Source organism: Peromyscus maniculatus, chromosome 12 (genome assembly GCF_049852395.1).
Source record: "Peromyscus maniculatus bairdii isolate BWxNUB_F1_BW_parent chromosome 12, HU_Pman_BW_mat_3.1, whole genome shotgun sequence".
Classification (NCBI taxonomy): domain Eukaryota; kingdom Metazoa; phylum Chordata; class Mammalia; order Rodentia; family Cricetidae; genus Peromyscus; species Peromyscus maniculatus.
Window position 1 is genome coordinate 26,641,727 of NC_134863.1, and position 69,096 is coordinate 26,710,822.

General features: G+C 40.7%; 1 protein-coding gene across 8 annotated transcripts; it reads right to left on the reverse strand.

Moving 5' to 3' along the window:
- Nucleotides 1–4,955: 4,955 nt before the first annotated feature.
- Nucleotides 4,956–60,619, reverse strand: Sec22a (SEC22 homolog A, vesicle trafficking protein). 8 transcript variants are annotated; one of them, XM_006974559.4, is made up of 7 exons: nucleotides 60,511–60,619; nucleotides 54,234–54,432; nucleotides 39,113–39,276; nucleotides 37,833–38,027; nucleotides 23,909–24,024; nucleotides 14,154–14,219; nucleotides 4,956–5,819 (listed from the first exon to the last, which is right to left on the reverse strand). In XM_006974559.4, the coding sequence occupies exons 2-7, from the start codon at nucleotides 54,413–54,415 to the stop codon at nucleotides 5,619–5,621; spliced, it is 924 nt and encodes a 307-aa protein (XP_006974621.1). In that variant the 5' UTR covers nucleotides 54,416–54,432; nucleotides 60,511–60,619; the 3' UTR covers nucleotides 4,956–5,618. The 8 variants fall into 8 exon arrangements, with proteins under 8 accessions (XP_006974621.1, XP_042115182.2, XP_015848903.1 ...); XM_042259248.2 differs by having other exon boundaries at nucleotides 59,698–60,554; XM_015993417.3 differs by having other exon boundaries at nucleotides 60,147–60,535.
- Between the last annotated feature and the right edge of the window lie 8,477 nt (nucleotides 60,620–69,096).

Below are 69,096 nucleotides of genomic sequence, written 5' to 3' on the forward strand. Positions count from 1 at the left end.
AGAGCAGAGCCACCCCAGCTCACGGTGACAGCACACTGGTCCCTAGGATCCCTTTCACACTTCCTAGAAGAGCTCACTGGAATCCATCAGGGAGCTTCATCACTTGCTGTTCTCACTGCTGGCCAACTTCTAATCCGGGCCTGTCAGCATCTCTGCGGAGCTTGACTTTCCCTAGTTTTCCAGTTAGGCAGAACTTGCTTCCCCGTTTTATCACCTAGCCACAGTGGCACTCCCGACCGGCTCTCACAGTTTTCAGAGCAGTGCTTCTTCATCTTTTTATAGCCGTGCTATATTTGTGCTTTTCAAGAATGCCTTTCAGCTGACAGAACTGTGGGCTGCAGGCTGCTGACTGCTCAGCCCTCCCCCTCTTCTTCCTAGCGATGCAGACTCAGGGCATGAGGAACAGTGGTGGTACTAGGGATGGTGTCATCCAAGACTGGCAGGTAGACAGCAGGTACGATCAAAGCAAAGCCTGTCGAGGCCCAGGTTCTAGAGCCACACTGGACAGGGCAAGGTCCCCCCAGCACCCTTGTGCCTTGGGACTAGGAGGGGGGAAAATGGTAGGCATAGCTTACCTCTTTCAGGGTGACATTGCATCACTTCTTCGGGTGTGCAATGAACACTTCCTGCACAGAGCACCTGGCACACAGCGTATTGGGCAAATATACACCTCTCAATTCCCTTCCCTCTTTGGATGTGTACTCTGCCCAGAGATCCACACACGTGTCTTCTGGGGCAGGGCACCACTGCATGCTAGATATTTCAACAGGATCTTCCCACAAGGGATGGCTTCTAAAGAGCTTTGCACAAGGATTTGTGACATCTTTAGGGCTTGGGCAGCTCACCTGTAGGAAAGGACACCTTCAGGATTGCTGAGAAGGCAACATGGCCACATCCACAAGCAGCCATGCTGCAGAGCACACAATTCTGTTTTCCCTCTATAGCTGCTTCCTCTGTTCTCACTACTGCCATAACGCTGTTAAACATGCCAAGAATTGCCTTTCCAAGACACATTATAGCATAAACAGATATGCCCCAACTTCTAAATAAAAACCCGAATCCTAGCAGCAACTTCATACCACCATTGATGGGAATAATACCATCCAAAGACGTTCTAGACCCAAGTTTTACCTTTCTCAAATGAAAATGAGGTAGTGTCTCTTGTTCCCAGGCTGCCTTAAGTTACATCATAGACAAGTATAAAAGGCACCAATGCGCATTATTGGAGCACAAAGTACAAAGGCAACATATTGTTTGTTCACTCTTAGGCAGGGTTGTTTGTATCTCAGCCTTGACGTAAAACCCTGGCACAACATAGTCAAGTGGCCGAGACAGAGCTGGGCCTGAGCCCTCAAGGGAGTGGAAGGCACAAGTCCTGCCTCTTCATCTCAGATGGAACCTGACTGAGTTCCACGAATTTGGATGATATCTGCATTGCTGTGCTGTGGGATGCAATAGAAAAGGGCAAATGTGAACCAGGGGTGAGGCTAGGCTGAAAATACTGTTCGTTGCCAAGGAAACGCTGGGAAGGATTTGTGATGCTCAGGGACTGGTTTCAGGAATTCCTTTCTCTGAGTTTCCTATGGCTCTCAGTGTGCAGAGGTAAATGTTTACACACTAGCACTGCCAAGGCACAGGACACTTGGGCACCCATATATCAATGCCAGTCACTATTAACGAGCAGGATGCTAACCATATGGCTTCCAAGCATACAAGGTTTCAACATTTACTGAACTTCATGTGCCTGATAATCTATTTGAAAGCTGCCCTAAGAGTCAGTGGCAGGGACCGCTTTTCTTTGGAATAGCCAGTGCTTAATCAGGAGGCTGCTATCTGCCAGCAGCCCTAGAGCACCAGTGAGCACATCCAGATGCCTCCCACCAAGTGGCAGATACAGACGCTTGCTGCCTTCCTGCCTGTCTGCCCCTACTAACCCATTCAGAACACTCGGGGTTGCAGGGGACTCTCCTATTGATCTTTAGTGAGGATATTATTAAATCCAACTTAAACAAAAGAACAAGTCCTATTCACCACAGCATTTCTAGGTAGAAAGATTCCACTTCCTAAAGGATTAGAGTGCAGAAAAAGACTAAGAAACCCTGACCATAGGCATAGAATGCAGCCCTCAAGAGTGACCTATAATTTGTGGTAAGGCTAAGTGTTCACTTTGGTCTAAGTGGTGAATGCTTTTGAAATCATTTATTTGTTCTTTAACCACACACTCCATGGCAGCTCTAACAAAGTGACCCTAGATTGTTCAATAGTTAACAAGAATGATAAACACACACTCCACTATGCCCCACAGGAATTCCAGCAGCTCAGAGTGTGTCTTTAGGTTACTTAAGCCTTCTGTGGAAAAAAGACCATTTGGAGGTCAGTTAACTTGGGGAATACAGAGGGCTCACCCAGAGTCTGTCTGTGCCATGGAGGTAAAGTCTCAGGTTAAGCTCCTGGCCTCCCTTGGAGCCTTGGCAAAGCCACAGCTGAGTGACATTCCTGACATGGTCTAACTGAAATGTACTCTTCCTGACTTCAGTCCACAGTGAAAACAAAAACAAAGACCTACATTGCAAAATAATTGTTAAACCAGGACTAGCACATTTGCTTTATAAATTACAAAATCGGGTAAAGGTTCTCCACAATCCATTTGTCTCAAATAGATTTTCAAGCTTTAATGGATACTTGTTCTTAACTCAGGGCAAGAGTTTTTATTTATAGGAACAAAATCCTTACACACACAGCCACATATACACACATGCACACATACACACATAGATAACCTACACAATAAGCAAATATATTGTCTAAGAATTCTGATCACTTGAGTACTTCCCAGGACCCCAAGTGAGAACATTTTTACCAAATTCATTAGGACTGAGACATGCTTTTTATCTCATACTTCAATCTGGCATGCTTTTTATCTTTGACAGAACAATGCCTAACTTGCACCCTTCTAACCCTAGCTTCCAGGGGCTGTCACACCCTCCACACAGCAATGGCACTCAGCCCTTCTTTGCATTTCACTGATCTGGTCTGTTCAGATTTTGTTAACACCATATTTTATGGCTTTTCTTGGCATGCTGTTCTTTCAGGGAAAAGACTCAGTAGGAATACATTTCAAACCCAGACCAATAAAGCAGGCAAATACTTTTAGAGTATGACAGAGTGTCTGCTCTTGGCATAATCAACAGGCAGTATTTCAGAACTGGCTAAATTAAGAGAAGATGCATCTATTAAAACACACCAGGGAAGACTGTTGTCACAAACAGATATAGTCCCTTCATTAGTCCCACACTAGTAGAGAGAGTCTGGTGCAAAATTAGAGTACATATGTTTAGCTATATGACATGTAATTGGCGGACCCAATTACTCCATCTCTTGCCACACAACATGAACACAGCCACACACACACACCTCCCCAGAACCCTGATGGAGTGGACACTTAGGAGTAAAGGTGTGCCTCAAACATAAGCTTCGGTATCACAGCGTGAACCCTAGGGAGATCCCTTCTAGGACCATGACAAACCCAGAGATCCTTGGATAACATCGTGATAGCCAGGGCAGCTGTGTACCCTCTCAGGGATGCACATCCCAAATAATGAAAGATGGCAGTGGTATACAGAAAAGATAATTTATAGTAATTTCATTCTGTACATTAAGATGCAAACATCCTCTTATCCCAAACAGCTGATGAAAACAAGACAGAAAAAAACAAGCTAAGCTTTTAGAAGTAACTGGGGACTTTCAAGTGTGCCTGATGAATGGATCCAAATATAAATGCTGTAACTCAACTCAGTGATGATGCCGTAGCTCCTGAACCAAACTGGTAAGAGAGCTGTCAAATACCAAGATGTAGTAAAACCACAACTAACCAGAAAACCTGAGCTTCCTGGTTAATTGACTATTTACAAGAAATCCCTTTTGCTCTACCCACTAGCTTAGAAACCGCTCCGAAGTCGAACCACTTTACTTACAAGGCTCAATGAGTATAAAATGCCAAACATAGTCCATGTGGTTCTGATGGCTTAGGTTCATGTGATGCCTCGGGGTATCTCTCAGAAGGTACAGGATAACTCTCAGGTTTGTTACAGCAGTGACTAGATGGACTTAGAGTTTCTCTTTTTAAATAAACTGTGGACATCATAAAACCACTTACTGCCTTCCTTCTACCTTATTCTTCTAAGAAGGAGGGGCACGAAAGGTTCCAAGTATGAAGATCTTCCAGTTCCACAAGTGTCCACACAGTGGGTTAGGCTGATAACGCAGGTCAGTGAGCTGACCTGGACTCCTTCTACTACCTACGGCCCCAACAGGAATTCCACATCAAGTCCATTGTTTTGAGGGATGGTATAAATACCAGAATCCTACGTATTTCTTGTTTGGAATCTTTTCTTTAAAAACAAAGGCAAATCACTCATGATGGCTTCCAAAGCAGGTGACTTGTAGATTTTTGCAAATACAATCAAGCTGTGTTTCATTTATGAATTCAAAATGGCTTGAGTCATCTTTCTAAGGGTCTAAGAGTGTTATTTCTTCTGGATACTAGTTACCTCCCCAAACCGTGAAGTAACCGAGTTGTAAGGAGAAGTCCCTCAGCACCACACCTGTACAACAGGCACGGCGGGTTTGGACACACAACACAACTAGACAGTGCTGCGGCACAGTGACAACGCCGCTTCCTTTGCAACCCCCGTTACCCTCAGACTGTCCCACAGACGGCTCGCATTGTGGTGCCAGGGAACACCTCTCACTATCACAATGATGTGCCACTTAGATTTAGAGCCCTGACAGGTCTCAGTATCTTGTACGAACTTAACATTTCTTTTTATGTTGGCAAAGTGATACTGATTTTCCACTTGGAGTTGGGGTTCCTTTCTTTGTCAAGTACTTTAAGGTTTTTAAGCAAATAACAGTAAACCCAGTACCCAAATGATAAAGAGTTTGGGAGACCACAATGGTCAAATGAATCATGTATTTTTAGTGATTTCAAAATAAATGACAAACATGGTCTAGAAAGAAACCACAAGTCACTGTGTCATCAGGATTTGTGATATTCTAGAGATGTACATCACAGCCTTCTCCCACACCAGGTTATTTCCAGAGTTAGAAGCTGGCAGAAACAGAAAAGTAAAGGAACCAATTTCATACCATTCTGGACTTCATAAACTCTTGGTACTATAGCTGTGCAAACAATCTGACATTTAATACAGTCGTTGTTTGAGACCATAGCTTTCCGACCCCTGCAGCATCTTCTTCACTGGTCTATACTAATGCCTCCTCACAAAGGCAGACTCAGGCTGTAGTGTTCCTGCTTGGTCCTCAGAGCACGCTCCACACCCGGGTTTTGGTTACCTGCCAGGTCTTCAGGTGATGCTGAACAACTTCTACCGTGTGATAGGCCTGACATTCCACTGCGGGGTTCTTCTCAGAGTTTACCGAGCAGCTCTTGCATGCTCACAGGCATGCCAGGCTGATTTGTAAAAACAAAACGGGAGACGGGAGAGAAAGAAAGCAGAGCTTCTCGTGTGTGGTGACTGGTCTCTTCATCACAGTGACAGTTACTGTATGTCCTCTCCTTCGTCCCCTGAAGGCAAAGGCAATACAGCTGAAGGGAGATGTCAGACATCATGGTCAGGAGCCTTGCCTTGGGCTTGCCTCAGCCATATCTGCAGTGTAACAAATGCTCCCACAGTCACATGAAAGAAAAGCTGCCAGAGGTTGCGCAGTTCGTAGAGATACATGTTGCACAGACAGATTAAGCCAAAAGTCAAAAATGATTTGACATTCCGCCAGCTGGTGTAGTGCACAAGTAAATAACACTGTTCAAAACATAAAAACGAAAGATAGTTAGGTTACAGGAAAAGAACTAGATGTGTAACATCAGTGAAACATGAAAAGAAAACAAGGGTACTGCCCCAAAAGAACAAGATAATGTAAGTTATCAAAGATATTCAGTCATGGAAGTTCCAGGGCTTGAAAGGGAAGTAGATTTTCCTTTTTATGTCTTTCATTTTTCAGAAAAGCATTTTGCATCATATGTTAAATAGAAGTACAACTGGGTGACTCCTGTGTAAGACAGACTGGGGAAATTCTCCAAGGTGACAGGAAATCAAGATAAATATACTGCTGGGCTCTCAGCCTCGTGTGCCATCCTCACCCAGGAAAACACAGGAAACTCAACACTACTCAGGAAGACAGGCTTTCCCACAACTCTGAGGACTAAGGAAAGCAACAAGTCTCAGGTATGACAAACATCGAGGGGTGGGCATGGGGAGGGAGCAGTGGGGAGCTGAGGGGAGCTAAGGGGCTGGGCCTTGTTTCTCAGCTGTGACAGAAGAAACAAATGAAGCCGTTGCTTACACCGGAGGAAGCGAGTGCTGTTAGCTTATTTTCATCATATAATTTCAAGCAGTTATTTCTTAAAAGGCTAACCCATAAAGCAGGAAGGGGGACAATGACAGCGAGTGCTACCTGAATGACATGGTGAAGGAAGTATCCCCCACAGGCCTACTTTTGTCCCTTTGTCCTTTATTGTTCCTCACAACATGTTAAAAGCATACTTATTCTGCTCATCATAATTCAATCCTGATAGGCGAGGACTTAATTATTTCATTCATTCATTTATCTCCAGGGTCCAGAACAGGTCCAAGTCCACAGTAGGTCTAAAATCTATTGTCTGGGAAGTGCAGAAACTGTATGCTCATGAAGTCTTTGGAAGAAGCAGGAGTTTCTGTGAACTACATCCAGGCTTCAGAATGGAAGATGTAAGGGTGTTCCTGCCAAACATTAGTTCTTACATAAGTGAAGATTTTCCCATACTTAAACAGAATACACACCAGGAGAGATGCCTTTAAGCCCAGCACTTGAGAGGCAGAAGCTGGAGACTCTTTTTGAGTTCAAGGTTAGCATGGTCTAGAAAGTTCAGGCTAGCTAGGACTACACAGTAAGACCCTGCCTGCCTTAAAACAAATAAAACAACAACAACAAAACCGCTTTGCTATCTTCGTGAAATGAACAGAAATATTTATTTTATAAAGTGATTTTCACTGTGGAATAAAAGTTTAAAGAAATACGAGGAGTTCTGACATAGCAGAACTGTTCTGCGTCCACAGTGTCACTGCTACATCACCGCACATCAGTCATCTCCTCAGGACATGATCACAGTGAGCACTGTAAACTGGTGGGCTTCAATTTTGTCCTGTGTCCCATTAGGGACCTTTTTCCCACCCAGGATTCTGTACTGCATTTAGCTGTCAAGTCTCTCTAATCTGTAATAGCTTCTCAGTCATGACCTTGACAGACCTGATAAATATTCATCAGTTATGCTGGAGCTTATTCCTCAATTTGGATGTGTCCAGTGTTCCAAGATCAAGCTAAGCATATGTAATCTTGCCAAGAACAACAGAGAGGTGCCAGACAGTATGTTTTATCATTGCTGTCAACTTGGACCCCATGATGGGAGTGTCTGCCACCCACTGATGACTCTGCCTGCATCAGTTATTACAGCGGTGTTTGCTTAACAGTAATTTAATAGTGACTCTCTATCTCCATCATTCTTTCTACATTTATTAATTGGAATTCTCTGGTAAAGAAGAGCTGTTTCTGTATTAAAAAATGTCATTGATGATTCTAAAGTCTTTCAAAGGTAATGAAGAAAAAAGATACCTTGCAATGCAGAGATCTAGTTGACACCACCTTGATCAAACTTATTACATAGCTAAAGAATTTTCTCTAAACCAAAAAGAAAGCAATAAAAAAGAAAACTTTGAAATATGAGAAAGAAAAGACAACATGGTGGGCAACAATACAACTATTATGAAAGCTGGTCTTTTCCTTTGAGTTTTTGTTACACAGGTGAAGCAGATGTATTATAACAGTGTCTGATGTGTTTTGGAATATATGTGGAAGAAATAAATAAAAGTATTATAAACAGAGGAGGAAGACAGGATATCTAGGGAGATAAGATGTCTACATTTCACTAAACATTAAGTGTTGACAACAGAAGACTGTGACAAACTTCTATTTTGTGTTACCTATAGTAATCATTTTAAAAGCTATTAGATATTTTTAAATACTATAGATAAAACTGAAATGGAATCATTAAAAATTCAAATAAACCACAGAAAGATAAGAAAAGGAAAATTAAAAAATGAAAAGCAGAAAAAATAAGCCCTAATATATCTATAATTATATTACATGTAAATGGCTTACATACAGCAACTAAAAGACAGAGATTGGCAAAGTGGACTAAAAAAAATATAAAACCAATTTTGCTGTCCATCAGAAAATTATATCAGTGTAAAAGGATGGAAAAGGATATGCCATGTACTTTAATATAAAAAGAGTACTTATAATAGTATAAATATCAAAACATTTCAAAGCAAAAAAAAAATCATGACACATGAGTCAAATTGCCAAGATAACAAAGCAATCCTAAATTTGTATAAACAAAAACCACATAACTTCAAAACATGTGAGACAAAACCAGAACTGAAATGAAAACTAGAAAAGTCCACAATTCAACTCCTAACAAGAGCAGAAATCAATAAAATTGAAAACAGAAAAACAGAAGAAGAAAAAGAAAAAACAAAACCCCTGATGGAATGAACAGCTGGTTTCATCAGTGAAACAGAAACTGACAAGACCAACACTGACAATATAAATCAGCAACATCAGAAAAGAAACAAAATCATTATAAACATTGTAGACATCAAAAGAATATTAAGGGATATGACTACCAACTTTACACAGTGGACCAGACCACCTCCACAAAACCCAAAACTACCATAATTTCATCTACTGAAATAGAAAATTTGAGTCATTCTATGACTATTAAGAAAATTGAATTTTGGGCTGGAGAGATGGCTCAGAGGTTAAGAGCACTGGCCGTTCTTCCAGAAGTCCTGAACAATTCCCAGCAATCACATGGTGGCTCACAACTACCTACAATGAGATCTGGTGTCCTCTTCTGGTGTGCAGGCATATATGTAGGCAGAACACTGTATACATAATATATAAATTTTAAAAAGAAAATTGAATTTAAGGTGGTATATAGCTAGGGTAATAAGGACATATGATTGTGGTAGGATAATAGATCAAAAGAACATAATTCAGAACCCAGAAAGTGTCTCACACAAATATGCCCAACTGAGTTTATATAAAGGTGTAAAAGTAATTCAGTGGAAGAAAACAGTCTGATAAAAAAATGATGCTAGAACACTTGGTCATGTAGAAACAAAGAAAAAAAAAAACCTCAACTTGAGTCTCATACCACAAAAAGAACATAACCAAAAAAAAAAAAAATCCCAAACTTACATATAAATCATAAAGCTACAAAACTTAGAAAAACCCAGAAATCTTCAGAACCGGCTTAGCCATCTCTCTGGCCCTGAAGCTGACTTCATAAACATCTCTATGCATACCGTATGTTCACCCATATACAGACAGTTGACTTCATAAACATCTCTATGCATACTGTATGTTCACCCGTATATAGAGAGCTGACTTCATAAACATCTCTATGCATACTGTATGTTCACCCGTATATAGAGAGCTGACTTCATAAACATCTCTATGCATACTGTATGTTCACCCATATACAGACAGTTGACTTCATAAACATCTCTATGCATACCGTATGTTCACCCATATAGACAGTTGACTTCATAAACATCTCTATGCATACTGTATGTTCACCCGTATATAGAGCTGACTTCATAAACATCTCTATGCATACTGTATGTTCACCCATATACAGACAGCTGACTTCATAAACATCTCTATGCATACCGTATGTTCACCCATATACAGACAGCTGACTTCATAAACATCTCTATGCATACTGTATGTTCACTCATGTACTGAGAGATTAAGGAAGGGTTATAAAATGTTAGCATGTAAGCCATAAAAAAATGATCAAATTAACTTTATAAAAATTAAAAACTAGCCAGGCAGTGGTGGCACACGCCTTTAATCCCAGCACACAGAGGCAGTGGCAGGCAGATCTCTGTGAGTTCGAGGCCAGCCTGGACTACAGAGTGAGTTCCAGGAAAGGCGCAAAGCTACACAGAGAAACCCTGTCTCAAAAAAACAAACAAAAATTAAAAACATATTCTGCAAAAGTGCCCAGGAGGCTAAAAAGACAAACTATTTGCTGGAAAAGGATATCATAAGACACATATATGAGAAGGCGACTATCTAGAACATTATTTTTTAAAAGCTTTTTAAAAAGTAGCCCTCCCAAAGTAAAAACCAACCCAATCAGAAACAGGGAAGAGACAGGAGCAAACAGTTCACTGAGGAGGACACGCAGATGAAAAATGAGCACACGAAGCAATGGTGACCTAACATTAAGGGACTCCAAAATACAAACCATGAGGAAATCCTGTTGTAATGGCTAAGACAGAACAAAGTGACCACCCCAAATACCAGTGGAGTTACAGAGAAGGGCAAGAATGTACATTACTCTGGAAAATGGTTTCCTATTAAAGCTAAGCATACAGTTACCACAGCAACCAATAACTTGACTTCTGGGTATGTACCCCAAATTAATGAAGACATAGCCATACAAAAGCCTATATATGAAGCCAGGCATGGTGATACATGCTTGTAACCCCAGCATGAGGCTGAGGCAGGAGGATAGAGTTTAAACTTAGCCTGGGCTATACAGTGAAGCCCTGTCTTAAAAATCCATCAACTGTGTAACAACTTGGATGAATTGTCAGAGGATTATGCAGAGTAAGAAAAGGCCAATCACAAAAGGCTGGGTTTAACTAAAGGTTTGTGCCTTTCCCATCCCAAATGTGTACCCCCACTATGGGGATATCAGAAAGGAGAACTTCAGAAAGTTGCTAGTCTAGATGGGATATAGGGTGGAGTGCCTAAATGGAGGAGTGGCCTTAGAAGAAGAGAGAGCAGCATTTTGTCTGCTATGTAAAGACACAGCCAGAAAGCAGCCTTCTCCAGGCCAGGGAGAAGTTATCTATCAAAACCTTGGTCTCGGACATCCTAGCTTCTGGGACTGTGAGAAATAAACACCCTTGTTTAAGCCTCCTCCTAGCCTACGTAAGTTTGGTTAGAGCTGCCTTAACTGATGTCTATGTATTGTATGATTCCATTTATGTAACATAGAAGGAAACAAGAGGGATTCTTTTGGTGACAGGAATATTCTCTTTCTTGACTACATCAATAGCAACACAGGGCTTATGATATTGTATTATGATTTTCAGGATGGTGCCACAGGGAAAGCCAGGTAAAAAGAATTTATAGGATTTCTCCTATTATTCCATGTGAGTCTATAATTGTCTTAAATGAAAACACTTCAGCAAGAAAGACAAATGTATACATATATTTATGTTTATTGGGAGCTTTTTTTATTATTGGTATAAGATATCAGAGAATAAAGGTGGGCCCGCATGTGCCATGGCTCGTGTGGAGGTCAGAGGACAATTTTTGCAGTCAGTTCTCTCCTTCCCCTTTTGGGTGGATTTGAGGGACTGAATTCAGGTCACCAAGGCTGCCTGCTGAGCCTTCTTACCACCACTATTTTTTTTTAACTGTTTATTCTTTGTGTATACATGTTTGTGTATCTGAGTGTGGACACCCACATGTGGGGATCAGAGGATAATGTTTCAGGAGTTAGTTCTCTTCTTCTAACTTGTTTTGAGTTTTTAATGATTTTTTATTTTAGCAGTTTCTATTTAAACTTTATTATTAATGTTTCAGTGTGGGTACCAGAACATAATGCCATAGAGTATGTGTGGGCATCAAAAGACAGTTTGGTGGAGCTGGTTCTCTACTTTGACATGGAATCCAGGGGTCAAACTCAGGTTGTCATTCTTGCATGGCAAGCACTTTTACCTACTCAGCCATCTCCCTGGCCCCTGAAGCTTATTCATAAACATCTCCACGCATACTGTATGTTTACCCGTATATACATAGAAAGATGAAAGAACTGCTATGAAATGTTAGCAATAGGTGATTCTGCATATACTAGTCTTCTAATTTTTCTGTATGTTTGACAGTTTAGAAAGGGAAATACTTATAGTTTAGAAACGAAATAGACTTAGTATCTCTGCTAACCCTGGCTCTCTTTGAAATACTCAGTATTAAAGAGTAGTCCCTCCTGGCTGAGCTCTGGGTATCAATCAGCTCTGGCATCCTGAAGAAAAGGGCAACCAGGTCTATAGTAGCTAACTTAAGAGAGCTGACCTAACACATTAAAACATACCCTGACAACTGGAAACACAGCAATAAAATAGTAAAATGTAACTGCAAAAAATAGTTACCACTCTGCTCAGCATTTTTGGAAAGCGGGACGCTTAATGCCCATATATGTACAGGAAACCAGTTTGCTTCCCATTTTTAATTTTTTTAAACTTTATTATTTAAAAAACTTGCAAATAAAATATGTATCACACACCAATATTTACCAGACCCAAAGTCTATCATCTCAGTGAACTTAGAACAGCCATTCTGAAGCTGTGGAGCTTCACACTGGATTTTACCCTTTTCCTTCTTAAAGCAGGGATTTATTTACTTCTCTCAAGTGATACCTGAGTAACACTAGCCTGCCATTAAGCGGCTCTTCCAAACACTGTCATATGTTCTGGGTGATGTAAGAGCACTGTTGTGGAGTAACACAGGTAACTAGCTGTAAGAACGGTCTAGCCCTCAGTGAAAACATGGTGCTGATCAAAGGCCTGGTGCGGCTTCTGTGATGACTTAATGGTACGATGAACGTAAAGGGCCTAGGGAAACACAAGGCGTCAATGACACTGCCATTATGACTAGGCACTGAACGTTGCCTTTGTGAAGCAAAGCAACCGAAGCTTTACCTTTCTAAGAGTTACCATTCATGAAATACTATTCACATGAGACTCATGAGGTACAGCTTTTATAACATCATAAAAAGTGTACGAATGAGAAGGACTGACTTGGCTAGGTTAGAAGTAGCATGATATGGGGATGAACCTGGGATCTAAATTCTGAAGCATTCACCATGACTCCTCCCCTTTCCTGCTTATGCCGTCTCAAGACAGTACTGAGTGCTTCTGTTCTCGTTTTTACAAATGAGACAATAACCTTGTATGATGGGGTATCAGGATTAAAGTGGGAAACCCATAAAAGAACACTGTGTAAAATTAAGCACTACATGCCATGAACAAACACATGGCTTCACATTACCTGTATGAAATGTCCTTTGTCCTAAGGAAACCTGTCAAATTTAATAGACTTCTAAAGATAACATTAAGAAAATTTAAAGATTTTAAAAAGTGAAGCCACTAAAACTAAAATTTATAACTGTTCATGTTTATGTAAGGTTCAAATATTCATCCAAGTATTTCCCTAAAGAGTTCTACAGAATTTTGGGTAATCTTAGGAACATACTAACATACATCTTCCTAGCTTCTTTCTTTTTTCCTATGTAAGCCAGAGGAACATGTTACCTACAAAAGTTAAGTCAGGGTCCCTGTTTGCTTCTTATGTTCAAACAAAAGCACTCCTGAGTTTGGGTCACTGACATGGTCATTCCTCCCATCCCTCCCCTGACCAGTCTCCCTATCAGCCAGGAGTAGAACCCGCCCCCTGCTAGAGTCTCCTGAACACTGTTTAAGTGCCGGTTGGGTATCCTTCTCAGTGGCAATCCTTCTCTACCTTGCTGTCACAGCCACAGTTTGGGCTCCCTTTATGTTCCATCCGAGTTACCAGAATCATCTCCCAGCTGGTTTCCTAACTGCAGTCTCTCTGCTCTTTCAACCCACCCCATTCATCTCTCCGAACCTGAAAATCCGGAAATGTTCCTTCTGCTGTGTACCCCCCTATTCAAGGCTTTCTCCAGAGCACAAAATCCTCTGCCTGGATGCCAATAATTCTCACTAGGAAATCTAGAAGCAGCCTTACTGTTGCAGGAACACGACAGGGCACCCCTGAAGTCCCAGCACAGAGAAGGGTTACAAGTAAGTTCACCGGAAACCTCTGTCCACTCAGACGGAAGTGTATGTTACAAAGGTGATGAAGACTCCAATGTAAAAAGAGGCGATAACTCAGACACCATTTCTATGTACATTTTAAATACACGGGCAATTATCAGACTGGACACGTGAAACAAACAGTAATGGGGAAGCCTTTGTGAGAAATGGAAGGAAACCTACCTGATAAAGGCAGGCTGCTGTTCCAAGGAAAAATGCAATGATGTAATTGAGGTCCTCACCATCACTCTGTAAAACACAAAGAAAGATTACCTTTTTGCTGGCAGCACCTATTCAAACAAATAGTCTACCAGGATAGGGTATGACAATGTTTATGCACAAACACTTTGTATAAAATTTATGAGTCTTAAAAGACAAATACAAAAACACATGGTAAGACAGAGGAAAAGAAGGGTATGCCTCAGCAGTTAAAAGCACTGACTGCTTTTCTAGAGGACAGGGGTTCAATTCCTAGCACCCATATGGTGACGCACAACCATCTGTAACTCCATGTGCACTGGGCCCAAGAGTGAAACACAGATGTACATGCAGACAAAACACATACACACAAAATGAATTTAAATTTAAAAGGCAGAGAAATGGGAAGTTGAGGAAAACTCCAAGCATTCTGTGTCTTGGCCTCACCTATTAATGGCATTTCACTCCAGGGAAGTTGAGAAGCACCAGGGAAAATCTGGTTCCCCCATAGCACACAGTCTCTTCTTCCTAGTAACACTACATAAACATGCACAATATCCCAGAGGGTGACCGACCAAGTTCCTCCTGCTCATGAGGGTCACTGCTTAAATAAAAACTGACAAACTTTACTACCCAGAGGCACATCGATGAATTGCCCAATAAAGTAACTTGACATGATAAATAAAACTGTGGCAACCGAAAAGCTACTGTCCACTAGAGTGTGCTAAATCCCAAAGAGAAAGATCGGGACTGGCTATAATGGCACTGTGCTAACAAACAGCAGAGGAGGGCCAGCCAGGGCCTGTGTCCTTGGTTCCTGCAAAGTATCAGCATTCAACTTCTTTCAGTAAAGGTATGAGCGGAATGTAAAGCCCGGGCAGAGGAATAAGGGTTTCTCTTCATGCAGGAACATTATACTAAGCCCTTTTTCCTTCTTTTAGAAAAAAGTGATTTTCTTTTTCCTACAGGGTCTCATTATGTAGCCCAGGGTGGCCTCAAATGCTCAGTCCCCTTGCCACAACTTCCTAAATGCTGGGATTTTGTGGAGGTGGGGGCATTATGTAATAGAAATAAGAGCAAATTGCTGTAGTGCAATTGATTGGGTACAGAACAGTCCACAAGGCAGAGGAGAGTGGCTTATCCTAGTGAGATCTTAAAACAGGAACATTAATCTTCTTAGGATACTCAGGTCAATTCTGCCCCAGAGGCAGGAAGGGCCAACTTGAAGCCTTTCCACTTTTATAATTCCAAGACTTTAAATAAGCTCTGATTACTTTTTGGTCCTTTTTCCTGATTATAAAAGTCTATGTTCACTGTAGAAAATTGTGGAAGATATAGATTATGTGAAGAAACATGTAGTCCGTAATCCCACATATGGGAAAATTGTTGTTAACCCTTTCATGTATTTCTGGTTCTTTGTCTCCGCCTCTCCCCTCCTCCATCCCCAAAGAACTAGAACCATACTTCTGTGTGCTGCTCTTTCATACATAACATAACATACATATAGTACATAGTACATAACATAACATACATATAGTACATAGTACATAACATAACATAACATACATATAGTACATAGTAACATAAACACTTTCCCAACATCGTAAATAGTCCTCATCTACAGGACATGTGAAACAATGTCAGCCTCTCAATGTGTAATAGGACTTAGTTACTGTCCTATACAGCAGTGGTGGTTTTTCTCAGAACTTACACAGCCATTTGAAACCTCTCTTAACTGCCTTTGGATCTAAAAGCACGTTCCCAGAGTCAGTCTGACATGTGCTCAAATCTTTATTTACAAGCTGTATTTTGGATTGCTTAGCTCGTTGCATTTTGAAAAACAGGAGTAGAACATTTCTGCTTTGTAGTAAGTATTCCAAACATCTTGGAGTCCAAGAATCTTAGGACACTGGTGCTTGACAGCCCCCTGGGCTTGTGGAGTCTATGCCTCTATCCTGCACAATGAAAGATGAGACCACAGCAGCCTATCTAAGGTCACTGCACTAGTTACTTGCAAAGAGATCGCAGGTCTCCTGACGTCTAGGGCAGCATTCCACTGCTGTGACAGGATTCATTTTCTAATACACCATACGGAAATTACTTCTGGGTTGGCATCAGCCTAATTACCATTGTTTCAAAACTGATCCTTAGCTGAACCCATGCAATAAAAACGATGTGATAAAAGCTTATGCATTCCTGAAGTGTCAACTCACAACAACCTTATTAACATCTCTAAACTCAGAACAAAGCAAGGAAGAAAGTGCAAATAATCTAATTTACACATTACTGTGAACATGAAATCAAATTTATCAACTTAAAAAATATATATATACAACACACAACAAATAAAACTTTGGTGCCACATATTTTAATAAATCCCTCTCACACTAAGAAGTAGTTACTAATCGAGCATAAGCAAATTTGTGCTGAGCTTTTGTTTTTCCATTTTCTACACACTTCATTTGTATGTGTGTATGAACACGCATATAGGTATACACATACACATGCCCCAGCACATGTGTGGAGGTCAAGGAAAGCTTGCAGGAGTCAGCTCTGTCTTCCCATCTGTGGGTGCAGGCATCAACCCAGGTCATTACACTTGGCAGCAAGTGCCTTTACCAGCAGAGCCATGGCACCAGCCCCTTTATCCTGAATGTTTAAACAACATGACAATACATGGAAATGTTCACTCATGTGAGTCTTCTAAATAAATATGCCACAAGCACAAGGTAACACAGTCAAAAGTTAATGTTGCAACCGTTTTGAATAGTCAGTATTTATAAACCAAGGTTATAAAACTGTAAACTTTAAATTAGTACCTATATACTATTCAAAATCAGGAAATATACAATATATTATTCACTAGATCCAAAATTATAATTTTCAAATAAATTCTTTGCTTTTTTTCCCCTTCTTTTTTAAAGACGGGGTCTCACTGTGTAGTCCTGACTGGTCTGGAACTCACTATGTAGCTCAGGCTGACTTAGAACTCACAGAGATCCTCTTGCCTCGGCATTCCCAGTGCTGAGAATCAAGGCGTGTGCCCGGCACCCAGTAATCCTTTATTCGTTAATCAAGTTTTATAGAAATACGGAGGCTGTTGATTCTGGGACTGTCTTCCCCTCTTTCACCACCAAGATCTGAATAATTCCACTCAGGTAAGATTTGTACAAAATTCTACAGGGAAGACACCTTCAGGAAGATCTATTTAACTTCAAGAGTTTATTCCTAACATACAATGTTCTGATAAACCAGATAGGAGCCTAGGATCAAGTCTAATGGCTATAATAAAGAAAAAAAAATCCTCATCCCATAGAAGCTGTGAACTTAACTCTGAGGGAAAAGAAAAAGTGACCAACATCAGCTCATTGCCCCAAAGAAGATTTACCTGTACCTGAAATTTTGGTAATTGAAAAATCTACCAATTAAATAGGTTTACCTAATTTTTTTTCTTCTGTTTGCCTACGAGTACTGCTTTTCATTGCTGAGGATTGAACCCAGGGTATAACATATAAGAAATATATGATTTTTTTTTCAAAAATATCGACCCCAGGGTATAGTAAGAATTGTTATCCTCCTAGCCCAGCCCTTGTTTTGATGAGCAATATTTACATGGTTCAAAGTAAAAACAGTCTATGAAGAGGCACTTAGTGAAACCTTGCTGCCACCCCACCCCCATCTGTCAGTTCCCACCATGTTAATTACTTTCTTATTCTTTCAGGGCTTATTTATGCAAATTAAAACCTGTACTTATTCTGACAGACAATCCTTGGGGGGTGTGTGTGGTGGGGTAAGCTGGCAGGGACTAGTGGGTACCAGGTCAATAGATCTGGCCTGTACTTCACTGGCATTCTCAAATGTGCTCTGCAGGCACACAGTTATGTATATGGACCTCAAGGCACAGACCAGATTCCTGAACCTGACTCCATCTAGCTGGGCATCAAGGTCCTCACATGGTTTATGCGGGGGAAGGCTCAGGCCCCCACAGAGAAGCCTAATCCATGCTTCTAAGAGCAGGCAGGGTTCAACAGGTTGTACTTTTAACTATTGCCAAGTAGAGCTCACCTCACCGAAGAACATCAAAACATCAAAGCTCAGGGTAAGAACATGCCTCCCTTTCCAGTTTTCCTTGGACTTATCATCAAAGAGAAAGTCTTTGTTTTACTGTTGGCTTTTAAAATACATTGTTTTTTAAAGACATGGTCTCACTATGTAGCCCTGACTGGCTTGGAACTCAAGAGAAATCCACCTGCCTCTGTCCAACTGCTGTATTAAAGGAGTGTGCCACAGGCACAATTAAAATAGATTTAAATTTTAGATTAGCCTTAGACATATAGAAAATGAAGGAGAGAGTCTGCCTATGTTCCTGACTCCCCGCTCAGTTTCCAGTGACAACTGGAATCACTGTGGTACATACAAATGCTGAGCTAGTATTGACACATTGTTACTGACTGAAGTCCGCTCTTCCTGTTGTAGGCTCTGTGGTCTGGACACATGGACAATGGCAGGTACCGAACACTACAGTCACACAGCACCATTTCACAGCTCCAATAATCTCTGACTATACACACTCACATCTCTTCCCACCTTGGACACTACAGATCTTACTGTCTATAGATCTGCCTCTTGCAGAAAGTGTCCAGTATGTAGTTTTTCACGCTGGCTGCTTTCACCAAACAATATGCACTTAAGAGGTCTCCATGTCTATTTATGACTGACAGCCATTTCTTCTATTACTGAATGGTAGTCTACTGTATGAATTACTACCAGTTACCACTCATCTTCCATAACTGCTTCCTTGAAATGATGATTAAGTTGCTATAAACATTCACATGGTGAAAGTGCTCTACTCTGGTGAGAGACTTAAGAGCACTAGTGCTAAATGATAGAGTAAAGCCATGGTTAGCTCCGTGAGAAACAGCCCAACGGTTTTCCAGAGTGGCTGTAACATTTTGCACTCCCACTTAGTGGCAAATGAGAGTTCCCTTGTTCCACATCCTCATCAGCATTGGGAAGTGTTAGCTGGCTGGGCCAGGGGGCATGTTTTAACAGGTGTTGAGTGGCATCATCTTGTAAACTTGCAGTTCTTTGATGACATACAATGTCCAGCATTTTTCTACATGCCTGTCTGTCATCTGCAGTATCCTCTGCAGTGAGGTTGTCTACTGCTCTTTTGGCCATTGTCAGTGGGTTGATTTGCATTCTTAGTTTTGAGTTTGTGGAATTCTTTGTGGGTTTTAGGATCCTATTTATGTGTGAGTGAATGTTTAATATGAGAGTGAAGGTGCTCTTGGAGGCCAGAAGAGGGCATCGGATCCCCTGGAGCTAGAGTTCCAGACAGTTGTGAGCCACCCAAGATGGGTGCTGGGAACTGAACTTGGGTCCTCCAGAAGAGTAGTAGTAATAAGCACTCTTCACCAATAAGCCATCTCCAGCCCTACAGAGTCAAGGCTCTTTATCATAAGAGATGTTTCCAAGTATCTTATCCTGGCCTGTGGCTTTTTTCACTCTCCTGACTGTTTTCACAGAACAGACTTTGTTGGGTTTTAAGACGTTTAGCAGCATATTTTTCTTTCACAGCACTTTTGGTGTTGCACCCATAGTCAGACCCTAGGGTCATATAGGTTTTCTCTTATGCTACTTTTTTTTTAATTTATAAATTTTAAGCTTTGTTCTTTTTGTTTAGGTCTATGACCCATTCTGAATTCCTGTTTATTCCTTCACACGTGGTTTTCCAGTTGTTCCAGAACCATGTTAACTACTGTCCAGTCTCCATTGATTTGCTTTTGTTTCTTTATCAAAGACCAGGTAGCTCTACAGATGTAAGTTTATCTTTAGGGTCTCCGATTCTGTCATGGTGATCTACTGTTTATTCTTCTGCCAAGACCATACGGTCTTAATTACTGAAGTTTATAGTAAGTCTTTATAGTAAGTTGGACAACGTGAGGCCCACTTGTGCTCTTCATCAGGACTGTGTAGACCATTCTGGGCGTGAATAGTGATAGTCTGCCCCTCACACAGGGCTCCTAAAACCCTTGTAATAAAGGTGCTAGGAAAATCTTTGGCCCCCATTGGTCTCTGACACCAGTCCTGTCCCAGATTCCCTAAGAGCTTTCTAATTTCCTGAGTTAGAGAAGGATTGACCCAGAACTCCCAAACCACTTGGAATTTCTTGAGTAAGGAGGACAGCTTTTGTTCCGAAGCCAACTACTATAGACTCCTAGATCAGTGGTGGATACCAGGAAAAAAAAAAAAACAAAAAACAAAAAACAAAAACAAACAAAAAAAAAAAAAAAAAAAAAAAAAAAAAAAAAAAAAAAAAAACAACCCAGCTAGATGCCTGAGATTTCTGTCTCTATCCCAATCTTCCAGGGAGGAGAGGAGAGATGATAAGTTTAATAACCAATCATGCCTTCCCCCAAATCTCTAAAACATGGAGTGTGGAGAACTTCTAGGTTGGTGAACATCTCAACATGTGAGGAGGGTGGCAAACCCAGCTCCACAGGGACAGAGCCCTTGTCCAGAGCTTCCCCAGTCTCTCCCTTTATAGCTCTTAATTCATCTGTGACCTTTGAAATATCCTTTATAATTAACCACCAAATGCATTTCTGAGTCCGAAAACTATTCCAACAAATGATTGCTCCAAAAGAGAAAGTTGTATAAACCTCAACTTATAGCCAGCTAGTCATCAATACAATCTGGTCATACAGCTGGCATCTGAAGTAAGGGTAGGCCCATAAAACTGAGCCCTTAGGATGTGAGTTCTGTCCTAACTCCAAGTAGACAGTATTAAAACTGAACTCAATTGTAGGACACCTAGATGGAACTAGAGAATTGCTTGGTATGGAAAGACCTCCCATTCATCTGGTGGCAGAAGTGAAATTTTGAGTTTTGTTGGTGAGAATACAGAATAAAAGCATTTTCATTTTTTTCTGCATACTGGGTCTTTGCTTTTCCATATAAACGTTGCAATCACTTTATTGAATACACAAAATAACTTGCTGGCATTTTGACTGCAACTGTGTTTAATCTATGCATCAAGACAAGAAGAACTGACACCTCAATATTGAGTTTTCCTCTCTAGTGTGGAATCTCTTCTATTTATTTCCTCTTTGATTTCTTTGGTCAGAGTTCATAATCTACTTTATATCAGTCCTGTATGTGTTTTAGATTTCTTTGTAGGGACTTCTTTTTCAGTACTTTCAAATTTCAATTGTTTGTTGCTGGAATTTAAGAAATTTTTAGACAGTTCAACCTCCTATCTTGTTATATAACTATAATCACTTCATAGTTTCAGGAGCTTTTTGTTGGCTCTTGGGCATCATTATATAGCTAATCATGCCATCTGCAAACTTCTTTCTTCCATCCATATTTTTTTCCTTTTCATCTTATTGTATCGGGTAGAATTTCCAGTGCAATGTTAAATAGAAGAGGTTAGAGGAGTTCTCTTCACCCTATTTCTGTCTTAAGAGAAAAGTATCTAGTACATTAAAGGTGTTAGCTGCTTGAGATTCGAAAAGGCCCCTCTACTCCTGGTTTGCTCCAAGCTCTGTGTGTGTGTGTGTGTGTGTGTGTGTGATTTTATCATGGATGAAGATTTTTAGATTTTGTCAAATACTTTTCTGCATCTATTGACGTGATATGATTATTATTTCTCCTTTAGACTGTTGAAGTGATAGATAGCAGTAACTGATTTCAAATACTAAATCAGCATTGCACACCTGGGATAAATCCCACTTGGTTGTTGTATAATTATTTTTGTTCATTACTAGTTTTGATTTATTAATATATTGCTAGAAATCTTTGCATCCGTGTCCAAGAAAGATAAATGGTCTGTAAAGTTGTCTTTTAAAAATGTAAACAAGCTGAGACATCTCAGCACAAAGAGTCAATTACATCTAAGTAGCTGGCAGTTTGATCAGAGTGTTCTTCTAAAACCTAAAGCTGTATCACTGCCATTAGACAAGTGTATTACCAATTAGAGAGAACACAGAACGGTTAGCAATGAAGAGAAGCCTAAGTTAGTTGCAGCATTTCAAAAGCATGACAGGCTATAGTACACAAAAACTTCCTTCAGTTTTTCAGTTCTGAACCAGAAGAGGAAGAACGAGAGAAGGAGCCCCAGAAGACGAAGGACAAGATAACTGAGTGCACGAAGGAAATCTAAGTTACCCTTAACAGGCTGGGCCAGAGCAATACCCTTGTCTGCCCTTTTAACTCCAGGTGATAGGCCCTGAGCCCCAGCTTCCGCAGCTTCCGCAGGCTCTTCAGTCAGGATGGAAACAAGGCTTTGTGACAGAAAAGCCTGTCTCCACCCAGGGCTACTCGCTGACTCTTTACACACCTACCCCACTGTTTTTTCCATTACATCAATAAAAGTGTTTTAAAGACTGCTTTATTTATTAGCTTTGTCAGTCAGCAGTTTCCAAATTGCCCATTCTCTTGACAGCTTGTCTGGCTGGCTGAAAACTGAACTTCTGCTGGAATAAATTCAACCTAGCAGAAGGATGGGGCAGAAGGCAGAGGGATGACAGCCAGCATCCTATGCCTAAAAGGGGGCAGGAACTTTACCTGAAGTAAACTGTTTAGGAGAGAAACTGTGAATAGAAGAGAAAAAAGAATGTATCCCTTTTAGAAACCATGATGTCATCTGCTTTCTGTAGGCTTTTGGTACCTGAACACAGAGGACATGTAGAATGAATGGTACCATGAACCTAGCATGGTGAGCAGGTTTTTATAAATGGTATCCTGAACTTAATGCTAGAGAGATAGACAGACACACAGACACAGACACTCCACAGAGAAGGGGGGAGGGAGAGAGAGATCAAGATCTGATTTGTGTAATGTGATCCTGTCAAGAACTCTTGGGAGAAAGCCAATGGATCAAAGGAAGGAATAACTGTGCATCTCAAACATGCTGGACTTGAAGAAAGGAGATTTCAGAAAGGACAGGAAAAGGTTACACAGTTGGGTAGCTTAAGGCTCTGGAAGAAACCCCCCTGGGAAATGAAGGACCTGAAGCAAGAGGCAGCTCAGGTTTGAAAAGGCCACTAGCAAAGGACAAGCAGTAGCGCTTACACAGGAACACACAGAGGCAGTGTCCATGTGGACTATCACTCTGCTTCCACTTTCCTCTGCCCTCTTGTTCTTCCAAGATCAGCTCACCCTCTCTCCTCGCCTCTCCTGAATCACAGTGACCTCTCCTCTTCCTGGCTATTACTCCTAGATGTCTTTGTCTATCCAATTCAACTTTAAGCTGTGAGAATGTAGGGTCCATGCTACATAGCTTAATGTTCACACAGTGCCTGTCAACAATGCCTCCAAAGAGTGAGTAATAAAGGAACATGTCAACCAGAAGTCAGTAGTTTTGTTTTTTGTTTGTTTTGGTGGGGATTGCTTTTGTGATGTTTTTGTTTTTGTTTTTTGTTTAGAGATAGGGTTTCATTATGTAACCCAAGCTGGCCTAGAACTTACTATGTGGTTTCAGCTGGCCTCAAATTTGTAACCCTCCTGCTTCAGCCTTTCAAGGGCCAGGATTACAGGCATGTCCACTGGGCCTGCCACTGAAATCATGCTTTTGAAGGAAGGTAGAAAAAGGCATGTATAAGAATACAGATTTTGAGCCGCACTGTAAATTATACTAAGACCTAATCCAATTCAAATCAATTATGTAACAAGTAGACTGAATAGACACAGTCGCCTGAAACTGCAAATATAAAACTGCAAATATAGCACCGTACCTGCAGGAGACTTTCTATGGCATGAAAGCCTCGAATTAAATTCAGAGCTCCGCATAAAAGACTAAGGATGAACGCCACAATCCCTGACAAAGTTGCTGGTTCCAGTCGCTGATGTGCTGGAAGAGAAAAGAAATGGTCAGAAATGAATACCAGTATCTCATGTTAGCTGAGCTTATGTGGACCCAAATTCACTGCTCAACTTAGATGGGTCAAAAGCAAATAAATAACTTTAAACAATAGATCTTAGTAATTAAATATCCCCCAGCCCCCAAGGCAGGGTTTCTCTACGTAGCCCTGGCTGTTCTGGAACTCATTCAGCAGACCTCAACTGCAGAGATCTGGCTGGCCTCAACTCAGAGATCTACCTGCCTATGCCTCTAAGTGCTGGGATTAAAGGTGTGCGCCACCATATCCAGCTTAAATATTCTTTCTAAAATGAAAAATGTTTGGCAACATAAAAAATCCCATTCTCAAGTCAAATGGAACTAACATTGTTTTTCTACATTTTAATAGATGCCTCTAAACTTCTGTTTTTGATAAGAGATGCTATGATATCTGTCAGTAAATCACTTGGGGAAAAAAACTACTAGCAAAATATGTATACAACTTGCAATTTGGTACAAGTATTTGCAAAAGATGACTTTGCTTGGAGAGTCAATGGAAAGCTCCTATGCTTTCTGAAAATGCTTAGAAAACATTTTTAAGGATAAATATAGCTTGCTTTTAGGCAAAGCCCATGTATCTGGAACAGAAGACTATAAACACCACTGGCTATATGTGAACGCCCAAATATAATCGCCACCCAAGCTCTTCAATAGAATGCAGTCTTACAGCTAGGAAGACTGTGCCCTTGGTCTCCTGAAGGTAAAAATGACTAAAATAAAACCAAACCAAAAGCAAACCAGCTGCATATTGACCACTTCATCTTTAAAAGCATTCTCTTAATTTTCAGGCTTCAACAAAGTACAATATTCTGTTACACAATCATTTCCCTTCACGATCATTTTACAGTTATTAGGACTTACAACTGTGACTAAATGAAGACACAAACTAAACACACAATCAGTAAACTTCCAAAAGGACAGCGGCAAAGAGGACAATAGGACCCTTTTCATTTCGTTATTTAAACCACTGAAGTGTAAAAAGCCAACAATGAAGTTAATGAGGCAGAACATTAATAAAGGAAAAGCTCAGATCTTTGTAAGTTATATTCAGCCATCGCAGCACAAAAGATTCCCCAAAGAGTTAATAAAAACCCCAAAACCCACATCTCATGAACTCTTCTTCAGGATCAGCAGAAAGTACTAATCTAGAATAACAGTCATAATTTCTTCTTTGTCCATGTCTAGTCTTTCAATAAATTCCCTTGAGATTCTAATATGAAAATAGAAAGGCAAATGTCACTGTGTAGTATTGATACCATAGTCTTTCAGCGGTGAAAAAAAAGGTCACAATTAGTCATATTTTGCAGCATCTGCCCCTCCTGGTCCATCCTTTCCCAGTAAGAGGGAGAACTGGCCTCTCATTGAAAAGAAAATGGGCTTTAGGAATAAAACTGACAACTGAATAACTATCAACTATAATTATCAAATCACATTTCCATATGAAATAAGTTACCTCACAAAAGAAAAAAACCCAAACAGTGAAAATGCTAGCTTTACATGGTCAAGTAAGGTGTGTTCAAAGGAAATCTGCTACCATTTTCATGTGTTGATGGCAATGTATTTAAGCAATGAACAAGCCAATATACATTATTAAGTTTCTAACACTTGCCTTTTAACCTCAGAACATGTTTTATAATAATAGTACACCATTAATGAATTCATCATTTCAAAATGACCAAAGATATTTTAAAGGGTAAAAGCAAGTGCTAAGTCGCCTTTAATGAAGACAAGGAAAGCATTGTGCACAAGGGCAGGCTGGCATGGTGCCCATTTATGTGGGCAAGAAATCCCAATGTGTTCATCTCCCTGCTGCATCCTCACCCCTTTCCCAGGACCTGTGGCTTGTTTGCCAAGAAGAGTTATGAAGCAAACTTCATTCTGCAAACATAAGAGGTTGGCCTCACAGAAGGGCACTCTCTCAGTTTGATGAGCAAACGAGATATTTAACCACATTGTAATGGGTTTATTGTGTGCTGTTACTTCAGTGAAACAGATTCTAGAATTTATTTTTATTTTTTGTGCATTGGTATTTTGCCTGCATGTATGTTTGTATGAGGCCATCAGATCCTCTGGAACAGAAGTTACAGACAATTGTGACATGCCATCTAGGTGCTGGGAACTGCACCCGGGTCCTCTGATAGAGTAGCAGTGCTCTTAACCACCGAGCCATCTCTCCAGCCCCTGGATGTGAAACAGATTCTAGATCTGCTGTAACCCAAGAAAAGTTGTTTTTTTTTTTTTTTTTCAGCACATTCAGTTTGGCACCAGGCCAGGAACTAATAGGTAGAGCATATATGTGAAGCCATAACAAATGGGGGCTATGCAGGAATAATACGGATCTTGTTTTGTTTCCTGAAGCCAGGCAGCATCACCTGAACGGCTTTCTCCTTTTGTTACTGTCAGATGTGCGGAGAACCAAAGACACCTGGGGTGGGGGTGGGGGTGCTAGAAGGACTATGTGGCTAACGGTACCTACAGACAAGCCAGGAAGCATCTGGATGCAAAAAGTAAAATGGTATCCAATCTACTGTCCAAGAGATGTTTGTTCACACTATAAGGCCGTTTCAGGAGCGAAGCTCAAGGCAAAATTCAGAAGATCAGAAGTGATGTAACTGGTGATGTTGACGTGAAAGCATGGTGGGTATGTGTTTTTGCAGTACATAGTAGGGATGGAAGATTAACACAAAACACAACTGAGAGAGTCATTCATGCACAACGTGTATAGGGAAGGAATACAGCTCAGGGAGGCTGAAATAGGAACAAAAGGGGCGGGGGGACCAGAGCAGCCATCGTGAGGATTTACAAAGGTGTGGACTAAACCACAAGCTCTCTGCCCCATGTCAGAGTACACAAGGTACATCACTGAAGAAGCCCAACACCTGGAGGAACAGGTTATTAAGATAAAGGCATTTCAGGCCAGTTCCCTTTAAGTGAACACAACTTACTCCCTAGAGAAAGACATGGAAAACTAACTTGATGACACACCTTTCTAATCAGATTCACAGTCTCTAATTTTTCTTTCCTTTTCTCTCTCTGTCTCTCCCTCTCTGTCTCTCTCTCTCTGTCTCTCTCCTCCTCCCTTCTTTAGGCCCCATTATGCTACCTATGGCCATGACAATAATATATTTCTCCTAATTCCTCTCCTACTTCAAGGCCAAGTCATGGTTGCCCATGGTTGTGAGGTGTAGCTAGAGTTTTCATGCCTTGCCCACAGTCAGGACAAATCTTTGTCACCCGCCAGTCCCACAGATGCTCAGACCCAACCAAGTAAACATAGAGACTTATGTTGCTTACAAACTATATGGTCGTGGCAAGCTTCTTGCTAACTATTCTTATAGCTTAAATTAATCCATTTCCACAAATCTATACCTTGCCACGTGGCTCGTGGCTTACCGGCATCTTCAAATGCTGCTTGTCCTGGCAGTAGCTGGCAGTGACTCCTTCTGCCTTCCTGTTCTTTCTTTTCTCCTCTCTGTTAGTCCTGCCTATACTTCCTGCCTAGCCACTGGCCAGTCAGTATTTTATTTATTGATCAATCAGAGCAACACATTTGCCATACAGAACATCCCACAGCAGTGGGGTTCTCTTAATAAAGCTCATTCTGCAGGGTACTTTTATGTCAGCTCCTTTCTAAGTCATAACAGTTACTTGTGGGAATATAAAATGGTACAAATACTTCAAAAACCATCAGTTTCTAAAAGACTTAAGCATGCAACTAATCCTCTGATCCAAAAATGCTGCTCCTATATTTACTCAAGGGAAATAAAAACAGGTCGACAAAAATATCTAGCTTTTTTATAGTAAGCAAAAGCTTGAAACAAGGTAATTAATGTCCATTGGCAAGAGAATAAATATTCTGTAGTATATTCACACAAAAAGTACTCAGACATGTAATACATACACACACACATAATGTCATACACACACACACATTACATTACATTACGAAGCTCTATACAAGAGCCATATAAAGCCAGGCAGTGGTGGCACTCACCTTTAATCCCAGCACTTGGGAAGCAGAGGCAGGAGGATTTCTGTGAGTTTGAGGCTAGCCTGGGCTACAGAGTGAGTTCCAGAAAAGGCTCCAAAGCTATACAGAGAAACTCTGTCTCAAAAAACAAAACAATACAAAAAAAGCCATATAATGTAATCCTATTAAATAATATTCTAGAATGAATAAAATTAATTTAAGATAAAAAAAATCACAATAGTGGTTGTCTGGGAAAAAGGCACAGAGGAAATATATGGGGGTGGGTGGGTGGTGGAAATGTTTCATATTGTTAAGCAGTAATGTATTATCACATCTTTTTATTCTGTATTTCTGAAGGTTTGACATCGGGGGCTTTGCTCTCTTAGGACTAGCTGAATCCTAAAGATGACAAACAATTTACTCTGGAGAACTTTCTCTTGCCAACAACCCATCTTGATCTTCACACTCTACCATCTCCTCTACTTGGCCCTCACACTCAGGGTCAGTAACTAATTTCCTGCCCAATCATCCCAGGGTCAGACGCCAAGTAGACACAGCCTGTGCCCCACTGCCCACACTATTCAAATCAGCCACTCCCAAGCCAGTCTTATGTAGTCCTTCTTGAAAAGCATAACAAACGTTCCTGCCCACATATGCCTTTCCCTTCCCTAGGGATAACAGTCTTTTTCAGTGTCTTTTCAATGACAGTCATTCTCCTGATTTGTTAACCACACCATACTTGAATAAAATATTAAGACATCCATTCTAAAATATTTGTGCATATAAAGGATTATTTCGTTTAAAACAAAAGAACTATAGAAATGAATTATCAAGTGGCTGAATGAGAATAGGTAAAGAGCAGATAAAATAAAGATGGAAAAACATCAATATAGTTGCTAGTTGCATGAAAGGCACATGAGGATTGATTACACTATTCTTCTTAACATTCATATATCTGAAAACTTCCATAGCAAAACATTTTTAAAGGACAAAGAAGCTGGGTGTCAGTGGCGCATGCCTTTAATCTAAGCACTTGGGAGGCAGAGGCAGGTGGATCTCTGTGAGTTTGAGGCCACCCTGGTCTACAGAGTACCAGGACAGGCTCCAAAGCTACAAAGAAAAGCCCTGTCTCGAAAACAAACAAATACAAAAAAGGACAAAGAAAAAGCAAGATTTACTACTTCATTTAACAAGACCCACTCACATCATCATGGACAGATTTCAATAACTAAGTATGGCAAGATAAAAATATTCATGTCAGACCATAGGGAGAAAGGATCAAAGGATTTCAAAGAAAAGTCAGGAGATGTTTTTAACATGATTTAAAATCACTGTAATAAGATAGGGGGAAAGCTTGAAAACTATATAATTTTAGTTAGAGGTTTTCTCTCCCCAACAAAAGAAACCTGTATTTCACCTTGAGGACTATAGAAAGTATTATGTAGACTCAGTCTAAATTAAAATAAATTTGAAAGTAAACTCTAGTTTTAAGTTACTCTTTCTTAAAAACAATGTAAACAAATTCCAGTTTCTTCTCACTTTCTGATGTCTGGTGTTTAATGATTCAGTATGCCAATGCGGTCTAAGTTCAGAGACGGCTTCTAGAGGTCACTAGTACAAAGGGTTTCTAACAGAGTCTACCTTTAGGTGGGTCAAGTTGGAAGGCCACTGCAATCAAGACTGCTACTCTAAGTCCTGAGTATATATATTAATGGGCAGACATCCTAAGCAACAGCTACTGCTGGCCCCATAGAGTTAGAATTAGCGGAGAAGCTGGGCCAGCGGAAGGAAGTCTTGGAGCTTCTCCGCCCAAACACCATTAAGGCCTGAGGTAACTGCAACCGTGCGTGTTGTCATCTAACGCTTAAAACCCCACGGTGGTGAGCCCAGTTAAACAGTGATTTCTGGGTTGGGGAGCTGGCTTAGTGGTTAAGTACTAGCTGCTCTTGCAGAGGATGGGGGTTTATTTTCCAGCACCTACATGGCCGCTCACACAATCTGTAGCCACAGTTCCAGAAGCTCCAACACTCTCTTCTGGCCTCCTCAGGGCACCAACAATACATGAGAAACACAAATACACATGCAGGTAAAATATCCATACATATTTAAAAAATAATATTAAAATTAAAAACAAAAATAACCCACCAAAACTGATTTCCACTTAACATTCTTGCTTGTATCTCCACAATGGTTGTCTTGAAGAATGACACATTTTGTATAAGTTCCAATTACAAGTCCTTCTCACTTTGTAGCTGAGGATGACTCTGAAATTCTGACCACCCGAACCTCCACTTCTGGTTTATTTGTTGCTGGGGATTGAACCCAGGGCACAAGCTCAGTAGGCAAGTACTCCATCACCTAAGTTAGAGCCCAGCCCTGCAAGTGCTTTTCTAGATGTGATCTCTTGCTAGTACTCATCAGTTCATTCTCTTAGAGTAGACAGCAATTTGGTACACTTTTTTCCTGTCCTTATAAACAGAAGAAACAGAAGTATCTTGCTTCTACCTGGCAGTACATTAACCATGTTGTCATTATATTAGTCTCTATCAGGGGTTGGCAAACTATGACCCATAAGCCAAATTCAGAACATTTGTCATTTTACATATTGTCTATGACTATACTATTTTATGCATTACACCAGCAGAGTAACATCAGAGCCTGTATAGCTTTTAGAAATCTAAAATATGTGGTATCTAGCCCTTTACAGAAAAAGTTTATTGGTCCTTTGCTTACAGAGATCTAGTATCTTAACACCCCATGGACATTATTTTGGTATACATTTATTAATCTCATGGTGATAGAACGTGAAAAACAAATAGTAGTATATGCCTTAGGTTAGGTGCCTTAAGATACATGTGTGCTAGAGAATGGAAAATAATTACAATTATAGAAGAGCAATCACCTCAGTCAGTTGCTGGTGATCAAAGATTTAGAATATGTTGGCAGTAAGAATCAAGTTCATGCACCTGGCAATTGGTACCACTAAGAAGAGATACACTGGTTAATATGCCTTTGTTAGATGTCAAAGACATTACCACATTTTTGCACATTTATTGAGTCACTATTTACTGAATGACAACAGTTGAGGGCCCAGAGAAACAGAGGATCTACAGTGTATTACATGTCACCATGGGGTTCAATGCAATGGTGTACAAAATAACTCTCGAAGGCAGGAATGTTGTTCAGAAATCCAAACAAAATATTAATAAAGTAGACCCTGGTTATGAAACAATGGATAGTCTTTTGGCAAGGAACTGTTTCCACTTTGAAAACTGGTTCTTAGCTTGTTAGTCATGGTAGAACTTAACCACCCAACAGTGAAATAATAGTTCTGTACTATAAAGCCAGCAAAGAACAGAAAATGAATTTCAAAAATGAAGGCAACTAGAGACAAAGGTAGTCAAAACAGATATGACAAAAGGAAAGCATCCAGAGATGGCTCAGCAATTAGTAACCGCTGCTCCTCCAAAGGGTCCAGTTTAGTTCCCAGGATCCACACGGAGCAGCTCGCTAATTAATTGCCTGTAACTCCAGTTCCTTGGAATTTGACACCCTCTTCTGGACTCTGGGGGCACTATACACATGTGAACATTTCTTCAGAGACACATAAATAAAAAGAAAAGTAAATAAAAAAATAGTCAAGCGGGGCGGTGGTGGTGCACGCCTTTAATCCCAGCACTCAGGAGGCAGAGGCAGGTGGATCTCTGTGAGTTCGAGGCCAGCCTGGTCTCCAAAGCGAATTCCAGGAAAGGCGCAAAGTTACACAGAGAAACCCTGTTTCGAAAAACCAAAAAAAAAAAAAGTCAAAAAGATAGATTAAAACCCAATGGTTTCAATAATGACAATAATTGTAAGTGACCTAAATATCTAATTTTTAAAGAGCCAAGATTATAAAAGATTATAAAACTGGATTTTTTTTAAAGGATGCAACCAAATGACACTTATAAAACACCATTTTATTTTCCCACCCCATGGGGGAAACGCCAGTTTATTTGATTAAACAAAAATAAGGTAAGGTGCATAGGAGCAGTGTGAAAGTCCAGACAGACACTGGTTTTATTCTAAGGCAGCAGTAGCTGATATGGCATCTCCTTGCTACTCCCCCAGCCTTCTCTGTGGACCACAGTGATACATTCAGAAGCCTGTTAGGTTTGGAACACTCATGCTTGTGGCCAGCACAAGTGAAATGAAAGGTTTTAAAGGTGAAAGCCTCCACACGGGAGAAGGGGCTTGTAACACCACGCAACACTTTTGCCTTGAAGTTTGGGGGAAATTCCCCTAGGCACCCACTGACTGCCTTGACAAGCTCTGAAATATCACAGCAGTTCCCAAAGTGGCAGAGGCAGCTAGAACCCCAGGTGGGCTTGCAGGGAGGGCTCCACTGCTGGGGAGGGGAGGCATGCTGGTGCTATGTTCCTCCAAGTAGCTTGCTGTGGGAAAATAGTAATAGAGACGGAACTTAGTCACTCCAACCCCAGGCAACATGCCTCTGTGAATTCCACCCAGATCTGCACTCACTAAAAAAAGGATAATAATAAAATAAAGAGGAAGAAAAACTCAACTGAGTCATGTATTCTATACTTACTTAAAAATTAAAGCTTTTTTTTTTTTTTTGGCTGACCAGGCATAAGAGCTAATGGATGGTATTAAACAAGATACATTAAAACAAAACCTAACAACCCTCCACCTACAACTACATGTAACATGCTAGTTAAACATTGCTAAACCACCCACCCTCAGCTGCACTGACTTTAAGGGAAAAAGACATTTACCACCCTAAAAGCAAGAAAGTCCCATACATGTGAACAGTTTACCTATAAAGAAGGACAGATACACAGATTGCTAGAATCACAAGGAACCACCACAGAGCGGTTATTTTAAAAAAAAAAAAAAATATGCTTCAGGCACCAGCAATTAACATTCAGCCAGTGTGCTCTGAGATAGCCTTAAGATACGACCTGAGCTCATAAGTTAATACAATCATTAAAAGGAGGTCTAAGACCATGCAGAATCACAAAAAACGTTTAGAACCATTACACAGTTCACCAGGCTGACTTGTTGACCCATAAGACCAGTTTTAAAAGTAGACATTATTAAGGTAAACTGTGACATTTATAAACCCAACTCCCAGTTTTTCCAGTGGCCTTCAGGGTGCTCTCATCTGGGTAGACCAGATTACTGAAGTATAGCGGTAGAACAAAGACTACCAGGACAGTATTTCCTGACCATGTGCTTCCCAAATCTATCAATTATTTAACAAGAAGGGGGAAGGGCACAACAAATGTCAAAGTGTTGCTTTTAGTTAGAAGAACAAATCAAAACAAAGAGCAATGTACATGTCACCAATCACTGTAGAAAATGTCAGCTGCACCATGGTGACAGATACCCTGATGGGTGCAGACAGTTTCCAATACAAGCAAGCAGTCAGAGATTCTAGTTCCCTTCAAGTACCTGATGCTCTTCACTAGACCTTTAGGGTTCCCACTAAAAGGGCATTAAAACACCACTTAAATATGAGGACACAAAGAGAAAAACAGACAACAGATGGAATACTAATATGAATTCTTAATGTAGTATCTATATTATAGAGATTTCAAAGTGTAATATATTCCTAGGTTCAAAAAGTTTCAAAATGATAAAGGAACCAGTGCATCAAATCACACACTTTAAAACACATTAATATAGGGGCTGGAGAGATGGCTCAGTAGTTAAGAGCACTTGTTACTCTTGCAGAGGATGCAGGTTCAGTTCCCAGCACCCACATGGAGGCTCACAACCATCCGTAACTCCAGTTCTTGGGGATCCAATACTCTCCTCTGTGGGTAACAAGTATGTACATGGTGTGCAGACATACATACAGGCAAAACCCTCATACACATAATATAAAGAAACAAATCTTTAAAAAATACATAATATGAATACTGATCATCCTAAAAGGAGAAAGATATACATTCAGAAGTAAAGAGATAGCCGTTTCTCAAAGGACGGATGAAGCAGACAGCAAATCAGAAAAGACACAACAGATTTCTTGGTCTAAGTAACACAGAATGCACCACTAACAACAGAGTATACACTTAAAGCAGAAAAGAATGACTAACACATGTCTCAATAAATTTTAAAATATTCGAGTCAAATAAAGTTTGTCCTCTGAACACAATGGAATTAAATTAAAAATCAATAGAGATATGAAAATGCCTAAATAAAACTACACAATGCATTTCTAAATAACTCAGGAATCAAAAGAAAAGTCAAAAGGAAAATTTAAAAGTATTTTATGTAGAATGAAAATACAAATGCATGTTAAAATCTATGGGATGTAACTAAAGTAATACTGAGAATGAGAAGGTAGCAACGAGTGCTTGTATTAGAAAAGAAGATCTCAAATAAACTGCTCCAAATCTCAGAAAACAGGAGCAGAGAAACCCACGGGAAGCAGAAAATAGGAAGCAATAAGCAGAACAGTCAATAAACTAGAAAACAAAACATCAACGAAAGCTAAATGTAATCCCAAAGTAAACTCAATAAAAGATCAGTTTCTATGTATTAAGAGAAAACAGCAAAAGAAAAAATTACCGATATCAGAAATGAGAAAGATGACATAACTGTAATTCTATGAAAAATAACGGGATAAAGAAATACGGATTATACATCAAAAATCCATCACCTGAAAAAAATGAACAGATTTCTTTAAAAGAAGCTGCAAAAGCTCACTAAGAAAAAACAGACAAGCTCAGTAGCTCCGGCCCTAGTAAAGAAACTGATTTAAATCTTCTCCAGATAAATGTATAGAGGTTTCATCACTGGGTCCTACAGAACACTTTCAAAAAACATAAAAGAGAAGGAAACACTTTCCAGTGTATTTTCCTGGGTCGACTTTGCCCAGATAGTCAAACCAAGCACAAATAAAAAAGGAAAACTAGAAATTAATTCTCTCAGTAAGGCACATAAAATACCAACAAAATTTTAGCAAATTGGACCTTATAGCATATAAAAGCATTATACATCATGACCATGTAGAATTTAACATGAAATGAAAGATTTATTTGACAACTGAAAAGCAATTAATGTAATTTTCCCAAAAACAAATTGAAGACTCATATGAACAATGCAGTCAAAGCATCCGACAGTCAGTCATGGGTGGTCTGTCCTTCCCTGGGATTCTGTAGAGTCTGTATTTTTAGTTGTGGGGTTGTCTTTTAAGTTCAGTCTGCTAGCGCCTTTCAAATAGATGTTAAATACATACACTTTGATTTTTAAAGTTGAAGTGGGATTTACGTGTGGGGGTGTTTTGCCTGCTTGTCATGTTACATGCCTGGTTCCCAAGGAGGGCAGCAAAGGCATCAGATGCACTGGGTACTGGAGTTACAGATGGCGGTGAGCTGCCATGACATGGCTGGGAGTCAAACCCAGGTCCTCTGGAAGAGCAGCCAGTGCTCTGAAACGCTGAGCCACCTCTCAGCCTCATCTTGATTGGTTTTGTACCAAAAAGAGGAGGAGGAGGAGGAGAAAAAAGCAAATTCAAATCTTTTCTCTGTTTATATACTGGATTACTTCATTATTGTTGAATTACAAATTACTTGTTTGGATCCTAATCTCTTATGCACACATGGTTTGTAAATATTTTCTCTCATTCTGTGGGTTGTCTTTTCACTCTGAGTGTATTCATGGAAGAGTAAGTTTTTTGTTTTTGTTTTGTTTTTTTTTTTGGTTTTAATTTACTTATTTATTATGTATACAGTGCACATATCCCTGCAGGCCAAAAGAGGGCACAAGATCGCATTACAGATGGTTGTGAGCCACCATGTGGTTGCTGGGAATTGAACTCAGGACCTTTGGAAGAAGAAGCAGTACTCTTAACCTCTGAGCCATCTCTCCAGCCCCGGAAGAGTAAGTTTTAAGTTGATGAATTGCATCTTGTATGTTTTATCTTTTTTGACTGTGATTTTTTTATATATAACTTATTTTTATTTTATGTTCATTGGTGTTTTGCCAGCATGTATGTTTGTATAAGGTGTTAGAAGCCCTGGAATTGGAGTTACAGATAGTTGTGAGCTGCCACATGGGTGCTGGGAATTGAATCCAGGTCCTCTGGAAGAGCAGCCAGTGCTCTTAACCTCTGAGCCATCTTTCAGCCCTCACTGTGATTTTTAAAATCAAATCTGAAAAACCTAATACAAAATCACGAGAATCACACCTATGTTTTCTACTAAGAGTTTTGGGGAAAACTGGGAAAGCTAAGGCTTTGCATTGAGTCCACTTTGTGCCTGTGGCTATGCAGTGGTCTAGTTTCTTTCTTTTACATGTGGATACTAGGCTGTCCCAAAACAGTGTACTTTCTCAGGAAAAGACTAGGATCTTCACCACTGTCTTAGAATCACTGCTGAGAATGAATTGGCCATACTTGAAAGGGTTTACTTCTGTGCTCTCAATTCTACTGCACTGGTCTATATGCGAGCCTTAAAGCAGAACCACTCCATATTGATTACTGTAACTTGGCAGTACGTTTAGAAGTTTGAGTCTTTCAGCTTATCCAAGATTATTTTGCATATATACACATATATTCCTTACATTTCTATATGAATTTTAGAATCAATTTGTCAATTTCTATTAAAAAAATCCAGCTGAGAGTATGCTGAGTCTCCATCTCCTTGGGAGTACAGCCATCTTAATAAGATTGTCTGCTAATCCATAAATGTGGATCTGTTTTCCATTAATTTTTGTCTTAATTTCAAAAATATTTTGCTGGCTTTCAATGTATGGGATTTCCATTTCATCTTCAGATTGCTTACTTCTAGTGTACAGTGTAGAGGTCTTAGACACTGACACTGTATCACGCAGCCTCTCTGAAGCCATGGACTTGTTCTAATAGTTTTCTAGAGGTATCCTTAGGACTTTTTACAGAAAAAAGTCACACACAAATGGAATTAATTATCTATTCCTTCCTTTGCAGTTCGAATACCATTTTATTTCTTGTCCTTATTTACTTGTGTAGTGAGTGACTGAATTATTTAAGTGAACTATTTTCCCTTTCTCCCATATTTGTATAATCAAACCATATGCGAAATGTCATATTCTGTCCACATTTAAAGAATACTAACAAACTAAAGCAAATACAGGGATAGGGAAGGCGTCAAAATGACAGAAAAGTCTTAAGGAATTGAAGATGCTTTCCATGAAAAACTTAGGCTAGAAGCATAGAAAGGATGGAACTGCCTTCTGCTTCAGCTGAGGGAGGTGACAGAACCCAGACACACCAGTAGGCATTAATATGGAAGTAGACGTTTGCTTACTCACAAGGAAAGGTTTAACAAGGAGTCCAACAGTGGCATACCATGCTTTTAGAAAATAGTGAGGTTTCCATTTTCAGGAAAGCTTTCATCCTGCCCCAACTGATAAGTCTTATGCACTTTCTGTGGGAGGGGAGATCTGAGTAGATAACTACTACAATTTTTATAGTTTCTGTTACAGTCAAGTCTCTTATACTAAATATAGCCATTTGATATAATATAAAGTACTTTTCAGGCCTATGAACATTTCTAGAAAAATGTTTACAAAGAAATCAAATTTTTTTTAGCAAATAAACCTGAGATTGTCATTTGGAAGTAATTAACAGAACTGTCATATCTTCAGTAGCCTACTTTATAACAACTGGGGAAATGGGTTGCTTTGAACTTCCTTATTCTCTCATGTAGTTGATTTAAACACTAGAATAAAGCAATTCATTTTCAAGAGTTCCTCTGTTATTTTTTTTTTTGAAAGTTAACAAAAATAATTAAGATCCAGAACTCACCAGAAGAAATCTTACCAGCACCTTTATAGTCAACAGAAAATGCAGATGTGACTCCATTGGCTGATCCCAGTTCACACATTGGGATTTGATAAGGGGGCCTCAGCTTGATTTCCATCTGCATGTCAGACAGATTTATTTTTGTTGAAAGAGACCTGGGATTATTATATCGCTGCTTGGTCCTCTGAATGAAGTTATCTATGTAAAATAAAAAATAAATTTCCTTGCAGTCATTTGTTAATTAAATCATTTGAGAGTGTGATGTTTATGGTTATAAGTTTTATAAAGTTTGTTATTCAAAACTATTCAATTTGTCAAGGGATTTCCAATATTATGTTTAACAGGTGGCTGTATCATGGAGTCATCAGTTTTACACTCTAAATATTAAACCCTAAAATGAAGTTATTAGAGCTAGAGGCTACCTAAATATAGACTTCAGGAAGTCTATATTTTTGCAGAGACAAAAAGAAAACAGCTTTGCTTGTCAACCAATGCCTTAATTTTTATATCCTTATCTCACACAATAGTCAATCTGTTATTAGCTGTAATTATATACAAATTACACTATAAGCAATATGTTTTTATAAATCTGTTTTCTTGTTTATTTTTACACAATTAGATAGTATGTTCTGAAGAATAAGTGGAATCAATAAAAAAATTCCTAAATATCTTCCAAGCAAAATTTTATTTTTACTATTTCCCCTCTTTCTATGTAAAGAAATCCATAACTTTGAACAGATTTTTCTGGTTGAGCAAACTACTGCCCACAGGCCAAATCTAAACTGCTGTTTTTGTAAATAAAGTTTTATTTGACAATAACTATGCTCATTCATTTATGTTTTGCCTGTGGCTGCTTTCAAGCTGCAATACCAGAGTTGAGTAGTTGTGGCAGAGACTAGAAGGCCCTTAAAACCTGAAATACGTACTCTGTGATCTTTTCCAGCAAGAATTTGCCAACCCCTGTTCTACATTAAGCAGACTATAAAAGATTAGCACATAAACACTAAACGGAGTCTGTGGCTTATAAACTTCTCATTGAGAATCTGTCCTCTGGAATTCGTTCTTTGGACTAATAATCACAATCTCCTTCACAGCTCAAACACATTTTTTTCCTAGTAGACATCCAAATTAAGAGCTATAGATTCTTTGCCACTTATTCTGTCAAAATCAAGGTTGCAGAAGTTTCTCTCCTACTCCCCAATATTAGATGATAAATTGTGTGACTGGAGACAGGATAATAAAAAGTACAGAAAAGAACAAAACAACACAAACCAGGCCCTTACCAAATTCAATGAAACAGTATGGTCTGACAGCAGTATTTGTCTTCATCATGTTATAAGTGGTAATAAACTCCTTCTGAAGCTCATCCAGGAAAGAGAAGGCCAGAACATTTGGGTAATTTTCAGTGCACAACATCATGTAGCTCACTCCCAGAGAGCTAATAAAACTACAGTGTAAAAAACATTGGGTTTAAAATTTCAAATTAAATCAAGGTAATTTGTTGTTTCACAAGACTGGTTCTATACACCATAAACTGCTGCTACAGTAGCAATGAAGATATTAACATTTATTATACATTCCAGCAACAACTTTAAAAGAACCAACATATAATACTATCTAAAGTTGTGGCTATGTAAGAAAGGGAGATACACACTATACTTCTAGATTTCAGCTAGTCATCACAGAGCAGAAAGCAAAGAACATACAAATATGTAAGCATCCAAGCAGTTTAAAGGCCAACCTTTCACAAAATCAGGTGGAGATTATACACTCAAGTCAAGAACTGTTCAGAAAAATCTGGTCAAAGTTATAGACACTAACTCTGGAAAGACACCCAGAACTTAACATACAACCTCAGGGTGGTCACCAATCTCTTGAAGTCACCAATGACTCAAGAATCAAATATTTTACATTACAACATTGAGAGGGAACAAAATTATATGTATCACTGGGGGGAAAGGAGGAATTTTTTCATTCATAACAAAGACAAATACATAAAAGAGAGAGAAAGGAGCATGGCTTATAGCAAAATGCTAAGAACTGCCTAGTTGGAGGGGGAGAACTGGAATAAGAACAAAAAAAAAAAACCACACCATTTTAGAGCCACCATATTAAAAAACGGGATCAGGCAAAATGATCATGACCATTAAATCGAGGAGGGAATTTTAAGGTGCACCAATATGTTTTCATGGCGTGCTTTTCACCCTTCCCAATGCTGTGACCCTTTAATACAGTTCCTCACCTTGTGGTGACCCCTACCAGAAAAGAACTATCATTGCTACCTCAGAACTGTGATTTTGCTACTGTTATGAATTGCAATGTAAATATCTGTGTTTTCCCATAGTCTTAGGCAACCCTATGAAAGGATCACTTGACAACCCCCACAACTGCGGTCTTGACCCACAGGTTGAGAACCACTGCTTTAAGATGTTTTTCAATAGACTGTTTCTTAGTTGCAAGAGGAAAGTCTATAGTAGAAACCAGAGCACATGCTAACCAAGTATTCTAATATCAGTAATGAGGGGCAGGAAGACATCATGCATCTCCACGTGTGACATCCTAAGGCAAAACATTACTTGTCAATATTCCCACTAGGATGTATAACCTGAATCTAACAGTAATCTAATAGTAAAGAAACATCAAAATAGCCAACACTACATTTTTTACATAAGGAGGTATATTCTTTAAAAACAAAACAAACAAAAAACCCTCAATGCTGTGAAAATGAAATAAAGATTATAGAAATGCTCCCAGTCAAAGAAGTCTAAAGAGTCATGCCAACTAAATGTGATAATACCTAAACCTAGTCTGAATCCCAGACAGAGAGTGCTGAGCTGCCATAATGAATATTAAATGACAAAATAAAGCAGGCAATATGTTACAGTAGCAATATTAAACTTACTCTAGCTGATTATGGTATGCAGTCAAGTAAAAACCTATTTCCAATCTTAGAGAATATACTTTGGAAATGGTTAAGAAGGCCAGAGCTGGGTATGTAGCTCAATGGTAGAGCATTTGCCTAGCATGAACAAGCTTAATATTTGTTCTTCAGCATGCTTGCAGGGTAGGGAGGAGGAGGAGAAGGAAATATCTGTTTCTCCCAAATGGTTCAGACAAAAAATAAACAAACAAAACACATAGGTAGGAAAATGTCAAAAAAGCCAAGTACAGAAACACATATTAGGATTTCTCTTACTCATACAATTTTTGTAAGCTTGAAATTGTTTCTAAAGAATATGCTAAATGTGCTTTAAAACTTCTACTTTAAGCATGGAAACATTTAATTTAAATATTTTACACTGAAATAAGACTTCTAAAATATAGCATATGCCTTTCTTCCATAATAAATAAGTGGTGAATGGACCACAAATTAACCATTTAATGAGTCACCTAAGTATCCTTTTCTTGTACTGACCACATAGCTGGTCTGGACCAGGAGCAGTAAATCAACACAACATCCAGGCTATGGCTCCTACTTGTGTGCTACATCCTACTAATCACAGCAATCTGTATTGCCCGCTTGATCCATACTAGTGCACTTTTTTCTCTAATACTGTAGATAAAAAATTTAAGATTTATTTGTGTGTGTGTGTGTGTGTGTGTGTGTGTGTGTGTGTGTGTGTTTAGTGCACAACCCTGTGCATGCCCAGAGGCCAGAAGGCATCAATGTCCTCCTTTATCATTTTCCATTTATCACTAGTCCTTTGAGACAGGGTCTCTCCCTAAACCTGGGACTGCATTTCTCAGCTAGACTGGAAGTCAGCAAACCCCAGCAATCCTCCTGTCTGCACCTTCTTGGAGCTGGGATTATAAGCATGTGCAGGACACCTGGCTTATTATGTGGGTGCAGGATCCAACTGCTAGTCTTCATGGTTGTGCAGCAGCAAGCACTCTTAACTGGTAAGCCATCTCTCCAGCATCCAGAACTTCTTTAACTTGGGAGTAAATACGCTAACATGGTTAAATTTAAAAGGGAGGCGGGGTGAGACTGTGAACTGATATTCTCCTTGTATAGCCTTCTCTGCCCACAGGTACTCAATTCTCCTCCCCTTAGGTAAGTCATGTTACTAATTCCCTCTGTATCTTTTAGAGCGTGAGACACAATTGTAATAAAATTGTACTCAACTTATTCCAGAAATCTGAAACTGCTTTCTAAAATTCCACTTGATAGTCATTTTTGCAAAATTTCTAAAGCTGTAATCCATTAGGACATAAAATTAATAAGTTATAACATTTTGTAAAAAAAAAAAAACTAGAAAAGAAAAATTTGGAATATATAGTTTCATGAAACATTTATTTCAGCTCTCTACACTTATATACATATGCTCACAAAGGCAACTATATCTCTTCTCAAGAATCATTAATTTAAAAAAAGTATAGCTACAGCATATGGAATTTTTTCTATAAATTAGTATTTAGTCAAAGGTCAATTTTTTGTTGTTTTTGTTCTTTTGGGGGGGGGTAGATACTGAAACAGGATCAATATTAGCCCAAACTAGTCTTGAATGACTCTTGAACTTATTAGCTCAGGGTGGCTTCAGACTTCTGATCCTCCTGTCTCAGACTCCCAAGGGCTAGGACTACAGTTATGTGCTACCAAGCTAGTCTAGAATATAGTTTCTTGAGTGATTTTCTTGTCTCAAAATATGTTCTGTCATTATGAAAATTCTTTGCCATGTCATTAGCATTTGAATGTACTCCACAATAGTTTGAAAAACTTGGACACAATTAGCAGTTGGCTTCTATCCATTCACAACTCCCAACTAGTGATACACAAGTTATTTCATTATTATCTAATAATGTGACTGAAGGTTTTGGACCACGTTTTCTGTGTTACGTCAGGGTTTTTCTGTACCTCTACATTAACAGTTCAGTAAGCCACAGACACCTACCTCATAGTTTATGGCAAATATTGTTTGTGCTAAATTTAACTGAAAGATTGAGTGAGAAATACAGAAAACCCTATTTTTTTTTTAAGTGTTATATGCTGGCATTTTCAGAAAGTCATCTACTTGTATAGTACTCTCTGAAAAGGCTATAAACCATTCTACAATTGACTTCCATAGTAAATTTAGCCTTATAATTCTTTCTCTGAAATGAAAAACAGCTTCTTAACAGTACATGCCAGCTCTGTTAATTTATATTTGTAATAAGAATAATAATTGCTTTTTCCAATATTGTTGGGCCAGACGGATTCTTACCATCTCACTGAAGACTACTTTTGAAACAGTCTAACATCACTACAAGCATGCTACCTGAGCACACCATCTGACTTAGTTCATGTTTTATATATAGATACTATGCCTTAAGGAAGGTAAGAGTAGCAACAGTAACAACATGCTGACTACTCTGCTGAATATTTTGCATAAATTTTTAATTCATCCTCAATAAAAGGCTACTAACTAGGTCTATTCTGCAAATACAGAGCCTCAGAGAGGTCAGGAAATTTACCCAAGGCCACACTATTAATAAGCAGAGCTGGTGCACCTGGGGACATAGTTGAATTGGTAGAGTACTTGTCTAGCCTAGGTAAAGCCCTGCGTTTGATCCCTAGCACAACAAACCAAGAGCTAGGATAAATGGTTAATTCCGGAGCCTATAATCTTTCTACAACACACCAACTGCCATATTGCACAAACATTATTTTTTTTCATGTTTTTCTCAGCCACAGATCAATCTGGGTTTTTTCCCCCAACTACATGAAGAGCAATGAGACTGAAGGACTTCAGGACCTGCAGAATATGTATAACCTGAGACCAGAAAGCCCTTCCAGTTTTTCCACTTCATCTGCTACTCTCTTCTCCCCTCTTTGCATCCCACAGATGCCCGTTTCAGAGCTTCAAGTATGCCAATTTACTCCCAGCCCCGTCACTGCCATCCTGAGAAGCTTCCAGAACACTGTCTCCTCCACTCTCCATGTGCTCCAACTCTGCCCTGGCTAAAGCCCACTCACCTACCTGTTCTTCAAGGCCTTTGAAGAGGGCATGATCTGAAGCAGTGATTCTCAACCTGTGGGTCGTGACCCCCGGGGAGTCACATATCAGATATCCTATATACCAGATACTTACATAACAGGAGCAAAATTACAGTTGTGAAGTAGCAACAAAAATAATTTACAGTTGGGGGTCATCACAACATAGGGAACTGTATTAAAGGGTCATAGCACTAGGAAAGTTGAGAACCACTGATCTAAAGTGATCTCACCCTTGTGGTTTTAACATAGCAGCTGTTATTAATCATGAACTAGCCCAAGCTGCAAGTGTACACTTATATATTTGCATTCTGCAATGTCATTTTCACTATGGATGGTTTCTGTATTGCCCACCATTGTATTCTTAGCTCCTCGAATAATGGGTCTAGTACATAATAGGTGCTCAAAAAATGAGCAAATAAAGGACTGCCAAATAGGCACCATCCACTTGCCCATAGCCCAGTAGTATCTACACAAAGTAAAATCTCAATGAATCACTAACTAAAACACAGAAAAGAATACTATTTCACCTACTCTTCCCGTCACTGTTCTGTTTCAGGTCAATTCATCTTTAACATATCCTGAAGCTGGAGATGTCTCAGAGGTCACTGAAGGTGATGCTGAAGGTGTGGTACTCTGCAGAGTATCCACAGATGGCTACCCAAATCTGTAGTGATGTCTCCACTCTCTTTATCATTGTTATTACATATGCATGTTTGCACTGCCAATGGACATAGTCTCTTTTCTCTAATTTAAGCATAATGGTTTTTGTTTGTTTTTAGACAGGCTGCCCTATATTCCAGGCTATCCTTACACTCTTATGTAGCTGAGAATAACTTTGAACTTCTGATCTTTCTGCCTCTACCTCCTTGAGTACCTGGTTTATGTGGTGTTGAGGATCAAATCTAGAGCTTCAGCTACACCCACAGTACACTGAGTTTGGGTGCATGTCCTGGATCTCACTCTGTAGACCAGGCTGGCCTCGAACTTGCATAGATCCACCTGGCTCTGCCTCCCGAGTGCTGGGATTAAAGGTGTGCGCCACCGCCACCTGGCAAGTATAATTTTTTAAAGACTTATTTGTGTATGTATGTGTCTGTATGATCTATGTACACGTGTTCAGGTGTGCATGTCCATGCACAAAGAGGCCAAAAAGGGGAGTTATTTCCCTAAGAATTAGAGTTACAGGTATTTGGGGACGCCTGGCTTATATGTAGGTGCTAGGATCCGAACTCCGGTCCTCACGACTGTGTAGTAGTACCATCTCTCCAGCCCCCAAGGAGTATAATTTTGTAATTACCCCTTTCCTTCCTACTTTCCTCAATGCCCACCCCACCACTACCGCCTCAGCCCTGGCTGTCCTGGAACTCACAGAGATCCTACTGCTACTGACTCTTCCCATCCCCACCCCTCCTCACCCCCCAGTGCTAGGATTAAAAGCACATGCCACCATGCCCGGCTCTCTTTGTTTTTTGAGACAAAATCTTGACATCCTTTTGTAACCCAGGTTGATCATGTACACAAGGCCTTCTGGACTTAAGCCTCCTGATCCTGGGATGACAAGTATATGCCACCATGCCCTGTCAATTTTTTTTTTAGATTTATTTATTATGCATACAGTGCTCTACCTGTATGTATGCCTGAACACCAGAAGAGGGCACCAAGTCTCATTATAAATGGTGTGAGGCACCAAGTGGTTGCTGGGAATTGAACTCAGGACCTTTGGAAGAACAAGCAGCCAGTGCTCTTAACCTCTGAGCCATCTCTCCAGCACCCTGCCAATTTTTTTTTAAAGATTTTATTTAATATGTGTGAGTGTTTGCCTGCATGTATGTATGTCCATCATGTGTGTCTGTTTACCACAGGAGTCAGAAGAAGGCAGCAGATCCCCTGGAACAGGAGTTATGGGGGAGGGCGGGTGAGCCACCATGTGGCTGGCGTCTCTTAACTGCTAAGCCATCTCTCCAGCTCCCTCCAATTTTCTTTTTTAAAAGTTGTGATTCCTTTCTGTTTCTGGGCTTTAGTTCCAATGAAGTTGGCATTTCTAGCCATTGCCTTTCTTCTGGCCAAGAAACTTATCCAAATTTCAATACATCTTTGGTCTCCTCCTTCATATAGGAACTTAGTCCTTTGAGGATCAAGCGTATTGTAAGTGAGACTGAAAGATGTCCAACTCCTAGACAAGGGTTCTACCCTTTCTCATCACCTTGTTAAAAAGCTAATTCTAATGTATGTCCCCATAAGTGACTCTTAAAAGTTCAACAAAATGAATGAGTGGGTTTGGACATAGAAGTTTTCCTGATATCTAATTTAACATACAATGTGTCAAAGAAACTTTACATATAACCAATTAAATGCTGGCTCATTAAAATAATTCTGGCCCGTTGCACTAAATGATACACAGTAAAAGCAATGCTGTTCCTCTCAGCAGATCACAGAACACCTGTAGTCTAACTTGTTACTATAATATGTTGAATGTCAAAAACAAGGTTCTTGACTGTCAAGACTTTGCAATACAATTAACAAAGATTTACTTGAAAAATAATGATTTAACACACACACAGCATAGCATGCTAAATGACAAAATATATAGTAAACTATTTTTAAATGACATAATGATTAATTTTTATATTATATATATAAAATTTTCATTACTTCATTATTTCCATTCTTAATTATGCCATCATACACAGAAATTCTGCTTATCCTTTGTAACCACATCTCCCAACTATTTATAGCTTTCCTGGGTGCAAAAAAGCTCTCCCGTTAAAGTTGCTCTCCGTTAAAGTTGCTAAGTATTAGAAAAAAATAGAACTTTTCACAAAAATTTTACTAAAATAAAGTATATAAACTTTTAAATATTAAATTAAAAGATTTAGCACTATGAAAGCAAGCATACCTTATGTTCACTGCTGGTATGTTTAGTAGGACCTGTTGTCCTAGAAATACAAAATAAATTAAAAACAAAAGACTGCTATCAGTGGGACGAAGTGGAAAGAGAACTCACTGAGGGTCTGCCACATACAGCACTGTACCAAGAACTTCATATTTCTTATCCTTCTCTTACAAAGGCCAGCTTTCAATTATTCACTAGTGAGGAGCCAAATCATGAATTAAAACAGTCCATGAATAAAAGACCTATTTTAGCCTTTAATTGTAGCCTCATTAAATATAAAATGTTTATTCATATGCAGTATACCAGACAATGTCAACTTAGAAAAAGAAAGGAGTCTTTGAGAGTTTTAAGGAGCCAAACTGATCCCATTGTCAGAGCTCTGAATATTATTTTCCCAGAAACTATACTAGAAGAAGAATTTACTTCCCAAGCCAGATCAACTATGTGGTCCTGAAAGCTACACGTTAGCATGATAAACAGCAGAAAAGTAATGGGATGCTAGCAACAGGCAAACAGAAGTAGTTTGGACTAGCTTCTCCTCAGGTGGTGTGGTGGCTTTCCAGCTGCATTCCCTGCACACTCCTCCCTCCTACAGTCCTCATCTTGAAATCTGATGGGACTCTTTATTTCTCAACAATAAAGAAAAATGTAGTACTTCACTTCCTTTTAACCTGGTTAATTTCTCTCTCCATAGAAAGTTAAAAGATTAGGAAAATTGGGAATGCATGTGGTCACAAAAGGAAATAAGGGAAAGGCGTAAATCTTATCAGAGAACACATGGATCATGAAGTCAAAAGGCAAGGCTGTGGTTCTGATCTACTGTTAGTGGCTTTATACTTGAGGGGAATTTCTTTCCATCCAAGTCTCACTTGTCACACTGGAGAAGTGATAGGACTGTTAATGGCTATCTACCAGCAACCCTCCTTCCTTCCCTAAAGGGAAGGCGTCTAGCCTGCCGTATGTTATGTGCGGTCTTGGTTAAGCTATGTGTAAGGAAATAAATGTGAGCAGGCCAACTGTGAGTGCTCCTCCTCCCTAACCACAGTGACTGGTCCAGAAAAGGTCCTGCTCCGACATGGAAGGAGCCAGGTGCTCAGCTCCACTGAACAGGCCTTCAGCTGCTGCAAAGGGGTTCCCAGTCTCCCAGTGGAGACCAGAAAATCTGCAGAAGCCAAGAGACAGCGCCTGACAAGGCAGCTCTCACAGCACATGTTGCTTTCATCTAAACTGCTGTGAGTTGTGAGACTGCACCCACAGTGGAGAAGCACCCCTCTTACCAGGCATGCACAGAGCCACTGCAAAGTGCAGTGATAACATTAAGTGCCTGCTAATTGCAGGTGGTCAATAACTAGGCTATTGTTCAAGCTCCAACTCCTGTAATCAGAAAATACCATCAAAGAGTGAAAGGGAAGCCCTGCTACTGACTGAAACTAACAGAGAGGAGGCCTAAAACAGCGTTTTTAGTTGAAAGTAGTTTAGGGAGAAATACAAAAAAACCAGCATCCCCAGACAAGGAGAGAACCTAGAAGGCCCACAGCCTCGCTGACTTCAAATGGACACCAGTGAAAGAACTAAGGAATTACATTGCTCCATTCAAATTCACAATGGGAATGACTGGACCCCACAGGATAGCTGCCTTTTCCTAAGATCAATGGCTCAGAATTCAGAGAGATCTCACAGACACAACCTGATTTTTAACTCCAGAACCAACCACAGAGTTCTAAGGCCTCACAGGACACAATTTAATCTTCATGATTGCATTAGCCATTTTTTTTTTTTTTTCGAGACAGGGTTTCCCTGTGTAGCTTTGTGCCTTTCCTGGAACTCACTTGGTAGCCCAGGCTGGCCTCGAACTCACAGAGATCCACCTGCCTCTGCCTCCCAAGTGCTGGGATTAAAGGCGTGTGCCACCACCACCCAGCCAGCGTTAGCCATTTTTAAAGTAATAAAGTAAGTTCATTCATTAGCTATTTATTACCGCATGAGGGAAGTATACTGTTTAATTTATGAAACAACAGTTCCTTAAAACTTACTGTAATTCCACTGTGGGATGCAAACCACACAACTGGACACTCTCACACTCCTCCCTGGACTGCTCAATCAACAAGACCAACCAATAAGGTTTCTTCAAAGCTAAACAACCCTTTTGGAGAAAACAGACTTATTTCCGTGGCTGGGAACACTGTAAGTTCCTGAATTATTTGCCATAGTCAGTGTCACTGTCAACTTGACACACCTGGGCAGGGGGAACCTCAACGGAGGAACTGCCTTCATCAGACGGGCCATCCCTAAGCGGGTGACCCTGGCCATGTGAAAACGGACAGCTGACCACGAGCTGACCTGGGAGAAGCCAGTAAGCAGCAGCGCTCCTTCTGGGTCTTGACTCTGCCCTGCTGGCGTTCCTGCCCTGGCTTCCCCAGTAATGGGCTGTGATCACAGAGTGTGAGGCAAACACCCTCTCCTCCCCAGGCTGTCTCTGATCATGGTGTTTAACACAGCAACAGAAAGCAGACCAGGGCACCTCTCACTCAGCTGCTGCTATGACAGGTGCAAGGACTGCACTAATGCAAGCCGTACTCCGAGCAATGTGCGTCACCAGCAAAGTGGCCTTCAGGCCGCTGCAGTCACGGGAAAGAAGCCATCATTTCCCCATACAGAGAGGAAGAAACTGAAACATTACTATTCTTGTATTTCCCCTCCAAACTCCAGTCTTTCTCTGCCAGCTCAATGAGACGTCAATGTGAGGGACTAAGTGGCTGAGCCGAAAATCATAACTTAGTTACTCTGACACTCAATTTCTGCACAGGTTTGAAAAGCTTATACTAAAAGATGAAATATAAATAGCTTAGGCTGGGCTGGAGAGGTGGCTCTATGGTTAGGAACGTGTACTACCTGCAGAGGGTCTGAGTTCTGTTCCGAGCACCACATCAGGAGGCTTCACTACAGCCTGAAACTCCAACCCCCAGGGATCTGGCCCCCTCTTCAGGACTCCAAAGTGCCTGCACTCACATGTACACAAATCCACACGTATACAGCATCCCCCCGACACACACACACACACACACACACACACACACACACACGCACATTCAATTAAAAATAAGTATATATTTAAGATGGATTAGGCTGTGGTGGGTCACCTCAATGAGTTATGATCCAATTAAAAAGAGCAAATTAGAGAATTTAGTATTTCGTTGGTGAAAAAGAGCAGCTGAACAAGTTCCATGAGCAACCTGTGAAGACAGCAGCGAGAACGTTGGGAAAATGAGGTACTAGTAATGGGGAGGAAGGGACTCCGAACAAGCAGGCTGTAAGCTGGGCCTGACGGGAAGACAGATACTCAGCACGGCCAGGACAAAGAGGGGCACCTGGGGGCAGCAGCTTCCGGCCCTGTGCCATGTTACCACTGCAGCAGAGCCCTCAGGTTTCACCTAACTCCTCAGGGAGAAAAGGAGGTCAGGAAAAGAAAGTACGTCAAGGAGTGTAAATAAATTCCCAATTTATATCAGAGTGAGTTCACTGCCCATACGGTGAACACCCTAACAGTCCAAACCCAACCAATGGGACCTCTTATTAATGGGGGAAAATATATGATATCAGGTTCTTCTCTGCAACTACAGCTAAAGTCCTGTTCTCCAACCCTTTTTTAAAGCTTGACTACAAAAACAACATGCAGAGATGTTTTTATGCCTGGTTACCAAAGTTACATAATCTATGCATTTACATATATCTGAACCATATGTGTGGATCAGGCCAGACTGGACCTCTATTGACTTACCCCACTTCTAACCTCTGACATAAAACATGTTGTTTGGCCAGGCACAGTGTGCGAACCTGAAATTCTACCACTCAGGAGGCAGAGATGGGAGGACCATCACAAATTTAAAGCCAGCTAAGGCACACACTAAGATCCTGTCTGAAAAAACAAAAATCATGTGCTGGCAAGAGGGCTCAGCAGGCAAAGGCACTTGGCTGCAAGCCTGACGACCTGAGTTAGATCCCTGAAACACTCATGGAAGAAGGTGGGCGCCACCTCCCAACAGCTGTACTATCACCTTTAAATGTGGGGTGGGATATGTCATGGTGTGCAGCAGTGAATACACCATGTATGTGCACACACATTCACAAAGTAAATACAAAAGCAAAATTTAAAGCCAAAATTCAACCAATCTGAAAAAATAAATTTCATATCATGTCATTTCCTTATACCAAGGAGTATAAGAAAAAAGTCACAAAAGGCTCACCACTATGGCTACTTGAGGAATGCTAGCCAAATGCTGCCCCTTTTATGAGCATTAGAACTCTCAGGAATAGGAAAACTGCATCAAGACTGAGTCTACTGACTGACTCTCCCACCTTACCTTAGACACAAGGAATTCAGAACAGTACTTGCAGGTCTATTCTAACAAATGCTCGGGCTACGTGCTTGCATCTCCAGAAAGTGTTACCTCTGTTTTTTAGTCTCCAAAATCTACTTCTTTTCTCCGATTCCTTCATTTATCCTCCTGAGTTAATGTATATGAAAATTGCCCGAATCCTTTGTGTAGAATAAGATAGGGTTAAAATAAATGATATAAATCTGAAATTCATAATTAAATAGAATTGGGACATAGTAAAAATTTAGTGCATTTATATTGCTTTTAAGAAAATACAGCAAAACAAAAACCAAAAAAAAAAATTGTTGTGTTTTTTTTGTTTTTTGGTTTTTTTTCTGAGACAGGGTTTCTCTGTGTAGCTTTGAGCCTTTTCTGGAACTCGCTCTGTAGCCCAGGCTGGCCTTGAACTCACAGAGATCTGCCTGGCTCTGCTGGGATTAAAGGCGTGCGCCACCACCGCCTGGCCAAATGGCTCAGCCATTAAAGGCTAGACTCACAACCAAAAAATTGTTTTTTAATGCCAGGTAGTTACCAATATTAACGTATACTTCAAGCCAATCTCCAATAACTTGGACATGCCCATACCACCACCTAACAACAAATGTAACTGAGAATGATAGAGAGCATTTAAAAAACCTGCTGCCTAAATGCTTCAATGTTTTAAGTCCTTGTCTTCACCTAAGTAGTAGTAGGCTAAACCGCCATTTTAGATACAATTTAACCACTCTCATCAATATGTTATTTTCTAGGTAAATTCTCGAAACTCCAATTAAATGTAACATCTCATTATTTTACAGTTACTAATTAATTCAAGTAGTTGTGGACATTCTCTAAAGTTCTATTCTGGCCCTCTCTAAATTCATTGGGCATTTCTGCCCTCAAAATTTGAACTGTATCTCTGTGAATGGTTCTAAAATCCCTATCATCCCTTCCACTAGATTGTCTCAACTGGAGAGATCTCATGAAAGCCAGGTATGGGAGTACACACCTTTAATCCCAGCACTGGGGAGGCAGAGTCAGGCAGATCTCTGAGTTCCAGGCCAGGCTGATCTACAGAATGAGTTCAAGGCTAGCCAGGATGTCGACACTGTCAGATCCTGTCTCAAAGAAAAAAAAAAAATCACATGGGACTTCATCATCTCTCCTCCTCACATCTAAACAATCCTCCTCCAAGGACTGCTCAGTTCTGAGGACACTATTGTTCTGTTCCATTCCGAAGCTTCATCTCTAGAACTCCACCTCAGCAGGCTTGACCGTTTTTTCTGTTTGGCACTTTCCTCCTCATCTGTACATTTATTTTCCTACTTCACACTGTAAATTAAGTTGACCTCTCTGCCTTATCTCTCTCAAACTTCTGTCTTACTCCATGTTCTAAGGTCTTCGGTTTTGCTTTGTTGTTTCTGAGTGTTTTGTTCTGTTGTTTTGTTTTGTTCTGTTCTGTTTTGTTTTTGAGCCAGAGTCTCACTATGTAGTCCTGGCTGGCCTGGAACTTACAGATCTGCTTGCCTGTGCTTCCTGAGTGCAGGAAGTGAAGACATGCCACTTCCCACTCCCTCTGTTTGCTTGTTTTTCCATCAAGTGACTTTCTTCATTCAAACCCGTAGCAGTAACTTGCAATGTGCTGTATCAAAATAACTTCCCTCAATCTGAACTTCCAGGACAGTCCAGGATCTGGTCCCACACTAGGTATCAAACTTGTTTCCCAGCTACCTGCAAATCTTCACCCACTAGCACCAAGTCAAACAACTTAGCACACTTGACATGTAGCATCACACACACACTGCTTCTTCTGCCTCCCTTCCAAACACTTGGATGTGATGCCTTGTCCTGCCTTAGGTGGATTTTAACTCTTCAAAACATAGTGTCTTAATAATAAAGCTCTTTGCTTACATACCCCACACGGACCTTATGATTATCTGGCTTCATTCTATGTTCATAATTAGCATCATGGACCCCCAAGTTAACTGTTCTCTAATTGTTTCATATGGATGCTGTCCAAAGTGGTCTCATTTGTTTCCACAGCAATTACAAATCATAAACTGACTTCCAAATCTAAATACCCCCACTTGTGCTCTTTGTTAAGCTTCAGGCTCATACATCCAGCTGGCCGTGCCCCTTGGATGGCTAATAGGCATCTCAGACCTAACATGTCCGAACAGAACTCTTAACAATGGAATGCAATTAACCTCTCCAGTCTTCTCATTTTAGCCCCATTATGCATGCAGTTTCTAAGGCCAAAAATCTACATACGATTCTTACCTCTTCTTTTTCCTTCATATTCTTAGAGCCTATCAGGACCATGTATGGGTGTGAGGCCTAAAATGTAGCCTGAATCCAACTCGTCCTCTTCATTAGCACCGGTTCAAGTTGCAGTCATCATCTCCCACAGTCTCTTCTACCCATCACCCTGTTCCCACTCAGTCTCCCTTACAGTCTGCTCTTGAGAGTGGCTAGTACAACCTACTCAGAGCCCAAACCAGATCACACAATCCTCCAGCGTAAAATCCCCACAGCTTCCTATGGCATTAGGATTAATAAGGCAACAGCCTCCCATGGCCTAGAGGACCCTGCCTGTCCCGTTCCCGTCTCTCGAACTCCCCACTCCGCTTCAGCACCACTGGCTTTCCTCCTCCTTCTACCTTCTAAGAGGCGTCAAGGCTCCTCCACTAGCCGCTGCTCCAGCCTCACTCCTCACGCAGAGGATCCTTCATGTAACTGCCTTCTTTCACAAGTACCAATCTTCCTGAAGGACTCAGTCACCACAGAGTCAAGTCACACTCTATCCTGTCACTCAGTCTTAAAGGGCAGACAGATGGATAATTTGCCCTCCCAGTCGGATAAAACTTTACTTTCTAGCATTTTCCATTACAATTTGCCTGCTACCGTCTTGAGCATGTAAAAACTCTAATACCTATTAAACAAATTATAGGAAGTATTATCTGTAAAAATACTATCAAGTCTTCTAAAGCCAGAAAAAAATCCAGAGAATCTGCATAAAAGGCTGACAGCATGACCACTACTTAGCAAAATTTAGAACATGACTGTTGACTTGCAAGCTCTTCTGGGTTAATAAAACATGCATTTCTATTGCAACCATTTAAATTTCACTAAAATGACAAGCTCTCGGAAAATGACTAATGAAACAAACTGAGAGGTCTTACTTGATGTTATAAGGTCCAGTTTTCAGTGTACATCTATCAGGAAGTTGAGCAAGTTTCCTCGAGAGCATTTTAAAGTACTTTCTGCACTCCTGCATCCCCGTGCTCTGCTCATAGTCAGTCGATGCAGACAGCGGCAGCCCATCTCTGACACGAATGACGGAGGCAGATAAAATCATAGACATTTCAACCCACAGAAGGCCTAAAACAAAATGAAAACTTGGGATTAAATAAAAATCAAGGCTCAAGCTGGCAAGCATTTAAAACTTTCTAAATTAGTAATCAGAGCATTAATTAATGACACAATATATTTCAACAACCTTTCGCTTAACAAGCTTTTTAAAAACATATTTTTATTTTATATATATGAGTGTTTGCCTACATGTGTGTATGTGTACCATGTGCATGCCTGGTGCCCTTAGCACAAAGAGAGCATTGGTATGTTAGAACTGAAGTTAGAGATAGTTGTGAGCAGTTACATGGGTACTGTAGTCTTCGGCAAGAGCAACAAGTGCCCTTAACCATTGAGCCATCTCTCCAGCCCCCAAACAAGCTTTTGAAAATAACATTTGCCAGCTAGGGAGATGCTGAGTGGCTAACACTTGCAGGGCAAGCCATCTGATGACATGAGTTTGGCTTCTAGAACACATGAAAAATCGAGACATGGCTATATGAGTAAATACCTATAATCCCTGAGGGCTCCTACAGTTGATGGGAGTTGACAACAGAAGAATCAGAAGCTCTGAGGCCAGCTAGCCTGGTATGTACAGCAGTGAACAAGAGACCCTGTCCCAAACAAGGTGGGAATGCAAACACCAATACCTTAGGTCAGTGGTCCTCAACCTTCCAATGCTATCTATGACCTTTTAACACAGTTCTTCATGTGGTGACCCCCAACCATAACATTGTTTTCATTGCTACTTCATAATTGCAATTTTGCTACTGTTATGAATTGTAATGTAAACATCTGTGTTTTCTGACGTTCTCAGGCAACCCCTGTGAAAGGGTCCTTTGATCCCCGAAGGGGTTGTGACCCACAGATTGAGAACCACTGTCTTAGTTATCCTTTGGCCTCTGCACATTCACTGTGGCACACATATGCTTCACCCTACCGGCCAGTGTTCATAGTGCTCAAAGGTACTATACCGGCTACTGGAGAAAGGTAACAATTTCACCCCGCTATGGACCCTGCAAGTTCTAATAATGAACTCCCTACAAGTTATGCCCTGAGGTACAATAGTGGCAGAATGATATGGAAGTAACCAATCTTTTCTTTAAATTGAATTTACGGTCCACTCCATAAAATGGAACCCATACCTGACAGTGTTAATGAGGGCAAGAACCTGAGACTGGATAGGCCATGGGGAGTAGGGGAAAACCTACTACTACTGTTCTGTTAAATGGATACTGAAGTAAAACAACCTCTATACCCACAGAGGGCATCACTCAACCCTCATCAGAGAAACTGCTTCTGACACAGAGACCCACAACTGGACACTGTGCAGAAAGTGAGAGGCTTTGGTGCGCTCAGCCCTAAATGGGATGTCTTTATCATACCTGTCTCCCCAAGGCTCAGGGATCTATGCAGAAGAGGATGGGGTGGGAAGGTGTGAAAGCCAGCGGTGGAGGACGACTTCAAGGAAGTAACATTTTCCAGATACAACAGGGCAGGTGTACTTATGGAGCTCAAAGAGACTGTGACAGCATATGCAGGACTGCACAAACTCAAGCCAGACAAAATCCTGCCAAGAAGCTCAGAGCAATCCATAGTCGCTGGCAGAAGGAGACTCAGTTTCATTTTCTTCAATGGGTCAACACTGAGTACAGTACCAAGCAAACTCCAGGCAAGCCCCATGCTCAGGAACACAAATGGGACTCCTTGGGGGTTTTGTTGGTGTTGTTTTGGTTTTTAGTGTTTTTTGTTTGTTTGTTTGTTTGTTTTTTGAGAGAGAAAGAAGCTCAGTGTGGTGGTACATGCCATTAATCCCAGCACTCAGAAGGCAGAGGCAGGCAGACCTCTGAATTTGAGGCCAGCCTGGACTACAGATCGAGTTCCAGGACAGCCAAGGCTCCACAGAGAAACACTGTGTCAAAGAGAAACAGAAGGAAGAGAGACAGAGAACATGAAGTAAGGAAGTGAGGGAGCACCTGGAAAAAGGAAGAGGGGCAGGGAAAAAATATGGTCAAAATATATTGCATGAAATTCTCACAGAATAAATTTAAAAATAAAATAAAATTGAGAGTTAAAAAATAAAAGCATTAGTAGTAATTAATTATTGGTGAATGATTTAGAGACAGTGTCTTGCTATGTAGCCCTTGCTGGCCTGGAACTCACTATGTAGCCCAAGCTGGCCTCAAACTCACAAAAGGCCTCCTGACTCAGCCTCCTGGGTCAACTGAGCTTACCACCACGTGTGTAACACTAGGTGTGCACCACTGTGCTCAGCAGTACATTTAAATTAACCTTACCCCAAGGAAAATAATCGTAAATTTAGATAAAAATTTAAAAGGATACCATTATAATCAAATTATTTAAAATAATCTAAAAATCCAATATATGATGACAATGAAGTAAATAAATTATAGTATTCCCATGTAACAGAATACAGTGCAGCAACTCAAAGCTTTCTAAAAATAAAAAGTTTAATAATGTGTTAAATCCTAATGTGGTAAGTTAACTTTTTAAAGCAGGATAAAAACTGCTATTTTACCAGGTAAAGTGACATGTAACTATAATCTTAACATTTAGGAGGGCAGAAAAAGAGGGATCATGAGTTGGAAGCCAGGCTGGGCTGTATCACAAGGCCCTGTCTCAAAAACACTTTCAGACAAACATGTATTCAGGGATTCCTAATAAACAGAATAAAGAAATAGGTTTCTAGTAAACAGAAGCAGAACACAGCGGTAAATCTCTAAAAGGCGGTCAGAGGGCTGTTTCTACTTATCAGCAGATAAAAAAGGTTTTCTATGGAGAAAAAGTTAGCCCCCTCCCCCTGCCCAGAGTAACTTTATTTATCATCCAAACCAATTAAGGAGGAAAAAAGAACAACAAGAACCACAAAGAGAAACAACTAGGATAAATCTCCAAAGAACAATGACACTTGAACTACTTTATAGACAGACTCTCAACTTCAAAATCATACGGCCCTTTTTAACAGTTTGACTTTGGATCCTTATAGGAGTATATTAAACACCAACAACACCGAACTGTGCCTGCATGGAGGCCAAGCTGGGGCTAGTGTGTGCTTAAGAACCAGGCAGTGAGTGCTGGGAAAATCAAGGAAGAGCAATGGGGCTAAGGGAAGCAAGAGGGAAGCTTTGGGAAGGATAACAGCTTTTTCCTATCAGGGCCATGGATACATTTTCCAGGCATGGCTCCTCTTTTCTTCACTTTTAACAACATGAAAACTTTAGAGCTGTCTTTAGATAACAGAAAGCCCAAGGAGTGCTCGGTATTCCCTTCCAGCGGAACTGTAGAGGAACGAGTCCAAATTAGAATCTAGGGAGAGCCGGAAAGACTAAGGAACGTCCCCAAACACCAATTAAGCAGACACATCAGCCTCTCAAGCTGCCCCTCTCCTTCAGAAGGCTGTCTGTCAGGCAATGACCTGAAGCTCAAAGTGTCAGGAAGGTATTTCCAAAAAAGCAGTAAAATTCAAATAGAATAGCTTTTACATATACGCTCTAACCAAATGCCCTCACCTGACCTCTTTAAAGATAAAGATGTTTTATGCTGGGGTCACTCATCTTTTATTTGAGTTAATCACACCCCAAGCTTTAGCACTCAAGTATCAATTTCAGGATGCTTACCTTATCTGCATCTCACCTGTACTATTTCTTATTTACCAAATATCAATCTCTCAACTGGCTGTCCTATATTTTTAACAACAATATCTACAAAATCAGTTTTGAGACATTAGGGAATTTTTTCCCTAAACCTAAATTAAAATAAGTAAATTTTTGTTCTATTTATATGTGCATTAAATATTCTGGAGGCTTGCTTTTAAATTGTTCCTTCTGCCTACCAAATCATCTTATAATTATGGTAACACCAAAGTTTGGAAAAACTAACTTGTTACATATCATTTTCTTAACTTGATAACTGCTGAAATCGGTGAGAATTAGAAGCGAATAATTTGAGAATTGGCTGCATAATTGTGATGCAAAGGGTGGAGTCAGATTGACTGAACTTAACTGCTTAAGTCAAGGTAACATGACAGGTATGTGGTAGAGCCTGGATTTAAATCTGGGCACATGACTGAACTTAATTGACCACATTAACCGCAATGCTCAGACCGGGAGGGTGAATGAAGAGGAAGGGGTACCAAGGACGACCAGAACTTACTGTGATGTTTTATCTGTACTGCCTTCCTCATCAGCAGTCCTTGCTGCTGGCTTCTGTTGTGAGCACCTGCACTACACACTCTGTGTAAAACCTCAAGCTCCACCACAGAATATACCCACAACTAGAGACAGGGATCCCTAGAACTTAACTGAACACTAGGCAAACCGGGTAATCCCAAAAGAGATGGGATCTCCCAGGCAGGCCGGCTAGCTGGACTGGCTGGAACTGACAAGCTCCGGGTTAAAAAAAAAAAAAAAAAAGATACAGTCTCAATTAAGTGCAGGGCAATCAGAGAAGACACAGGAAATCAATACCCAACCTTCTACACACCTACACACACTAGTATGACAATGCACATTGAATACATACAGGCATACACATGCAAACAATGTGCAAATAATACATAAATAAATAAAAGTCATATGCCCAGATTTAAATCCAGGCTCTACCATATACCTGTCACGTTACCTTGACTTAAGCTTTGCTTTCCAAATCTCACTTTCCTGACTTCTGAACGATGGCTACAAGTAGACCCTAGCTTATGAGGTTCTTTTTAAGATACTACTAGCCTCTACCTCCGACGCTCATGAGAAGCACCTGGCACTACCTGTAATCTACTAAAAATTCTATTTTAAGTATTTTGCTGTGCTTATGACTGACAGGTTACCTACGCCCTACAGACCAAGCACTTCATACACCTCATGTGAGCCTTCCAGGAACCTGTGAGGTTAGGTATTAGTTTCATTTTGTTCTGGAGGAAACACAAGTCCCAAGAGTTTAAGGCATTTGTTCAACTCCTAGACAAATAGGTAGGGGGTCTGATTCTAACAACTCCATGAAACACTGCCTCTAAACATACTCAAACTTCTTAACTACACGGAGAGGAAACTCTTTGATAGGAGTTCATACACCAGCCTAAAACATAAACTTTAAGCGGTCTCTAAAAATAAAGCACTAAACCGATGTGATCGTCTTAAGTGGGAAAAGCCCGACGCCTCAATCACTTTGGACATGGTCACGGCTGTCAGATTCAGTTCTGACTCTTCCGCTACACACCAGAAGTTCTCAGAAATGTTTGAGATCCCGCCTAACTTCTCAAAGTGCTGGCAAATGAGTGGGTACCAGTAACAGGGGATGTGATTCCGTTTTTAAAAACAGGTGTTCTGCTCATCAGCTGGGATTCGATCACGTCCAGCGTGGCCCAAGAACACCGGGCTCTGCCCTAAGATAAGCACAGGCGGGCGGGTTCTGAAGAGTTCCACCTGCTCCAGGTGATGCTGATCCCGGAAGCCGAGCAGCAGGCGACCAAGTCTTAAGCTGCTTTTTACTGACAGAGAGATTCAGGCAAGCTCCAGCTTGGCCTCCTCCGGAGATCCCCACTTGTGGAGCCAATTTGCTCAGGGCTCTTTTTCTGCCACACAGTGTCGCAAAGGACCATGAAACAGGACCTCAAGGGGTTTCCCAGAACCAGCGTGGGCGATCTCCAACCTCAGCGCCCATTCAGACACCACAAATCGCAGGGTATGCCACTGGCACAGGCTACCCCGCCCAAAAGGAACTAGGAGTGCCACCTCAAGCTCTCTCGGGCCACCGACAAGCCCGGGTGAATCCGTGTGCTTCTGACATCGGGGGCCAGGGAGTCCTCTTACTGGCTGCCCCGGGATGCCCGCACTCCCCATCCGTCGCCCCTAGTCCGGCCGCCCATCCTGGGACAGGCCTGGCCACACAGCAACCGCCGTCCGCGCGGCTGGCAGCCCTAGGTCGCAGCGACCCGGGACCCGCACACTCGCCCTTCCAAGCTCCGCGGCCTCCGCGGCCCAGCTCCGACTCGGGCAGTACCGGTCAGGCCGGGACGAGACGCCGAGCGCGGCGCGAGCGGCCAGGCAGGGATCCCGGAGCCCCCCGAGGAGGCTGGAAAGAGGGGCCGGGCCGTACCTGTCGCGCTGGGACCCGCCGCTCCGAGTGACGCGCCACGCAGTGCATTGTGGGGCCAGGAGTGGCCTCCCAGCGGGGTTGCCCGCGTCCAACGTGGCTGGTGCGGGCGGAGCTCGCACGGGCCAATCGGGCTCCGTGGGAAGCACCCAATGGCCCGCCCCCGTCCGAGGCCCGCCCTATCCCCGCCCCCTCCAGCGGAGATTGGCAGGTTCTCATGCACCTGCACCAAGAGCATGCCAAGTCTCCTGAGGACAGAATTAGGCTGTCCCTGGGAAATAAGGCTAATCTGCTTCACCTGCTGCTTTGTGTCTGGCAGCAGTTTCTCTCGTGCGCCACTCGGGACAGAGGAAAAGCTCTCTCTGGTGAACAGGGAAAGGACCTTCCTCCATCAGCTACTACACAAAGAAACTTTCCAAGACAGACAAATGACAGCGGCTGGCCCCAATAGCACCCCCTCCCAGCCTTCGCGAGGTCACGTGTTATTAAACAAGCGTATGCTGAATGTCTATCAAGTGGCAAGCAGCATGTTAAGCATGTTATACAGAAATGTACACAGCACTCCTTTTAAGGTGTAATAGGATCAAAAGGTATTAGAACAAAATTGTTACGGAAATATACATTGTGATTGGTACAGTGAAGAAAAATTAATAGGTGCAATGATTAATTAATTGTGGACTGTTAGGGAAGAACTCCCTGAATAAGTGTCTTTTAAGACCAAGGCATATTAAGGGACCTTTAAGAATGTTCTAGGCCCAGGAAACATTATTTGTGAAAGTTTGGGTTGTTCTAGGAGGATGTGCTGGTTGATGTCTGTGAGCTCCATACAAACCTTCACATAGCTAGAAGAGGGGATCTTAATTGAGAAAATGCCTCCGTAAAATTGGCCTGGGGGCAAGTCTGGGAGACTTTGCCTTGATTGATAATTGATAGAGGAGGACCCAGCCCATTGGGGGCGGTGCCACATCAGGGCAGGTAGTCCTGGGTTGTACAAGAAAGCAGGCTGAGCAAACCCGGGCGGGGAGGGGGTGGGTGGGGGTGGGGTGCAAGCCAGTAAGCAGCACTCCTCCATGATGTCTACTTCAGATCCTTCCTCCAGATTCCTGCCTTGAGTTCCTGCCCTCAATTCCTTTCACGGATCAAATAAATCCTTTCCACCCCAAGTTGCTTTTGGTCACTCTGTTTAATCTCAGCAATAGAAATCCTAAAACAGGGAGTATGTAGGAGCATACATACATACATGTTTAGGCTGAGATGAGGAAAGAGCTAAACTCTCTTTGGCTACTTTATACAGTTCAGACTGTAATCAGCAACATACCCTAAGATTAATGAGGAGCTAATTGAGACTGTTAAGTGGGATCTGATTTACATATTTTAAAGCCCATTCTGCTGGTTATGGGGAATAGATTGTCAGAGGGCAAGAAGGGTTACTGGTGGGCCAGTTTGGAGGCAGTTGTAATGGTCAAGGCCATAAATGATGGTGCCTTAATTTAAGATAATGGCAATAGAGGCAGAAAGAGATGGATAATTTCAAGATATGAATAAATCAGAGGTGGGATTCATAGGACTTAATGGAATGATTTTCTGGAGCAGGTTTAAAAAAGAGGAGTATTAAGGATGGCTTCCTAGGTAACTAGATGGGTTAAGAGGCCATTTAGATTCACAAGAAGTAGCACAAGTGTGAGGCTATGTTAAATTTGAGAGACCTATAAATGGGAATGTCAAGAGGCAGTTTGGGATAAGAAGTATGCCTAGGGCTCAGAGGGAAGATCTGTGCTAATTATGCATTTGCCAGTTCTTAGTATGAATTAACATAGAATTCCACTCTGAGATATACTTTCAACAGAAATGTATTCATATATATACAAATGTCTTTAGAATAAATAGATGATAGGCTACTCACATAGCATAAGGAAAAAGAACAAACAATCCATAGCTATATACAAATCACAGGACTGGACTAAGCCACACACAAAAACACATGTTACACGACTCCACTTATATAATATTTTAAAAACACTATATAGTTATCAAAGGCAAGATGTTGGTTCCCCTTGGGTGGTATTAATATTTGAAATGGAAAACTGGTGTTCTTCTTGATCTGGACACTGGTTATACATTGCGACCAATTAACAAAACTTCCTTAAGCTATATGCTTGTGATTTATGTAAATTTTGGTGTATAAAGTTTGTATCTTTAAAGTGATAAAGGTAATTCAGACACATATATGCCATTATTATCAAACTAAGTCTCAAAGCATGATCAAAAGAAAATAAGATCGCCAGGCGGTGATGGCTCATGCCTTTAATCCCAGCACTCGGGAGGCAGAGCCAGGCGGATCTCTGTGAGTTCGAGGCTAGCCTGGGCTACCAAGTGAGTTCCAGGAAAGGCGCAAAACTACACAGAGAAACCCTGTCTCGAAAAAACAAAAACAAAAAAAAAAAAGAAAAGAAAAGAAAAAGAAAGAAAGAAAAAAGAAAAGAAGACCACGTCTGAGAAACAAGGGCTTGCAGGCATTTCCCAATTCCAGCACAGTCGCATTGTGTGCATAGAAAGAAGCCAACAGGTTGATCCTCCAGATCTCCCCCAGGTTGCTTTCTGGGGTTAATTATGGAAGCAGAGGCTAGAAGGAAGCCAGGCAGAGTTCCAGCCCTATGGTAAGGTGGTGATGGAAATTAGAATTAAAAGAGCTTTAATTTGAGAGCAGAATACCAGAGAAAGTGTGCCAGAAGTATATACATGAGGGTTCCCTTGGACTTTCGTGTGGGCTTAAGAAGCAGCTCTGAGATTGAGAAATAGCAACTACTGGGAAATGTATACTGAAACAACTGCTAGAGTTTCCTAGGAGTTTGGAAATGCGCAAGTTCTGGCTAATTAGGCTGGGAAAAAAATCATCAGAAACCTAAAGCATTTGGTAGAGAGACCCAAGACAAGCCACACTTCGGAAATAAGGCTAAAACTGTTCATCCAGCAACTCAAGTACTACGAGAAATTTAAGTCTTTAAAGAAAGAACAGGACTGGAGGGGTGACTCAGAAGTTAGGAACACTCTATTCTTGCAGAGGACCTAGGTTTGGTTCCCAGCACCCACATGGTGGTTTTGCTTTTAAGCGGCTTAGACACTGCCAAAAGTTAGAAAACAAAACAAAACAACAACAAAACAGGACGGACTGGAGAGATGGTTCAGCCTGTATTGGCTCTTGCTGTGAAGCTTGATGGTTTGGGTTAGAACCTTGGGACCCACGTAAAGGAGAGAACTGACTCCACAAGTGGTCCTCTGACCTACACACACACACACACAAACACACACGTACATACATACTAATGTAAACCATACATATTAATGTAAACTGGGCCTGGTGGCACATCCCTTTAATCCTAGCACTTGGAAAGCAGAGGTAAGCAGGTCTTTGTGAGTTTCAGAGCCTGGTCTAAATAGTGAATTCCAGACCAGCTAGGGCTACATAGTAAGATCGTGTCTCAACACAAACAAACAAACAAATAACACTAGAAACTACCAAAGAAACAGAGCCACATTGCAAATAGAATCCAAAGATAACAAGTAATACTGACTTCACACTTCACATCAGAAAATAAGGAAGTCATACAGCACAGAGCAAAATCTAAAGTTCTGAAAAACACTGTCAACCTCAGATTTATTGCCTGATTAAATTCCCTTAAAAACTGAATAGGAAATAATGACATCTTCTGGCAAAGAAAAAAAATGAGAGAATTTGTTCTTAACAATATCTGAAATTCAATTAATGTTAGCAATGTCCAGACGAGGCATGGTGGCACAACTCTATAATCATAGTACCTGAGAGGTGGAGACAGGAAAGTTGGGAGTTTGAGACCAGCTTCAGCTACATACCCACCAGCTTAAAAAAAAAAAAAGAAAGAAAGGAAGGAAGAAAGAAAGAAAAGCTTTCAAATTAAATAAAATGATTCTAAACAGAAACTAAAAATGAATCCAAAATAGGGCTGGAGAGATGGCTCAGCGGTTAAGAGAACTTGTTCTTGCAGAGGACCCAGGTTCAATTCTCAGCACCCACAGAGAAGCTCACAGCTGTCTATAAATCCAGTTCCAAGGAATCCAATGACCTCTTTACACTTCCACAGGCACCAGGCATACAGGAACAAAATACCCATAAACACAAAATAAATCAAAATAAATAAGAACCAAAAATAATCATGTGAAAATAACAATTATTATGCAAATGCATATAAAGATCTCTTTAGAATTTTTCCTTTTCTTTTTTTAAGGATATGTTTATTTTATTTTATTTTATTTTATTTTATTTATTATTTTATCCTCTATCTGCATGTACACCTTTATTCCAGAAGAGAGCATCACATCCCACTATAAATGGTTATGCACCACCATGTGGTTGCTGGGAATTGAACTCAGGACCTCTGGAAGAGCACCTCTGAGCTATCTCTCCAGCCCTAGAATTTTTTCTAATATAATCATCCATTTAAAATAAATCATACATCAACTCCTCACAATGGAAGGGATAAGATATCTGTAGCTCAGCATCGGTGGAAACCAGATCCAGGACAACTAGGGCCTTGTAACCCAAAGATGCTCAAGTCCTTTATATAAAATGTGCACATCCTCTTTACTGTTATAGAATATTATTTTAATATGTGTTACATTTGTTTATGCTGTGGAACATTTGTTTAATGATGCAAAGATGTGTTGCATTCTTTTATGTTGCATTTGTTTAACTCTGTGAAGCTGTGTTACTCTGCCTGTCTAAAAAACCTGATGGTCTAATAAAGAGCTGAACAGCCAATATCGATGCAGGAGAAAGGATAGGCGAGGCTGGCAGGCAGAGAGAATAAATAGAAGGAGAACTCTGAAAGGAGGATCAGACAGACGCAGAATAAGAAGGAAAGAAAAAGATATACAGAAATAGAAAAAGGTAAAAGCCCAGAGACAAAAGATAGATTGAATAATTTAAGTTAAGGAAAGCTGGCTAGAAACTAAGCCAAGCTAAGGCCGGACATTCATAAGTAAGAATAAGCTCTGTGTGTGGTTTATTTGGGAGCTGGGGGGGGGGGGTCAGCTCCCAAAGAGCAAAGAACGAAGAGTAAAAACTTACACATGGGTACAGGGCCCACAAGCATGGACATCTTACTGATACAAAGTTCTTATGACACACATAAAGTGATATAATATGATTTGAATATGGGATATAATACAAGGAAAATAGAGGCACCCAAAAGCTTATTAGTTGTTAAAAATGGAGTGCCAGAGGCTAGAGATATGGTTTAGAGGTTAAGAGCACTTGTTGCTCTTGCATAGGACCTGGGTTCAGTTCCCAGCAACATCATGTCAGCTACCACTCATCTGTGGCTCCAGATTCAGAGGATCTGATGCCCTTTTCGGGCTTCCTTAGACTGTACACAAACATGCAGACAAAATACCCATACCCATAAAATAAAAATAAATCTTTGCTTTCATGGAGTACCATAAATAACTCAAAAGGAGACAAGAATGTTGGTCATGGTGTTTCATGTTTGTAATCCCAGCACTCGGGAGGCTGAGCAGGAAGGAGGTATTTAGCACGAATCTTAAAAGTTCTTATTAATAAAAACAAACCTGGAGCCAGGTATTGAGGTGAATGCTGGAAGATCAGAGAAGCAGAACAAGCCACAGTTACCTCACCTTGCCAATTCCTCAGCTGATCCTGATTCCTCAGACTGGAATCCTCTCAGTCTTCATCCAGAATGAATCTCAGCTGAACTGTTGCTCAAAAGCCTAAAAGTTTAACAAGCTCTAGTTCCTGGTTTTCATGCCTTATATACCTTTCTGCTTTCTGCCATCACTTCCTGGGATTAAAGGCGTGAGATACCATGCCTGGCTGTTTCCAGTGTGGCTTTGAACTCACAGAGATCCGGATGGATCTCTGCCTCCCAAGTGATAGGATTAAAGGCGTGTGTGCCACCATTTTCTGGCCTCTATGTCTATCTAGTGGCTGTTGTGTCCTCTGACCCCAGATAAGGTTATTAGGATGTACAATATATTGGAGGACACAATATATCACCACAGAGGTCACAAGTTCAAGGCCAGCCTTGGCTATACAGTGAGCTCTAGGCCACCCTAAGTTACACAATGCAAACCCTGCCCCATTCCTCCCAAAAATAAAATAGGAAAAACTGGAGCAAAACCCAATTTGAGCAGATATCAATATGATATGCTCAATCTCAGCCATATGGACAGTTTATATGAAATGTAAAAGCCCTTAACACTTCAAGTAAAAGGCAAATATTATCATGTTTTATTTTTTAAAGGCACAACCCAACCTATACTCTCTACAAGGGGTCTGCTTTAACAATTTCAGCATACCTATGTTAACAATGAGAACAGTTTTTAAAAAGAAAAACCCCATAGCTAAACAAAACAAAGTCAAAATAGTCAAAATATGTTAATGCCAAAGTGAACATGAGAACTGGGAATACTATCAAGATTGAAGAGTGATGTTTTGTAACGATATCAAAAGAAAAGCGCATAGAACAGACACCAATAAATTGAGAGGAGAAACAGATACACTCCTACTCCTGATTATTGATGGAGATTTCAGCATACTTCCTTCTCTAGTAATGGAGGTAGAGGAAAGGCAGTAAGGACATAAAAGACGAGCAATTTACCATGGGGGCATTCACGGGATACTTAACTAGACAACAGCAGAACTCATACCCTTTTCAAGTGCACATAGGTTATTCACCAAGGAAGATCACAGTCTGGGCCACAAAAATAATTTTAGGAAACATGTGTGAAAGGCACGTTCTTTGACAGGGGTTTCAGACAACAAAAGTATATGCATTTCTTAGGGGTTATTGAATGACCCTGTGATTTTTCTTTTTTAAAGATTTTAAATTATGGGCTAGGCAGTGGTGGCACATGCCTCTAATTCCAGCATTCGGAAAGCAGAGGCAGGTGTATCTCTGTGAGTTCGAGGCCAGCCTGGTCTACAGAGCAAGATCCAGGACAAACACCAAAACTACACGGAGAAACCCTGTCTGGGGCGGGGGGAACCCGCTTATTTTTAATTCCTTTTCCTAACTCAAGAGACCTGGCTCCTATTTTCTCAGTGTATGTGCTCATTTGCTCAGTCCTAGAATATACAGAAAAGAGTTTCAGAACTGCTAATTAGAGTTCAGTAATTATGAGTCTTTTTATTTATTTATTAAAGGCGTGCCACTGCCCAGCAGCAAAAGTAAGAGATTTTAAATGCCACCTTAGGTAAAGAAACCAGACATTGGAGGTGGTGCCGTATTCTGAGGGCTAGGGAAGAGAAAGGACTGTGTGAGTCTGGGTCATTGTGTGTCAAAAAGCAAGGAAATGACAACAAATGATGGGGACATATCAGAGGCCTCTTCAAGGATCTTTTAGATCTTTTAAGATCTTGGACAATGTGAATATTTACTAAAATAACAGTTGCAATGTTTATAAACCACCGAATGGGGTAGACGCCATAACTACCACAGTCAACTCAGGGAGGTGCTTCAACTCACTTGTCCAGGAATGAAGTGGCCCTCTCTTCCCGAGGGAAAACTTTGAGAAGGGGGGAGGTAGTAAAATGGACTAGAGCTAACACAGGTGGTACAATCCGGAGAATCATCTGAGTTGATGGTCGGTGCTCTCCAGATTCACAATCTGGAGTTCTGATCCCACTGTGAGGGTAGTTGGAGCCTGTATGTTTGGGAGGTTGTGGAGGCTAGGTTAGGTACTGAGGATAGGGCCTGTCTTAGGGTTCCCTATTGCTGTGAAGAGACACCATGACCTTATAAAGAAAATATTTAATTAGGGTTGGCTTGCTTACAGTTTCAGAGGTTCAGTCCATTATCATCATGACAGTAGCATGATGGCCTGCAGGCAGATGCGGTGCTGGAGCTAGTGCTGGAGCTGGAAGTGTTACATCTTGCAGGCAACAGGAAGTCAACTGACTATCACACCAAGTGAAGCTAAAGCAAGAGACCTCAAGGCCCGCCCCCACAGTGACACACTTCCTCCAACAGGGCCACACCTCCTATGGTGCCACTCCCTCTGGGGGCCGTTTTCTTTCAAGCCACCACAGGACCTTTATGATAAGTGCCCTTAAAAAAAGAGAAAGAGACCTGGTAAGATGGCTCAACACAGAAAGGCTGAGGGTTCAAGTCCCAGCACCACGTGGTGGCTCACAAGCATAAGGAACCCCAGTTCCAGGGACTCCAACAGGTACACGTGAGGTATACACACATGAATGCAGGCAAAACATCGATACACATAAAGAAAATAAATGAATTTAAAAATAGCGTGCTCTAAAACTGTAGAAAAATTCAGCCAAGAAACAATTATAAAGCAACTATAAGAAAATAAAGGATTGGCTTTGGACAAACAAGGGTTTTGGAGCCTGAATGAAATGAAAAATTAAAAAAAAAACTCTTAAAAAAATAAAATAATACCTCAGAGGAAATAAAAGTATAAAACATGTTTGTATTTTTTAAAAGCCCAGCAGTGGCACACACCTTTAATCCCAGAACTTGTGAGGCAGAGGCAAGTGGATTTCTGTGAATTCAAGGCCAGCTTGGTCTATAGAGATAG

Bases quoted from the DNA above. Each gene is read 5' to 3' on its own strand.
- Sec22a (XM_042259247.2), bottom strand. From the start codon at position 56,085: ATGGGGCTTGCCTGGAGTTTGCTTGGTACTGTACTCAGTGTTGACCCA. The intron at 24,025-37,832 runs GTGAGTTCTGGA...TTTCTCTTCCAG, and splicing joins TGCTGGTAAGATTTCTTCTG to CACATCAGCGACTGGAACCA. The intron at 5,820-14,153 runs GTAGGTTTCCTT...TGTTTTGAACAG, and splicing joins CAGCAGCCTGCCTTTATCAG to TGTTATTTACTTGTGCACTA.